Raw genomic sequence first — 72089 nt, forward strand, 5'->3', positions numbered from 1 at the left:
CTGAACTGAACTGAACTTTTGTTACTGTCTGGATTAATAGATAAATTTTCTTATCTGCTTCTGCATTTAATCTATTCTGAGCTGATTTTATGCAGATCTTTAAATGGAAGAGGAAGGAAATTGCTGATTCTCTAAAACGATCTTGGGGACCCCTAGGAATTCTTTGAAGCTCTCCATAGAATTTATCATGGCAACCTTTAGGAAAATAGTTAAAGATGCAAAAAGAATATGTAACAAATTGACAACTTGTTATTCCCCCCCACCACCTGCCAAAGTGACATTTCACAGTGAATTAAAAAAAAAAATTTCCTCCAATTCGTTGTAACAAGAACAACAACAACAAAAATGTATGATTTTTGGGCCAGTGCCCCAAATCACTTAGTTATCATGCCAAAAATGCAACAAATAAGAATTTTAATCATGGGAAAAAGTTTCAAGGGATCTGACTAAATGCTTAGGTCGAATTTGATAAAACTATGATCTTAACTCCCATATACCTTGCTTTATTGAAGGGATATTTTTTTCACCACTCAAAAAATTCTAGCCAATTTCATTGAGATTCTTCTTGTTCCAGAAATTTCCTCAAAGCTGACCTTTCATTCTCTTGTGACCTGGGTAAGAATTTCTCGGAAATCAAAAGCCTGACTGCACCGTCAGATTGGGAGTGGTACTTCCTAAACTTTTGATTGGAAAATAAACTTTGAGTTCTAACAAATTCATTTCAAAAAGAATGAGCTGAAGTTTCCTTGCCAAATGCCATTTACAAAAGCTTATTATAAATTCTTAACCTAATGCAATGGATGAAGAAAGTGAATTATTAGTTCTGGTTTTAAAACCCCATTATAGCATCCATATCTTTCTGTTCCACTTGGAAAAGTAGATACCGATCTCAGGATGAATCCCAACCCTTATGTTAGATTACAAATTAAATGGATTTAAATAACAAATATCTTAAAATCCAAATTTGAAACATAAGAAATTTAAAAATTAAAAAAAGAAACACACACACACAAGGAATAATCTCGCACAATTGTCTCCAAAAATTGCCAGTGTTACCAGTTGTTTTTTTCCACCCTAATGTTATTTAATTTTGCTGGTATTGTTAATAAAAAAGTATTTTACATTAATTTAAAACCTTTCCTTTTACTTAAGAGATACGATAGATTTTTTTCCCCCTTGTGATTAACCACAACTTTTACTTTAAACACAGCATACTTACTAAGAGGAGTTCTATCTTTATATGTAAACAATGGCTTGTGAAAGGATTAAAAGTGAACTCAGAGGGAGAGAGATGGAACAGGTCCCCAGACAGCCTTAGGTCGTCCCGGGCAGTGATGACTGTGTGCTTCCTTCCTATTGCCCTTGAGAGGGACGTGTGGTTTGCAGAGTCCTCCCGGTGGACCCCTCCTGGGAGAATAATTCTGTCATTTCCATTAGGAAGATGATTTATTGAGGGCAGTTCCTTTTTAGGACTGGACAGGAAAATCACCCTTGCAACCTGATGATGCTTATTTCCTCTGCAAAGCCCTTCAGTGATGAGGTGGTAGGAATTACTTTGGCCTTAAACTGAATCGCAGGCACCTCTAGAATGCCTTCTGTAATCTTTTCTGGCAACATATAAGTAACCACTGCACCTTCATGGTTTAGGGTGGTGGGAAAGCAGGGAATGTACCTCTCAGATTTCTTATAAGAGAGCATCCCACCCAGTAAGAGATATGCCCCAGGGCCATGCTGAAGAAGCCGGATGCTGGATGAGGAGGTGGTGGTGGGGGGAAGGGTCTTACAAACACACAGGCCCTTGTAAAATGAGTATGATTGCAGCTGGAGAATAATTATCCACCAAGGTACATGACAAGACATTTTGCTTCTACCTACCAATATATATTAATGCACATAGGTGAAATCTAGAAGGACAGCACGTGCTGCGGGCTTAGTTGCTCAGTCGTGTCCAACTCTTTGCGACACTATGGACTGTAGCCCGCCAGGCTCCTCTGTCCATGGGGATTCTCCAGGCAAGAACACTGGAGTGGGTTGCCATGCCTTCCTCTAGGGGATCTTTCCAACCCAGGGATCGAACTCAGGTTCCCCACAGTACAGGCAGATTCTTTGCCATCTAAGCCACCAGGGAAGCAATAGCTGTGCTTAGTTGTTCAGTCAGAAGAATAGTATAGATGATCCTATTTGCAAAGCAGATGTAGAGACACAGAGGTAGAGAGTAAATTAATGGATACCAAGAGGAAAGGGGATGGGGTTGGAGGAACTGGGAGATTGGGATTGACATCTCCACACTATTAATGCTACATATAAAATAGTTAACTAATGAGAACATACTGTGTAGCCCAAGCAATTTGACTTAATGCACTGTGGTAACCTGAAAGGGAAGAAAATCCAAAAGGGAGAGAATATATGTGTATGTATGGCTGACTGTGCAGTGGGCTTCCCAGGTGTCTCAGTGGTAAAGAATCTACCTGCCAATGCCAGAGACCCCTAGGAGATGTGGGTTTGATCCCTGAATAAGAAGATCCCCTGGAGTAGGAAATGGCAACTTGCTCCAGTATTCTTGCCTGGAAGATTCCATGAACAGAGGAACCTGGTGAGCTACAGTCCATGGGGTCATAGCCAAGTCACGCCCAGCTCTTTGTGACCTCATGGCCTCTAGCATGCCAGGCTTCCCTGTTTTCCACTATCTCCTAGGATTTGCTGAAGTTCATGTCCATTGAATCGGTGATGCTATCTAACCATCTCATCCTCTGCTGCCCTCTTCTCCAATAAAAAGTAACTAAAAAACCAACCAACCAAACAAAAAAACCCGCTCTTTTAGGTGTAGTTAGGGGACTCCCCTCTGCTTTCCAGTAGAGGGCAGTTTCCTCAAGGCTACAGCAGTACATCATTACAGGGCTCCTCTCACTTTTCAGATGTGGTTGTTCACACCTTGTCCCAGAGAAAAATAAACTTGTATTCAGGTTACATGATTACACGGTTACATGGCAGCTTGCGTTGTGCTAAACGGGTTGTTCATGCACACATTTCCTTTGAAAAACAGAAGTGAGTGCAGTTGTGATTGTGAGGAATGAACACCACAGGCAGAGTAAGGCGATCTGAGTCCTGGTCTTGTGTCACTAAACAGCTATGTGTTCATTGGAAGGACTGATGCTGACGCTGAAACTCCAATACTTTGGCCACCTCATGCAAAGAGTTGACTCATTGGAAAAGACCCTGATGCTGGGAGGGACTGGGGGCAGGAGGAGAAGGGGACGACGGAGGATGAGATGGCTGGATGGACATGAGTTTGTGTGAACTCCGGGAATTAGTCAGGGAGGCCTGGCATGCTGTGATTCATGGGGTCACAAAGAGTCGGACACAACTGAGTTACTGAACTGAACTGAAAGAGCTATGTGATGTCAAGTGAGCCACTTTAGTTCGATTCTGCATCTGCAGTGAGGTGTTTTGAATAATATGACCTAAACATTTTAGATTCAGTAGAAAGTTTATATACTATTTCCACATGTGTGAATGCTAAATTGCTTTAATTGTGTCTGACTCTATGTGACCCCGTGGACTAGAGCCCATCAGGCTCCTCTGTCCATGGGATTTTGCAGGCAAGAATACTGGAGTGGGTTGCCAAGCCCTTCTCCAGGGAATCTTCTCAATCCAGGGATCGAACCCACATCTCTTATGTCTCCTGCTTTGGCAGGCAGGTTCTTTACCACTAGAGCCACCTGGGAAGACCACAATATCTCCAGAGCCCTGGTTGAACTACATTTCAAGATTGAGACTTTAAAGTTACAGAAATGGTGCTATATAGTTGTACACATTTGTTCCTACTGAATCGCTTCAGTTATGTCTGATGCTTTGTGATGCTATGGGCCATAGCCTGCCAGGCTCCTCTGTGGGGTTCTCCAGACAAGAATACTGGAGTGGGTTGCCATGCCTTCCTCCAGAGGATCTTCCTGACTCAGGGATGAAACCCAGATCTCTTATATCTCCTACACTGGCAGTTGTGCTCTTTACTGCTAGTGCCACCTGGGAAGTCTGTGCTATATATATTAAGTAACATTAATTCAAATAGTTCAGCTGATTCACAATATTAACTTTATAGATTGTGACCCCATCTATGAGAGTCAGACTAAATTATCCTTCAGCTTAGGAAATGTCAACTGAACATGACATTTCAGAATGAGAACTGATTTCTGGCCCTGCATGGGCTTCTCCCTAGCTGCCAGACTTTGGATGAATAACCTCAAGCTTCTGATTCTCAGTTTTCCCCTTCGTTAGATGTGTGGGTGAGCTAGATCAATGCTTGCCCCTAAAGGATCAGTAGTTAAGTTTGAGAAAAGATAAACAGGGGTCAGTCTGCACTGCAGCACGTCTTGAAGTCTTTCCACAGGGTCATTTAACACGTATTTATTGGAAGCCCCATCCCAATGTGAGGGTCAGAACATTGGACAACTGGTCACTCTGTTAATGACCCATCAGAACGAATTCCAGCAGCTCTGAATCCACCCTGCAGGCCCTCAGTGGCATCTGCCAATTGTTGCTGGGTCCTGGTAAATAAAATAGTCATCATTACTTACAACACACAGGGATTTTGGCTGGTACCCACAGGCAGTTGCCAAGGAGTGCAAGTTTTTATTGAGAAGATAAAGATACAATAGATTCTGCTAAGTCTGAGGACTCCTTTCTCTGCTGGATGCCAGGTGTTCCGAGCATGTCTGTTTTTTACTTTGCTCTGCTCTGCCTGGTGACTGTGTACCTTGGCTGCTCCTCTGTTTCCTGTGGTTATTATTATTATTTTAAATTTTATTTATTTATGGCTGTGCTGGATTTTCTTTCTGCATGTGAGCTTTTTCTCATTGCAGCAAGCCTGGGCTACGGTCTAGCGTGGTGCCCGAGATTCTCATTATGGTGGCTTCTCTTCTTGTGCAGCAAAGGCTCTAGGATATTCAGGTTGAGTAATTGTAGTATAAAGGGCTTAGTTGCCCTATGGCATGTGGAATCTTCCTGGATCAGGGATGAAACCAGCATCCTTTGCATTAGCAGGTGGATTCTTTACCACTGGACCACCAGGGAAGTCCTCTCTGTGGTTATTAACAAGGCAAGCACTCCTGAGGCTCTCTGTCTCATAATTAGATTGTTTCTCAGTGGGCTCTTGATGGCTTCAAGGCCCTACCTTCCCAAATTCTAAGTCTAGGAACTGGTTCTCCTTACTTGGCCTTGGGGCTTGGGACCATGGCCAAATCATTTAACCCTCACAGATTTTATTTCTCTTGACTGTAAAACGGCCTCAAAGGCAGTGGTGGCTATGTCGTTTATAGGACGCAATTGAAAGTGAAAATGCAGGGTCCCTCACTCAAAAAAAAAAAAAATTACAAAGTGCAATTGAAAGTAAAATATGCAGCTTTTTCCCTTAAAAATATTGTTACTAATAACATTAAATAGAATAAGATAAACATGTAATGGCATAAAGTTATAAATACAAAATATAGTATTTTGTGCCAGAATAAAATAACAATAATACTTTCCCATGAAACGTGATGATCTTTAAAGTAAATTGCCCTTCCAAAGCCTGCAGATAATCTGCTTGGCAATATTGCAAGCAGTTTTCAAAACCAGAGGCTCTAAATTCTGACAGATTCTAATAGCAGCTCCCTGATATGTCTTCTCGCCATGTCCACCATGCACACTTTTACTTTGTAATAATACTGACAATGTTTATAGCTTGTGTACTGGAAGTGTCTGCCCCTGTGCTAGACCAGAGAGTTAAGAGCTGTACAGATGTTGCTTAGATGAACTCCAGGCATGGGCAGGCTAGCTGCTTTCCCACCGAGGGTCCTTCCCTAACAGAAGGCCTTCCTGTCCTCCGGGGTTGCAGCCCCTGCTGTAACTTCCATTGTTATGGTCAAAGTGGGTCCCAATCTTACCAGTGATTGGCCAGGCTGGATGTTCCAAGCTGCCCACTTTCAGCAGTGATTGAACCTGAGTCTGCACATGTGTTGGCTGGCCGCCAGAGGACTGTATCTCCTTTGCTCATGCACAGGCTTCATGGTCCCAGAGGCCTAAACTCATGCAACTCCAGTTCAGAGTTTGGATTATTAAAAATTTCCAGAAGGCAACAGCAGTGCATTAAACCAAGTGCTTGGCCTCCACTGAGAGTGAGACTCTGTAACTACACAGGTGTATACCCATGAAGGCTTCAGGCTAGCAGGTATGATGGAGATTATGCTTCTAAATTGGTTCTGTTATCATTTTTGATTCAGTAAGCCATTCGCTCTTTATTAATGTACCATTTTAATAACCTTTTTTATGGAACCATTGATATACATAATAATGAATTCCAATGAAACGTTTAAGAAATTGCTTTTGCAATTAGAGATTTATTCTAAAGGAAAAATTTAAAAACCACTTTAAAAATCCATGGTCTGCAGAATGTATTAATTTCTTGATTAAGCAGGTACTTTTCTGCAGGAGGTTAAAGATTCTCATATGTAAACTCAGCCTAATTTTCTTTGTGACTCTGGAAGTCTGAACCAGACGTTTAATGAATGCTGAATAAATGAATAAGTCTTCTTGAGAAAAACTTGGAGAAAACCTAAGTTCAAGGAGGTTAGAAATTGGGTCAACTGTCCTGCAATGGGGGGTTTTCAAACCATATTTTTCATTGAGAATCACTTTGGGATCTCAAGAAAAAGGCAGATACCCATGTTTGCTTCCCAGGAGGCTCTATTGGAACAGGTCTGGGTGAGACCCAGAGATTTGAATATTTAATGAATATGCTAGGTGATGATGATTCAGGTGGTCAGTGTACCAGCAAATTCAGCATTCTAAGTCAATATAGGGGTTCCAGATTTTATCTCCCAGAAAAACCAGTCCAGGAAATTATTAGGATTGGGCAGATCATGATGAATAGAGCAAGAATTTCCCTGCCTGGTTCTGAACTAAAAGAATACCTACCCCATTAGTTATTTTTATCTCCAGATATTGATATTTCTATGGTCTTCCACTTTTATCTAGGAGCATGAATTCATTTGAAAATGTATCAGGGAAGTGGGTTATGCTTTTGAAAGACATGTTTGAATTGGGTAATGGTGTGAGATGAAGAGAAGGAAAAATGAGGACAAAGGAGAAGAAATAAAACTCAGATTGGAAGAAAACATTAATTTCATTATGCATATTTATTGCATGTCTGTTTTGTAACAAGGACTAGAGGAATTGTTGGAGAAGGCAATAGCACCCCATTCCAGTACTCTTGCCTGGAAAATCCCATGGACAGAGGAGCCTGGTGGGCTGCAGTCCATGGGGTCGCTAAGAGTCAGATATGACTGAGTGAGTTCACTTTCACTTTTCACTTTCATCCATTGGAGAAGGAAATGGCAACCCACTCCAGTGTTCTTGCCTGGAGAATCCCAGGGACGGGGGAGCCTGGTGGGCTGCCGTCTCTGCGGTCGCACAGAGTCGGGCACGACTGAAGTGATTTAGCAGCAGGGGAATTGTGAATTGAAAAGACCCAGTTCTTAAAAGAAGGGGCCATGTTTCTTTCTCTTTCCAAGAATTCTGCCTACTCACCCCCACTCCCATCCCACTGTCCTTCTCCTATCCTATCTTAAGAGAATCAAGACTAACAAAGGAGAGAGGAAAAAGATAAAACAAGGACAACGAAGAATCCTGTACAAGGTATTCTTGCCTGCTGTTGTGTCTTAACCAAGTGCAAATGTGTGTCCAGTGTTATTTTGAGCTACCAGGGAAGAGGTGAGTTTTACATCTCTGCCTTCAACTGAACTCTGTCTAGTTACTACAATTCAATATTCTCTTATTTGAATAAAGCACAAATGACAGCACATTATAAGCTCAAAATTTTAGTTGGAACTTCCTGTTTAGTTGATGGTTTCTACTGAGTTAAATATGCTTGATTTTCTGAGATTTTCTTTCTGTTGAAATGATTTGTAACATGGATAATTATTTTAGAGGGCTCTTGTGGCTAAAAAGAAAAAAAAAAGCTTGAGGAATGAAGCTGTTTTTATAATAGGATGATTTTTTTTTTGAACATTTGAAGAACTTTGGATTTCATTGAGTTCCCATTTCTGGTGAGATATTTGAACACTAATGACCCTGAGATTTTCAGGCTGGCCACAGCTTAACTATATTGCCAAATTTACCTAGAATTGATCTTTCAATTCTTCATAGTTAGAAAGAAATAATACCTATAATCATTTTCATTAAGTTGCTTATATATATACGACTTTATATATAAAAGATGATAGAATTATCATTTGATCTAGACTCAAATTTATGAGTCAGTATGGTGCTCTGTTCAAAGAGCTTTTATGTCTAATTTATTTCTGAATTTTTTTATTATAAGCAACACAAGTACCTTATGAAGAGTTCTTGTTAGACTCTTGAGTCTGTGTACATATATATTTTGAGGTGGGATCCAAAGCAATTGAAAATGGATTTGTTGGACTATGGAAACTCATTGTTGGCAATCTTTATCTTTATGGCTCCACCTCCTAGCATAAGACACCCCAACATGTTTATTAAATAAACTTTTATGTTCTTTTGATTTAATATTGAGTGTGTTTTGAATTTGATGCTAAAATTGGGTCAAGAGGCAGTTCCAGGCCTCCCAGCAAAACGTTAAATGTTGCCAGAGTTCTTTAGAACACTGCTGGAGTGTGAGCATTGTGCTCACAGCTCAGCAAGGATGTTTCCAGAAAGACAAACAAAGATACAGAGATTTGGGAGAATTATCTGGGCAACTCATGGAAAAACAACAAGGAACAATGACCTTGAGGAAAAGAAAGGGTTAGGACCTGAATTAACTAAACCATATATAACTTTTAAAATCAGATGATTATCAAATTTATTCTTTTTTTTTTGTTAAGATTATTGATTTTTTGGCTATGCTGGCTCTTCATTGCTGCGTGGCCCTTTCTCCAGTTGTGGCGAGCGTTGCAGTGTATGGGCTTCTCACTGCAGTGGACTCTCTTGCTGTGGAGCACAGGCTCTAGGGTGCATAGGCTTCAGTAGTTTTAGCTCCGGGCTCTAGAGCACAGGCTCAATTGTGGCACATGGATTTAGTTGCCCTGTGGCATGGGAGGTCTTCCCCAATCATGGATTGAACTTGTGTCTTCTGCATTGGCCGGTGGATTCTTTACCACTGAGCCACCAGGGAAGCCCCTGAATTTATTCTTAATGATTTCAATAAATCATTTTGATAATCAGTTAATTAAAACAATTTTTTTTGGATGTAAGTTTTATCTTTTTACAACCAGATACAAAGACTTCAGTATCATGGATCCTATCAATTTGGTTAAGCCCAAGCCATATAAGTAACCAATTTATCTTTTTATTTTTTGCAGGCACAGTGCTAATCCCAGAGCAAAGAAATGTCACCTGGTAAGTCCTCATCCTTCTCTTGTGACTCTCCCACCTGTCCAGCCCTCCAGCCTGTTGTTACATATGTATCCACGTACTTTGTGGTTTGCTCCTAGGGCATTTCTCGCACTTCTGCTTGCTTAGTTTATCCTTGACTAGGAGAAGATCAAGGTATAAAACACTGCCTCTGTGGAAGGACATTATAGCTTTATGAAGCCCATGCATCATGTAGCTTTGGCCCTGATGAAAAAAACATTGAAAATAACAATATAAGAACAATAAGAACTCTGTTTTTATGCCTTGTATACATTTCAAATTACTAAGTTTTTTATTCTGAAAGGACATAAAGACCACATACTCCAGTTTCCCTTTGGTAAATTAACTTTCTCCTGAGCACCTGTAATAATATTCAATGGCTTTTAACTTATATTTGAATATTTTCAGTGTAAGGAATTTTATACTTCCCAAAGTTCTGTTAGAAATGTCTTCCTTTCCATTGAACCTGACCTATTTCCCTGTTATTTATACTTATTAGTTTATTTGTGTGTGTGTGTGTGTGTGTGTGTGTGTGTGATTGAATAGTTCTAATCTTGCTTCCATGGATCAGTTCTTGAAATATTTGATGACATCTATTGCATGCAACCCACATCATCTTTTCTCCGGGCTTAATATGCTAAATATGCTCATATTCTCTCAACTATTCATTACATCACCCTTTTTATAGCCCAGATTCCCAATACTTTCACATACGTCACTTGAATTTATTCTCATAGTAACCTTGCAAAATAGATAAGGACTTGTAAAACTGCATTAACAGTGAAAAATCTGAGAGGCAAGGATATTGGTTGGAAGAGAAGAGAACTGATACTCACTAGCCTTTTATATTATGGCCTTTCTGTTTCCATCTTTAAAAAAATTAACTGTTGCAAAAAAGAAACAGTTCAGACATAAATTTAGGTCACAGAAAATGACATTAAAATTTTAATTTAAGGTGTCTTAATCTTTAATTAAGCACATGAATATTGGAAGTTCCTGAATATTCATTTTTTAAATCATAAAAGTATGAGAAAAGTCATCCATTTTATTTACACAGTGCTCTTAAAGAAATAGATTTTGACTGGGTGTTTTTCTTTTCTTTTTTTTTGTTTCTGGAAAAATTTCTAGAATCTTGTTAACAAATCTACATGTACCATTTCCTTAAATGAAGCAGTCCCTTTTTGCTATATTTTTATATGGCCTTGATTTGCACCACCTCTTTTTGGCATCAGAAGTCCTAAAGATTTTACTAATGAGCTCATAAGTTTCCAGCTATTTATACATTAAGAAATAGAGAAAGAATACTGTTGGTCTCTTTTAAATAGAAGGTGTACTTTCTCATGGGAAAAATACTTATACCTGAGAGGTACAGTTTCATTTTGTGCACTTTACCTTCTAAATGTTACTTTTCATGCAGTAATGAGTTCAAGAGGAAACTCTACCCTTTCCTCTAAATGACTTATGATGTAATGCCTTTACAGATTAAAAGCACAATTTGACTAACAGACCACATTCTTACTTGTAAGTTTTTACACATTTCATCACAGTTACTCTATTGAACACACCATAGACTACATAACTTATATGTTCTAAAAATGAAAAGTGTTGATTAAAGAATCAGAGGTCTCATTCTAGTTGAGTGATTTAGCCTGGAATTTAATCGTTAATAATGCCAAATTGTAATGTCATGTAGGTACTTTTATGGATGGGTAAAGTGTAAAAAATAAAACCATTGGTAGCATTATGGGATTGTTTAAAGACTGTCACTAAGAACTGTTAGATTCAAAACTGTAACCATAAACCAAGTGGCAAACTAAATCCACTTGTTATAATGCCTATATTCTGATATAGTGATTATTTTGATGTCTAAATGCCTGGTCATCCATATTTGTTTTTAAAAGTAAAGAAGTCTGTTTATTTTATTTTATTTTTTAAAATATAAATTTATTTATTTTAATTGGAGGCTAATTACTTTACAATATTGTATTGGTTTTGCCATACATCAACATGAATCCGCCACGGGTATACACATGTTCCCCATCCTGAACCCCCTTCCCAACTCCCTTCCCATCCCATCCCTCTGGGTGGTTCAGTGCACCAGCGCCGGGCATCCTGTATCATGCATTGAAACTGGACTGGCTATTCGTTTCACATATGATAATATACATGTTTCAGTGCCATTCTCCCAAATCATCTCCCCCTTGCCCTCTCCCGCAGAGTCCAAAAAACTGTTCTATACATCTGTGTCTCTTTTGCTGTCTCACATACAGGATTATCGTTACTATCTTTCTAAATTCCATATATATGCATTAGTATACTGTATTGGTGTTTTTGTTTCTGGCTTACTTCACTCTGTACAATAGGCTTCAGTTTTATTCATCTCATTAGAACTGATTCAAGTGTATTTTTTTAATGGCTGAGTAATACTCCATTGTGTATATGTACCACAGCTTTCTTATCCATTCATCTGCTGATGGACATCTAGATTACTTCCATGTCCTGGCTATTATAAACAGTGCTGTGATGAACATTGGGGTACACGTGTCTCTTTCAATTGTGGCTTCCTCGGTGTGTATGCCCAGCAGCGGGGTTGCTGGGTTGTATGGCAGTTCTATTTCTAGTTTTTTAAGGAATCTCCACACTGTTCTCCATAGTGGCTGTACTAGTTTGCATTCCCACCAACAGTGTAAGAGGCTTCCCTTTTCTCCACACCCTCTCCAGCATTTATTGCCTGTAGGCTTTTGGATCGCAGCCATTGTGACTGGTGTGATATGGTACCACATTGTGGTCTTGATTTGCATTTCTCTGATAATGAGTGATGTTGAGCATCTTTTCATGTGTTTGTTAGCCATCTGTAGGTCTTCTTTGGAGAAACGTCTACTTAGTTCTTTGGCCCATTTTTTGATTGGGTCATTTATTTTTCTGGAATTGAGCTGCAGGATTTGCTTGTATATTTTTGAGATTAATTCTTTGTCAGTTGCTTCATTTGCTATCATTTTCTCCAATTCCGAAGGCTGTCTTTTCACCTTGCTTATAGTTTCCTTTGTTGTGCTGAAGCTTTTAATTTTAATTAGGTTCTATTTGTTTATTTTTGCCTTTATTTCCAATATTCTGGGAGGTGGGTCATAGAGGGTCCTGCTGTGATTTATGTCGGAGAGTGTTTTGCGTATGTTCTGTTCTAAGAGTTTTATAGTTTCTGGTTTTACATTTAGATCTTTAATCCATTTTGAGTTTATTTTTGTGTATGATGTTAGAAAGTGTTCTAATTGCATTCTTTTACAAGTGGATGACCAGTTTTCCCAGCACCACTTGTTAAAGAGACTGTCTTTTCACCATTGTATGTTCTTGCCTCTTTTGTCAAAGATAAGGTGTCCATAGGTGCCTGGATTTATCTCTGACTGAAAGTGAAGGGCTGGAAAAAGATATTCCATGCAAATAGAGACCAAAAGAAAGCAAGAGTAGCAATACTCATATCAGATAAAATAGACTTTAAAACAAAGGCTGTGGAAAGAGACAAAGAAGGACACTACATAATGAAGATGATATAACAATTATAAATATATATGCACCCAACATAGGAGCACCACAATATGTAAGACAAATCCTAACAAGTATGAAAGGGGAAATTAACAATAGCACAATAATAGTGGGAGACTTTAATACCCCACTCACACCTATGGATAGATCAATTAAAGAGAAAATTAGCAAGGAAACACAAACTTTAAACGATACAATAGACCAGTTAGACCTAATTGATATCTATAGGACATTTTATCCCAAAACAATGAATTTCACCTTTTTCTCAAGTGTACATGGAACCTTCTCCAGGATATATCACATCCTGGGCCATAAATCTAGCCTTGGTAAATTCAAAAAAATTGAAATCATTCCAAGCATCTTTTCTGACCACAATGCAGTAAGATTAGATCTCAGTTACAGGAGAAAAACTATTAAAAATTACAAAATATAGAGGCTGAACAACCAACAAGTCACAGAAGAAATAAAAAAAGTAATTAAAATATGCATAGAAATGAATGAAGATGAAAACACAACAACCCAAAACCTTTGGGACACTATAAAAGCAGTGCTAAGGGGAATGTTCGTAGCAATACAGGCATACCTCAAGAAATAAGAAAAAAATCAGATAAATAACCTAACTGTACACCTAAAGCAACTAGAAATGGAAGAAATGAAGAACCCCAGGGTTGGTAGAAGGAAAGAAATCTTAAAAATAAGGACAGAAATAAATGCAAAAGAAACAAGAGAGACCATAGCAGAAATCAACAAAGCCAAAAGCTGGTTCTTTGAGAAGATAAATAAAATTGACAAACCATTAGCCAGACTCATCAAGAAACAAAGGAAGAAAAATCAAATCAATAAAATTAGAAATGAAAATGGAGAGATCACAACAGACAACACAGAAATACAAAGGATCATAAGAGACTATCAGCAATCATATGCCAATAAAATGGACAATGTGGAAGAAATGGACAAATTCTTAGGAAAAACAGAACTTTCCAAAACTGAACCAGGAGGAAATAGAAAATCTTAACAGACCCATCACAAGCACGGAAATTGAAACTGTAATCAGAAATCTTCCAGCAAACAAAAGCCCAGGTCCAGATGGCTTCACAGCTGAATTCTACACAAAATTTCGAGAAGAGCTAACACCTATCCTACTCAAACTCTTCCAGAAAATTTCAGAGGAAGGTAAACTTCCAAACTCATTCTATGAGGCCACCATCACCCTAATCCCAAAATCTGACAAAGATGCCACAAAAAAAGAAAACTACAGGCCAATATCACTGATGAACATAGATGCAAAAATCCTTCACAAAATTATAGCAATCAGAATCCAACAACACATTAAAAAGATCATAAACCATGACCAAGTGGGCTTTATCCTAGGGATGTAAGGATTCTTCAATATCCACAAATCAATCAATGTAATTCACCACATTAACAAATTGAAAAATAAAACCATATGACTATTTCAATAGATGCAAAGAAAGCCTTTGACGAAATTCAACATCCATTTATGATAAAAACCCTCCAGAAATCAGGAACAGAAGGAATATACCTCAACATAATAAAAGCTATATATGACAAACCCACAGCAAACATTATCCTCAATGGTGAAAAACTGATAGCATTTCCCCTAAAGTCAGAAACAAGACAATGGTGCCTATTTTCACCACTACTATTCAACATAGTTTTGGAAGTTTTGGCCACAGCAATCAGAGCAGAAAAAGAAATAAAAGGAATCCAAATTGGAAAAGAAGAAGTAAAACTCTCACTATTTGCAGATGACATGATCCTCTACATAGAAAACCCTAAAGACGTCACCATAAATTACTAAAACTAATCAATGAATATAGTAAAGTTGCAGAATATAAAATTGACACACAGAAATCCCTTGCATTCCTATACACTAATAATGTGAACATAGAAAGATAAATTAAGGAAACAATCCCATTTACCATTGCAAAGAAAAAAATAAAATACTTAGGTATATATCTACCTAAAGAAACAAAAGACCTATATATATATATAACTATAAAACACTGGTGAAAGAAATCAAAGAGGACACTAATAGATGGAGAAATATACCGTGTTCATGGATTAGAAGAATCAATATAGTGAAAATGAGTACACTACCCACAGCAATGTATAGATTCAATGCAATTCCTATCAAGCTATCAATGGTAGTTTTCACAGAGCTAGAACAAATAATTTCACAGTTTGTATGGAAATACAAAAAACCTCGAATAGCCGAAGCTATCTTGGTAAAGAAGAATGGAACTAGAGGAATCAACCTGCCTGACTTCAGGCTCTACTACAAAGCCACAGTCATCAAGACAGTACGCTACTGGCACAAAGACAGAAATATAGATCAATAGAAGTCTGTTTAAATAGTCATCATACCTCCAAAATTAATTGAGCCTTAAAGATCTTAATTAATAAAGTAAATAAAATGAAGGATATAATGTGAGCAAATAAGAACAGGAAGAAGGAGGGAACACACACTGGAGTTTTAGATGGAAATGGTATAGTAGGAACACATTTTAATTATAATAAAGGCATTTAATGTCACCCAATTTTTTTTTTTTTTTACTTAATCATTACCCATGCTTTTAGGAGAATCAGGAAAAAAAAAAAAAAAAGGCAAGTGAACATTGGAATAACATTAAATCGGGTATTGATGTCCCCATTCCCATGTAGTTAGTTCAGTTCTGGAGATGTAGAGAACAGACTTGTGGACACAACAAGGAAAGGAGGGAGTGGGCTGAATTGAGAGTAGCGCTGACATAGACACACTGCCATGTTTGAAATAGATAGCTAGTGGGAAGCTGCAGTGTAGCAAACGGAGCTCACTCTGCTGCCCTGTGATGACATAGAGGGATGGGAAGTGGGAGGTGGGAGGGAAGAACAAGAGGGAGGGGATATATTGATATGTACACTTGTGGCTGATTTATGTTGCTGTACAGCAGAAACCAACACAACATTGTAAAGCAATTATATTCCAATTAAAGATAAATTAAAAAATAAAGTAACATATTCTACCTTTTTTTTTTTGTATTTGCCTGTAGCTTCCCTGGTGGCTCACACGATAAAGATTCTCCCTGCAATGTGGGAGACCTGGATTCCATCCCTGGGTAGAGCAGATCCCCTGGAGAAGGGAATGGCTACCCACTCCAGTATTCTTGTTTGGAGAATTATGTGGACAGAGGAGCCTGGAGGGATATAGTCCATGGGGTCGCAAAGAGTTGGACACGACTGAGCAACTAACACACTTTCATCTGTTAAACACATTTTTACTAGGTATAAAATAAGTCCAATTTAGAAATTTCAGATGATTGTTCTATTTTACTTAGTGGAATTGCTTCACTTGGGATATACGAGGTTCTGTTACCTGTGAGCCATTTGAGCAGAGATATCATGTTGATCTTTGATTATGGGGGAGTCAAAGGCAGACACCTCAGTTGGTGGTAGTCATGGAACAGGATGGGATTGCCTTACACAGCAAAATTACATACAATCTCAAAGTGCTTTATAGAAATGACAATTCATACTATATTTACACATTCATTGGATCAGTCCTGGGTGTTCTTTGGAAGGACTGATGTTGAAGCTGAAACTCCAATACTTCAGCCACCTAATGTGAAGAGTTGACTCATTTGAAAAGACTCTGATGGTGAGAAAGATTGAGGGCAGGTGGAGAAGGGGAAGACAGAGGATGAGATGGTTGGATGGTATCACCTTCTCAATGGATGTGAGTTTGCGTGGACTCTGCGAGTTCGTGATGGACAGGGAGCCCTGCCGTGCTGCGGTTCATGGGGTCACAGAGTTGGACACTACTGAGTGATTGAACTGAACTGAACTGGAGGAAAAAAAAAAAAAACTGGCAGATTTAGGTTTTATTGTCAAGCTCCCAGAGTTTAAGAGAAGCCAGATATATCGCTGTAGTAATTTCACTCTGTACTGATGATAATTATGGGCTTTCTCTAACATTCGGCCTCTCCCCCCTCTATTTTCTCCCCCTTCTACTCAATTTACTGATAACTTTATTTAGAGAATTTGTTTGTCTAACAATTGTATCTAGCATAATTCACGTGCTCATAAGTTTCCATAAGTAGGCAGCAATGAAGGAATGAGAACAATATCCAGTTAATAAAATGCATCACTAATAGTATTTTGTTCCAAAACTTTCCTAGTTATAACTAATATTAAGCAGTGGCCTTTTATACTGGCTGAAAATATTTGTAGCAGGATTATGAGCTAGGATGACCAAATGTTCCTGGACCAGGGGATGTTCCTGCCTTCCCTGAGCACGTTTGGAAAATGATTTCTATTTATCAGAAAGGATTTGGAAATTTCTGTGAATAGGTGATAAATTCAGAATATTACTTGCTTGTTTGTAGCCTATTTCCAGTTGAAACAATAGAAAGCTCCAGGAAACCTGATTACTAAAAGGGAAAACCCCACCTGTCCCCTCCCTTTTTGTAGGTTCTTGGGAAGGGTGGTGACAGGAAGAGAAATGATATGTATTCGCCACATTCAATAGAATGGAATATAAAATTGAACATGCTGTTTGCATCTGAACATGAGCGACCATGATTCCATTATGTACTGACCTTTAGAGGAAGGCATCCGGGTGGTTCGAATAGTCAGTATTTGGGCTGTAAGACAAACCATTCCAGAACACAAGATTTCTGGATGTGATGAGGCTTATCCCAGAGATCCACAGTAGTGAAAAACAACACAGATGCAAAGAAAGTCAAGTCAGGGATCTGACAAGAGAAAGTTCTTGTGTGCTCAGTCCTTCTGGATGCTTTTCGACGTTTTCAGGCTCCTCTGTCCATGGAATTCTCCAGGCAAGAATACTGGGGTGGGTTGCTATTTCTTCCTCCAGGAGAGAAAATGGTTCAGTTCAGTTCAGTTCAGTCCAGTCACTCAGTTATGTCCGACTGTTTGTAACCCCATGAATCACAGCATGCCAGGCCTTCCTGTCTATCACCAACTCCCGGAGTTCACTCAGTCTCACATCCATCGAGTCAGTGATGACATCCAGCCATCTCATCCTCTGCCGTCCCCTTCTCCTCCTGCCCCCAATCCCTGCCAGCATCAGTCTTTTCCAATGAGTCAACTCTTTGCATGAGGTGGCCAAAGTACTGGAGTTTCAGCTTTAGCATCATTCCTTCCAAAGAAATCCCAGGGATGATCACCTTCAGAATGGACTGGTTGGATCTCCTTGCAGCCCAAGGGACTCTCAAGAGTCTTCTCCAACACCACAGTTCAAAAGCATCAATTCTTCGGCGCTCAGCCTTCTTCACAGTCCAACTCGAAAATGGTGCCTATATAAAATATAACAGATTGTTGAGAAGCCAGCCACCATGACATGTTATGACATGTCAAGGATTCCATTTCTGTTTGTGCCCTTTGCAACACTGTACTGTTACTTGGCAAAGAGTGCAGATTAACAAACATAGAAAGGCGCTGCTCTGCTTCAATTATCTTATAATCTAAGATACTCATAAAACTATTTCCTGTCAATTTTGAAAGCACTTTAGAATATTTAGCTACCAGGATACATTGTGCAGGACATGGTATTCAAATCAGCAGATTGACGTGGTAGTCTGAGAACTGTCATTTGTTAACTTTGATCAAGTTCATCTTTCTTTGCCTGGTTCTTATTTGTAAAATGGAGATAATTACTTGAGATTAATGTACAAGAGAGCACAGCGAAAATGTGTGCATTTTCTAACGAATAAAAAATGCAACAGTTTTGCATGATATCATCAATCTTGGGGACAAAAAAGATCATAAAACAATTGTCATAGAATCAAGTTTGCTTATCCAGTGAGGGGGAAATGGAAAAACCATCAGCTCAAGTGGAACTGAAAAGGTCATTTGGGGAGTTCACAGGTTTTTGTCCAGGGAGAAAATGGTGCAGGGGTTGTCATTAAACTGTTATACATTCTCACCTGCAGAAATATAATTTTTAAAATAACTTCTCTATACCCAAGCCTAACTATCACAGCTTCTTTGTTACTGTCAAGGAAAACTCAGTTTTCCAGTTTAAGTTGCAGTGATCACTCTGCCTTGGCATGTATCAATTTAGAATTTAAATTTTGTCAACTCAAGATTCTCTCTTTCCTATTTACCTTCTTATCCTTTGGATGTAATTTGAGTCCCAGAATGAACATATATATCATCTTGACTTTCATGACATTTGCTTCTGCTGTAGATTTACAAAACCTATCCAGTGTTTCAAGTAACTACTTCAGACTGTATCTGTCAAGATTGTATAAAGAAAACCCTCAAGTTACTTCAGTGATTAGGGTAAAAACATAGTAAAAGAGATGAGAAACTATAATGGTAATTAATTAAACATAAAATTATGATGCCTCAGAAGGAAGACAATTTACTCTTTTTCCTGGTCCATCAAGGTCACAGTGATGCCTGACATCCAGAGCCTCTAGCACTTAATTCTTTGGGATAGAGTTATCTTGAGGGAATGGCTTCTTAGGAGAAGTCTTTGGAAGAAGAATGGCCTTGAGCAGCTCTATGATTGCTCTATTGATAGCGGAATGGAGCAGTGGTTATTTACTAGTAATTACCTTTCCCTGGTGGAGACCACAGGGATAGTAAGAGGTGGTAACTGAAGGATTAAAGACTCTGATGCTGGGAAAGATTGAGGGCAGAAGAATAAGGGGACAGCAGAGGATGAGATGGTTAGATAGCATCACTGACTCAATGGACATGAATTTGAGCAAACTCCAGGAGGTGGTGAAGAACAGGGGAGCCTGATGTGCTGCAGTCCATGAGGTCATAAAGAATTGGACATGACTCAGCGACTGAACAACAGCAACAGCAATTAAAGGATGCAACAAGTTGGTGGTGGCAGTAAAGAGAACATATACCACTGATGGCAGAGCATCAGGAAGATCCCCTGAGTGTTCTGGGAGACCCAGGTCAGACACCAGGGACTGTAGCCTGCCAGGCTCCTCTGACCATGGAATTCTCCAGGCAAGAATACTAGAGTGGATTGCCATTCTCATCCCCAGGGGATCTTCCTGATCCAGGGATTGAACATCGATCTCCTGGATTACAGGCAGATTCTTTACCATCTGAGCCACCAGGGAAGTCCAAGGAAAGCTTGACAGATGAGAAATAGTGAATGCAATGCTATTGCTGTGTGTTTCTTCCTCTCAAACAAAGCAGTGGTTCTCAGCTGGAGCTGATTCTGTGCTCTAGGGGACACTTGGCCAGGATTGGAGACATTTTTTTGGTTGTCGAACCTGGTAGACAGAGGCCAGTGTTCTTAGTTGCTCAGTCATGTCTGACTCTGTGTGACCCTATGGACTGTAGCCCACCAGGCTCCTCTGTCCATGGGGATTCTCCAGGCAAGAATACTGAAGTGGGTTGCCATGCCCACTTCTCCTCCAGGGAATCTTCCTACCCAGAGATCGAACTCAGGTCTCCCACATTGCAGGCAGATTCTTTACTGTCTGACCCACCAGGGAAATCCAAGAATACTGGAGTGGGTAGCCCATCCCTTCTCCAGGGGATCTTTCTGACCCAGGGATCAAACTGGGTTCTCCTAGACAGAGGCCAGGGATGCTGGTAAACATTCTGTCATGCACAGGGCAGTCCTTCACAACAAAAAGTCATCTCACTTAATATGGTAATGGTACTAAGGGTGAGAAACTTAGACTCACAGAAAGATATTTGCATCATCAACTCAATGGATATGAGTTTGAGCAAACTCTGGGAGATGGTGAAGGACAATGAAGCCCAGCTTGCTGCAGTCTATGGGATTGCAGAGTTAGACATGACTGAACAACTGATCGAAAACAAGATTCTACTGATCCACATGGTGGGGTGGTAGGAATTTGAAATACGAATAATTTTTTTAGACAGTGTTATACAGGAAAGTACCTATTGTGAATATCCAACACAAACTCAAGTGTTTAATTCAGATGATGTCCACTTGTTTTTAAAATGAGCGAGGAAAAATAGCAATCAGTGATGAGAATGTTCTTGATGAGTTCCAAAAGAATCAGAATCCTTCAGGCCTACATATTTCCCAATTTTTCTTCTCAGAATTACCTGTGGAGATTTATGAGTGTTTCAGAAATTCTGATTCAAGTAGCTTAAGTGTAGAGCCAAACATCTATATTTTTGGAAAGATTTAGATGAGGTTCTGATGCCCAGTCTGGGCTGCAAACCACTGTTTCACAGTCACATTAAGAAAACTAAACTAACTTAAATATTCTTACTTTTGCTTCTCTTCTTACAATCTTATAGTTTAGAGACTTTAGTTAGGGAGAGAGTCGGGGTCTGTAGAAACGTATACCACACCCCCTTCATTCTATATATAATCCAGAACCTAAATGTACAGAACTGTAATAGTCTTGGGATATATAAATAGATATACCTACAAAATCTCTTCTCTTTCTTGATTTTATTATGAATTCATGAATTCTCCCAGCAAAAATGTGTGACCCATGAAGATCTGATAGGATATTCAGGCAATCTACATAACTACTCTCACAAAAATTTATTGTTTTTTAATTTCTCCCTTCACCCTTTTGACCTTCATATGACTCCCCCACCTCTTCACCTCTCCCACCCCACCACATTTGAATAAAGTTACTGATGAGGAAACAGGGTTCAGAGATTAAGGTCTCCGGGTTACACAGGAAACCCGGGGGGGGGGGGGGGAGGTAGATTGGATTGCATTTCCAGCAACTGATCCAGAAATCCCACCTAAATAGTTTATCCGGAGTTCTGGAAGGGCAGTCTGTGGCAAAACAGTCTGCAAATGAATGAAAGGACAAGCTGGCTTGTCCATCTGCAGAAGATATACACAGCGTCACACGTCCACACTCAGGCAAGGAAAGTACAAGCTGGCTTGTCCATCTGCAGAAAATATATACAGCCTCACACATCCACACACAGGAAAGGATTTAACTTTTAATTTTGATTCTCTCCATGGTTTATGATCTCTTGATTTCAACAGTTCAGTGTTCAAGACAATATACACCAAATTCAAATGAGCAAAAATAGAAACTGTTCAACTTAAATGACATCTTTTTCTGGGTCTGTTCTAAAGAAGATGCTTCTTATCATTTTCTTGTTTTTCTTGCTTCAAGCAGGAGATGTGTTCTCCTCCTGTCTTTAGCAAAATCTGATCCCTTAGTGTTATCAATATCCAGGAATTATGGAGGGGCATCTTCAATTCTTTGAAAAAAAAAAAAGGCAATATTATTTTAGGTTTTGCCTTTGAATCCACTGCAAGCACAGCTCAAATAATTTCAAGCTCTCTTTATTTGCATGGAAGAAATGACTAAAAGTGATTAATGAGAGCTCTTTGAGAACTTTTGATGACAAGTTTATTGGGAAATGTGAATATGGAAACTGCTATCATTTCTGTTTCTAAAAACCATTTCCATGAAAAGAGTGAAAAACATTATTAAGCCCAGAAAGCCTTTGCTTTTACACCAAAAAGTGAAAATGGAATAAAAAGGCAAGTCAATATAAACATCATGTGTTCCAGATGAGCTTTACCACATGACCACAAAGGAGTGAGACAGGGTTCTGAGAAAGAAGCGACAGAGACTGAAGAAATGTGAACTGGAAGCCCTTTTCATATCATCTAAAAGAAAAGGTGTCACATTTTCTCTTGTGACTTTGGAAAAATGGTAGCTGATGAATATAATTGTGACTATCAAGATGCTTCTATTTTGCTTTTTACTCTGAGACTCATGAGCTAGAAGGCTAATCTCATGGGTAAAGAATCACTCGGGTTTCCCAGGTGGCTCTAGTGGTAAAGAACCCGCCTGCCAAAACAGAGACATAAGAGACTCACATTCGATTGGGAAGATCCCCTGGAGGAGGGCATGGCAACCCACTCCAGTATTCTTGCTTGGAGAATCCCATGGGCAGAGGGGCCGGGGCGGAGGGGGGCGGGCGGGGCGGGGGCTATAGTCCATAGGGTTGCAAAGAATTAGACATGATTGAAGTGGCTTGGCACAAAGAATCACTTGTTTGCTCTGTAGGTCTATAAATATGTATAATCTAAATTTTTATCACCCTTTATAAAAATCTCAGGCTGGTTTGAAAGTTCAGGAAAGGTAGACCACCTAGAAAAAGGGTCCTTGTTACACAGTACTGTTGTCGCTCAGTTGTGTCCGACTCTTTTTCGACCATGCTAGGCTCCTCTGTTCATGGAATTTTCCAGCAAGAATACTGGAGTGGGTTGCCATTTCCGTCTCCAAATCCAGTACTGTAGTTTATTGCTTTGTCAATAGAGAACTAAGGAAGCCACAGTTCTGAGCTATCCTCTGGAGTTATTAGGTAGATGCAGCTCTGACCTACCAATTTAGAGAATTCTTGAACCTGGACATGTTCCTGGAGACAATGTGGCCAAATAATTAGGAAGTTTCTAAAAGGAGAGGAGGATCTTTGGTATGCCCAGATATCAGAATACATTTCAGAGCTTCTGGACAGGATGTTCCACTTTTGAATAGCTTATTATACAAGGACTGGGTTCTGATTCATCTTAGCTTGTGTTTGTGAGTCCTCGTGTCAAGAGCACCATGGCAGCTTTCTTTGTGTTTGTGCTGAAGTGGAAAGGATAGAGGTTATCCCAGAGGCCAGGAAACAGTAATGTGTCTCCAGAGACCCCGATGGCATCAGAGTTCCAGAAATGCAGAACAGAGCCCAGAGCCAGCTACAGAAACTCCAAAATGTAACTTTAGCTTGGTTACATTCTTTGGCGGAGAATATGGCATAAGAAAAAGGCTTATGGTCACACAACAATGATTATCTTTGGTTTCAAAACATTTACTTACAAAATGATCTTCAGGGGCATGTAATCACTGTGAAATTACAGTGTAACTCTCCAATCAAACTGTATATGATCATCGAAGCAAAGGAAGGAGTAAAGTCAGTTCAGTTGAGATTTGTGAGCCAAGCTTGTTAAAACAGACTGGATTCCTGTAGCAGCTTATCTTCCCCTAACCCCACACTGACAGTCAAATTGCTTAAACCTCAATGTGCCCCATTTTCTTCAGCTGCAAAATGAAGTGCATACCTAACTCTGAAGACCTTTGCAGGGAAAGAGTAGGAAGGTGCTTTTTAAAAAAAGTATTTTTAAAATTAAAAGAAGACATAGATGTAAAGAACAGACTTTTGGACTCTATGGGAGAAGGCAAGGGTGGAATGATTTGAAAGACTAAAATTGAAACGTATACATTACTATATATAAAATAGATGACAGTGTGAGTTCCATGCATGAAGCAGGGCACCCAAAGCTGGTGCTCCAGGAAAACCTAGAGGGATAGGGTAGCGAGGGAGGTGGGAGGGGGGTTCAGAATTGGGGGGACACATGTATACCTATGGCTGATTCATGTTGATGTATGGCAAAAACCATCATAATATGGTAAAGTAATTATCCTCCAATTAAAAAAATTAACTAAAAAAACAGAACACATTTCTATAAAGAGGCATAAAATTATTTAGGGCTTGCTATTGGCCTGACTTGGTTATGTTATTGGCCTGACTTTGAATGTACTTTGCTAAAATATTTTAATAATAAAATAATAATGGCAACAGCAATGATTTGTGTTTTATAACATGGTATCAAACACTGTGACAGTATTTTGTGTATTTACTCCTAAAGGTGATGGCAAAGCCATCTGCTGGAGAGACATTATGATCTCCAGATTTAGAGATGGGACAAATGGGAAAAGAGATTGGAAAAGTTGGTCACCCAATTAGAAAGTGATTGATGCATGATTCAAAGCCACTGCTGTTTGATTCTAGAACCTATGCTTTTAACCACTGTTTATGGTTGAGTTGGAGGGCTTCCCAGCTTATGCAGTGGCAAAGAATCTGCCTGCCAATGCAGGAGACCTGGGTTTGATCCCTGGGTCGGGAAGATCCCCTGGAGGAGAAAATGGCAACCCACCCCAGTATTCCTGCTTGGAGAATCCCATGGACAGAGGAGCCTGGCATCCATGGATTCCCAAAGAGTCAACATGACTGAGCGACTGAGCATGCACCCACACAAGGCTGACTTGTGTCCCCCTGCCAAATTTGTATGTTGAAATCCTGACCTCTTGTACCTCCGAATGTAATGGCATTTGGAAATAAGTTCTTTAAAGAAGTGATTAAATTTGAATGAGGTCATTAGAGTGGGCCCTAATCCAATATGACTGGTGTCTTTTTCAGTAAAGAAATTTGGACAGACGCACACTGAGGAAGACCATGTGAGGACGCAGGAGAAGACAGGCATCTGCCAGCCAAGAGAGAGGGCTCAGCAAAAACCAGCCCTGCCAGCACCTTGGGCTTGGACTCCTAGACTCCAGAACTGTGAGACAATAAATTTCTATTGTTTAAGCCACCCAGTCTGTTGTATTTGCTATGGCAGCCTTAGCAAACCAAGGCAATCACCATTATATCATGTCAGCTCATCAGAGAGGGAAGATATTCAGCTTGGAAATCCTTAGTTAATCTGAGGAAATCGTCAAGTCAGAGATAAATCATTTCAGCTCGTTTCTATCTATACCTTATGTCATCTAAACATAGAAATGTCTCATCTTTTCTGTGACAGATGATCTTACTATTCAGCAAATAGTCATGGCCTTCATCTCCATGGAAGACTATACCTCCCCTCCCCACTTCTATGTTCTCAGTCATATGAGTTACCGTTGTCAACGATAACTTGACGTTAAATTGAGGTGAGGTGAACAGAGGCTTGAGATGTGTCTGGACACGAACTTTGCTTTTCTTGCATTTGAAATTTGGACATGAGAAAAAACACGTGTTGAGCAGACTTGAACCTATCTGCAGCTTAGATCAGAAGTCCACCTGGCTCAGCTGACCTTCAGCTGACACCCAGATCAGTGAGAATAAATTATTGTTGTTCTAAGCTATGGATTATTCAGGCAGTAATGAATGCACCTGTTTATCATTTTCAAATTAATTTTAATTGGAGTACACTTGGTTTGGGCTTCCCTGGTGGCTCAGTGGTAAAGAATCTGCCTGCCAATGCAAGAGACACAAGTTCAAACTCTGGGTTGGGATGATCCCCCAGAGAAGGAAGTAGCAACTCACTCCGGTATTCTTGCCTGGGAAATCTCATGGACAGAAGAACCTGGCGGTCTACAGTCCATGGGGTCTCAAAGAGTTAGACATGATTGAGCGACTACACAGCAATACCAACGACATACTTGCTTTACAATGTTGTGTTAGTTTCTACAGTATAGCAAAAAATATTAGCTGTGTGTCTACATATATACCTTCCCCTTTGGATTTCCTTCATATTCAGGCCACTACAGTATACTAGGTAGGGCTCCCTGTGCTATAGAGTAGGTTCTCATTGGTTATCTCTTTTATACATAGTATCAATAGTGTATATGTATCAATCGCCATCTCCCATTTCCTTCCTCTTCCCTTCCCTCTTGGTGTCCATATATTTGTTCTCTACATCTGCTGGATTATTGAAAAAAGCAGGAGAGTTCCAGAGAAACATCTACTTTTGCTTCATTGACTATGCCAAAGCCTTTGGCTGTGTGGATCACAACAAACTGTTGAAAATTCTTAAAGAGAATGGAATACCAGACCACCTGACCAGCCTCCTGAGAAATCTGTATGCAGGTCAAGAAGTAACAGTTAGAACTGGACATGGAACAACAGACTGGTTCCAAATTGGGAAAAGAGTACATCAAGGCTGTATATTGTCACCCTGCTTATTTAACTTATATACAGAGTACATCATGAGAAACACTAGGCTGGGTGAAGCACAAGCTGGAATCAAGATTTCTGGGAGAAATATCAGTAACCTCAGATATGCAGATGACACCACCCTTATGGCAGACAGTGAAGAAGAACTAAAGGGCCTTTTGAAGAAAGTTAAAGAGAGTGAAAAAGCTGGCTTAAAAGTCAACATTCAGAAAATTAAGATCATGGCATCTGGTCCCATCATTTCATGGCAAATAGATGGGGAAACAATGGAAAGAGTGAGAGTCTTTATTTTCCTGGCCTCCAAAATCACTGCAGATGGTGACTGCAGCTGTGAAATTAAAAGATGCTTACTCCTTGGAAGGAAAGTTATGACCCACCTAGGCAGCATATTAAAAAGCATAGACATTACCTTGCCAACAAAGGACCATCTAGTCAAAGCTATGGTTTTTCCAGTAGTCATATATGGATGTGAGAGTTGGACTATAAAAAAAGCTGAGTGCCAAAAAATTGGTGCTTTGGCACTGTGGTGTTGAAGACTCTTGAGAGCCCCTTGGACTGTAAGGAGATCCAACAAGTCCATCCTAAAGGAGATCAGTCCTGGGTGTTCACTGAGGGGACTGATGTTGAAGCTGAAGCTCCAGTACTTTGGCCACCTGATGTGAAGAACTAACTCATTGGAAAAGACCCTGATTCTGGGAAAGATTTAAGGTGGGAGGAGAAGGGGACAACAGAGGATGAGATGGTTGGATAGCGTCACTGACTCGATGGGCATGAGTTTGAGTAGGCTCTGGGAGTTGGTGATGGACAGGGAAGCCTGGCATGCTGCAGTCCATGGGGTCACAAAGAGTTGGATGCGATTGAGCGACTGAATTATATCTTAGCAGACAGACTGATATCTGTCTCTACTGCTTTGCAAATAGGTTCATCTGTACCATTTCTCACTGTTGCTATCATTCTATCACAGGGTGCCTACTAGCACACTATGTGTGGATCATGTTGTGTAACAAAAGTCACCATGGGTGTTCCTGTTTGATTTGGGAAAAAACTCTTGCCAACCCTCCTCCAAGAATTTTCCCACATCCTGGAGTTCAAGTGTAGAGCAGCATTCCATTAAGTTTAGCTGATTTCTGGTCTTGTGGACTCTTCTTCTACAGGGAAATTTGGACAGAAGTGTAACTTCTGAAGACCAAATTGGCAAAACTTGTAGTTGCTGTTAAGTAGCTAAGACAGAGTAGAACCTGTAGAGAAACAAGACACTAAGAAGGGAGGAAAATATACAGTGGGACACCCAGAACAAAGAAATAAAAATATCAAAGGTAAGTTTCATGCTCTTTCATTTTGTCAAGGATTAAACCTGGTCCATTACAGAAGAGCCCAGGGCTTCCCTGGTGGCTCAGTGGTAAAGGATCCACCTGCCAATGTAGGAGACATGTGATGGATCCCGGATCCATGAAGATCTCACATACCACACCACAACTGCTAAGCCTGTGCTCTGGAGCCCAGGAGCCGCACCTATTGAGCCCACGTGCCACAATCACTGAAGCCTGCAAGCCCTAGAGCCTGTGCTTTGCAACAAGAGAAGCCACTGCAATGAGAAGCCTGTGCACGGCAACTGGAGAAACACTGTGCAGCAGTGAAGACCTGGCCCAGTCAAGAATAAATAAATTAATTAAAAAGGAAAAGAATAGACCAGGTTAGGAATTACCCAATATCCATCAGCAGTAGAGTGAATACATACATCATGGTATATGTATGCAGTGGAATACTTGATAGCACTGGTCATGGCTTTAATTGTGCATGCTAAGTGGCTTCAGTCATGTCAGACTCTTTGCAACCCCATGGACTCTAACCCGCCAGGCTCCTCTGTCCATGGGATTCTCCAGGCAAGAGTACTGGAGTGGGTTGCCATGCCCTCCTCCATAGCATCTCCCCGACTCAGGGATCGAACCTACATCTCTTACGTCTCCTGCATTGGGGGTGGGTTCTTTACCACTAGGGCCACCTGTACTCTCCTCCAAATGTACATGTTGAAGTCCCAATCCTTATTTGGAAATAAGGTCATTGCCCGTGTAATTATTTGAGATGAAGTCATATTGAGGTAGGTTGAGCCTCTAATCTGATATGACTGGTGTCCTTCTAAAAATAATGCCTTGTAAGGAGAGAGAGATACACACAGGGAGAGTGCCATGTGAACATGAAGGTAGAGAACAAAATGATACATTTACAAGACCGGAAGTGCCAAAGATTGCCTGCAAGCTGCCGGAAGCTGAGAGGTGAGCATGGAATAGACTCTCCTGTACAAGGAATCGGTGCTGCTGATGCCTTGATCTTGCACATCTAGCTTCCAAAACCGTCAGACAACAAAATTCTGTTAAGTCACCTAGTCTGTGGTTACAGCAGCCTTAGTAAACTAATACACAATGAAGTGGACATACTTTTCTTCCATGTAATAATATGGACGATTCTAGTGACTGCATCTTAGAGTGAATGAAGCTAGATGGTACAGTGTGTAGTATGAATGTCTAGTTATGTAAATTTTAAACACAAGGGAAATTAACTTCTGGTGGTTATCACTAACATGTAGCAATTAGTATACAGAACGGAGTTTAGACAGGCTCTCCGGGCACTGCTGTATTCTGTTTCTTGACTGTGCAGTGGGCACAGAGGTGTATTTTTTTTTCTCTTTGAAGTAGTTTATTGAGCTGTATTCTGATGATTTGCTATTTTTTGCCAGCATGTGCATGTCAGTACAGATGGTAATTTAAAAGATATCCATGGGGAGACGTCGTGAGGGAAGAGACGGAAGCTAGAGGATTTAGAAACCACATTTGACCCTGTCAGTAAGCTCATGAGCAAGGGGCATGTGGTAACACCTAGGGCACAGTGAAGGGTTTGGTGCAGGCAGGAAGAAAGATACTTCTGTGCTTGCTGAGGAGGTATCAGCAGAGGGTTTGTGCAGTTTTCCACTTTATCAGAGCTCCCTTCTTTCCTTTGTCTCCAGCAAAAAAAAAAAAAAAAAAAAAAAGAACCTAGTGTTTCCAAAATATCTTTTGGCAAGTCTCTTTGCCTTTTCTAAAGTTCATTTAAAACACCATCCATTTTCTCCAGCAAAGCCAGGGAGTCCTTGTGTCGATATGACACGACTCCTGTTGCTATGGCAACTGAATGTTTACTAGAGAAAATATTACCAGTTAATAATAGCCTGAATGGAAATAATAGCTACTGCTAGGCCCTTCAGAGTTACACACCATCAATTTCCAATTTGCTGAAATAGGTGCAATTTGCTTTTTGAGTTTCAAAGTATTACTTTTTCCAGGCCTTCAAGATCCTTCCCCCACACCATGCACCACAGGCCCACACCCACACGTCCATATGCTCCTAAAGAATGTTCTGTTTATCCAAAATGAGGACAGAGGGCAGCTGTTCTGTTGGAGCCCCATCAGAATCCCAACAGTAGGAATAATGAATACATTAGAAGTTTACTATTTATTGGCTTTGGTGAATAGTGAAATCACAGAGAGAACGATCACAGAGAGTATAATTCATACTCTTTCTTATACCCAATCTTTTCCAGAATCTCATTCCCAACGAGCAAACCAGCAAGCAGATGTGTTGAATTACTGTGTCAAAAATCATGCCTGTGAATAACAAAAATGCCTTTCAAGGTATTCAGCCCACTCTCTCCCTGAGTCTGGGCTTTTTATGCATTTGTTCCTTTCTTGATTGATGGCTTCTTTCTATTATTTATTAATTCAGCAAATGAGAATTGAGTTGGGCACAAGTCTGGTTCCCCAGGTATGCAGACCCAGCTCTGGCCTGTCAGAGGAGATTTCGAGATACTGCATGCAATGTTTTGATGAAGTCACCCCTCCCACCACCAGCTTTCCCACTGGATGCCAACAGAGAGCACAGCTGGAAGGACACAGATCATGACTCAAGTTCCATGTCTTCCCTCAGTGAGCCACCTTTCACCCCCACGTTGGAAGCTCTGTGAAAACATGGGGTGGGGAGTGCAGCCTAGGGCCTGGGCTTGGGGGAGGGCAAAACTCTCCTCCAAAAGGCAAAGAAACAAACAGCCCTTCTGAGACTCCAAGCTTATGCTTCCAGAAACAAAACAAAACAAAACAAAACAAAACAAAACCCTGGAGAAACACTTAACTACCATGACAACCAGCTCTATCACATTTCCATCGGACCTATGAGGGTAGAAGAAAGGGCAAGTGGACCAGTCTGACACCATGTGGGCAGATAATAAGAGGGCCAGGTCATCTCTGGAGAAGGATTCTTCTTCTCTAAACCAGTGCTTCTAACACTTGGTATACAAGATAATTAGGCTTCTTGCGGGGCACTGGTGGTAAAGAACTTGCCTGCCAAAGTGGAGAATAAATTGCAGTTACATAAGAAGGTACATCATCTTTACACTTTGCTCATGATCTGTTTGTTAGAGAACTAGTTAGAGTACTAGTTTATGGAGTAGCTAAGATGAAAGTCAAAGAAACAGGTCAATATTCTGTTAAGTTCATTGTTTGATCTAAGAGCTAGGAGGTGAATGCTTATTTTCATTTTTTTTTTTTTTTTTTTTTTGTGATTTTTTTTTTTTTTTTTTAATTTTAAAATCTTAAATTCTTACATGCGTTCCCAAACATGAACCCCCCTCCCACCTCCCTCCCCACAACTGAATGCTTATTTTCAAAATAGATGCCTTGACTCTTTCATATCTGTAATGAACCTATATCCCTGTTTTGGTATTTTGTCTTTGGGGATCAGTAAAATACAATTTGTGAGCTAAATCTATCCATACTCATATTTTATATATCACCCATGGCTCCTTTTATCTACAATGGCAAAGTTTCACAGTGGAACGGACTGTATGGTTAGCAAAGTCAAAATCATTTACTCTCTTTTTAAAGACAAAGTTTGCCAACTTTTACTTTAGAAGAATCCTTTAAAAAGCTAGAATCAGTGGGAGGTATTTCCATAATGATCAGCATCATGAGGGAAATCACTTTTAATAATGAAGTTGACTCAAGTGTGTAAAATGTTTTTGCATACATGTTAACCATGATCTCCATGAAAGGGTTGTGAAGTAAGTATTCTGAAACCTGTTTCATGGATGAGGAAGTGGAGGAGAGGTAAAATGATTTACTTGACTCTTATATTGGGGGATGAGAACCACTGTCCCAAATGTCCTAAATTCATATGATTTCTATTATTCTAACTCTACCCTAGAGCTGAGTATATCTATTTATGGAGAAACTCCATCTAGTATCATTTCCAAACTGCTGAGAAGGCCTTTGAGTCCCCCAGACATCTCAGCCCAAATTCCAGCAGCACTAGAAATTCTTTTCTTTAGAGCAACATGTTCCTTTTCAGAAATGTAAAATGCTTCTGGGAGGGTGAGCACATTAAGTCTGGCTACAAGTCACTTGCATTTTACAGATGAATGTTCTTCTCCTAACAAGGAGATATGAGGGACTTCCCTGGTGTCCCAGTGGCTAAGTCTGTGTGCTCCCAATGGAGGGGCCTCAGGTTCGATGTCATAGCTAAGAGTTTGTGTGTGGCAACTAAATATGCTACATGCCTTGAGGAAGATCAAGGATCCTGCGTGCCACAACTAAGGACCTGTGCAGCCAGATAAGTAAAAAAAATGAATGGACATATAAGCCAGGGATCACACCCAGGTCTCCTGCATTGCAGGTGGATTCTTTACCAGCTGAGCCACCAGGGAAGCCCAAGAATACTGGAGTGGGCAGCCTATCCCTTCTCCAGGGGATCTTCCTGACCCAGGAATTGAACCAGGGTCTCCTGCATTGCAGGTGGATTCTTTACCAGCTGAGCTACAGGGGAAGCCCTCAATATGTAAAAGATCATTTTAAAAAGGAGGTATGATGCCCTGTGGTGAAGGCAGGTTGGAAGAGAATGGGTGGAGTCGTGGGTGCAGAAGGACTGATATCTGAGTGTGGCCAAAGATGCAAAGGAATAAATCTGGTGGTAGGTGTCAGGCAGTCAGGAGAAATAAAAAGGATAAGACTCCCGAAAGTGCTAAGTTTTCTCTTTATTCGCAATTCTTGTTCTCTCAGTGTTACAGTGAGAGTGGCGCTTAAGCTGATGGGCTTCCTAGGTGGTGCATTTTAAAAGAATCCGCCTGTTAATGCAAGAAACATGGGTTTGATCCTGAGTCAGGAAGATCACCTGGAGGAGGAAATGGTAACACACTCCTGTATTCTTGCCTGGAGAATCCCATGGACAGAGGAGCCTGGTGGGCTACAGTCCATGGGGTCACAAAGAGTCAGACATGACAGCACACACGCATGGCACTTAAGCTTAGACAAATGGATCACGGATCTGATTTATTTTAAGTAATGCATACATTCTTATCATCTTTTCCCTCTAACCCCATGACCAACTTTGTTTCTCATCTCACAGTTGCCTGGATACTCGCAGCCAGAGTGCTGACAAGCTTCCCAAAGATGAGAAATTTGCTTTTGTGAGAACTTGAGAATTATATCCCCAAGGAGGTTTCTCGCCACCAGAATGTCCCTGGAGCAAAGCTGAATATTCTCTGCTGCTGCTGCTAAGTCGCTTCAGTCATGTCCGACTCTGTGTAACCCCATAGATGACCTCCTACCAGGCTCCCCACCACCCCCGTCCCTGGGATTCTCCAGGCAAGAACACTGGAGTGGGTTGCCATTTCCTTCTCCAATGCATGAAAGGGAAAAGTGAAAGTGAAGTCTCTCAGTCGTGTCCGACTCTTAGCGACCACATGGACTGCAGCCTACCAGGCTCCTCTGTCCATGGGATTTTCCAGGCTCTCTAGCAGAATGTAAATTTAGGGTACGGTGCTAGGGGAGAGAAGAAGGGACTGCAGCAAATGTCAGGACAACATGGTTTTCAGTTAGATTGTAGTCAATGTGATATTTGTATGGCACACTGTGTTCTGTGTTCAAAGATGTTCTTGAAAGAGAAGAGATGCTTCTTGTGTGCCAAGTAATGAATAATAAAGGGGGAAACTGGGGTGGAAAACAGTTTTAAATTTGAGTGTTGTTAGAAAGAAGCTAGAATTGTGATTTTTTACACTGGAGGCACCATCCTAACAAAATGCTAATGGGTTTTTCTGCCTCATTTTCTGGTGGATGACAGAAATGATGTTCAAACCTGATATGCATGTGTTATGGCTATTTCTATTTTTTAAAAGAACATCTATAACTTATTGAGTTGAAGTACATGCCCTGAAAATATGAAATTAACTCAGTGTGTGAATTAATTCAGCTACTCTAGGATAGTATATTGTCACCCTGCTTATTTAACTTATATGCAGAGTACATCATGGGAAATGCTGGGCTGGAAGAAGCACAAGCTGGAATCAAGATTGCCGGGAGAAAAATCAATAACCTCAGATATGCAGATGACACCACTCTTATGGCAGAAAGTGAAGAACTAAAGAGCCTCTTGATGAAAGTGAAAGAGGAGAGTGAAAAAAGTTGGCTTAAAGCTCAACATTCAGAAAACTAAGATCATGGCATCTGGTCCCATCACTTCATGGCAGATAGATGGGGAAACAGAGGAAACAGTGGCTGACTTTATTTTCCTGGGCTCCAAAATTACTGCAGATGGTGATTGCGGCCATGAAATTAAAAGATACTTACTCCTTGGAAGGAAAGTTATGACCCACCTAGGAAGCATATTAAAAAGTAGAGACATTACTTTGCCGACAAAGGTCTGTCTAGTCAAGGCTATGGTTTTTCCAGTGGTCATGTATGGATATGAGAGTTGGACTGTGAAGAAAACTGAGTGCCAAAGAATTGATGCTTTTGAACTGTGGTGCTGGAGAAGACTCTTGACAGTCCCTTGGACTGCAAGGAGATCCAACCAGTCCATCCTAAAGGAGATCAGTCTTGGGTGTTCAGTGGAAGGAATGATGCTAAAGCTGAAACTCCAATACTTTGGCCACCTGATGAAAAGAGCTGACTCATTTGAAAAGACCCTGACTGATGCTGGGAAAGATTGAGGGCAGGAGAAGGGGACGACAGAGGATGAGATGGTTGGATGGCATCACCGACTCAATGGACATGATTTTGGGTGGACACCGGGAGTTGGTGATGGACAGGGAGACCTGGCATGCTGTGGTTCATGGGGTCCCAAAGAGCTGGACATGACTGAGCAACTGAACTGAACTGAATAAATACAGAGAAAGATGTAGCTTTTATAGATGAAACTCAATTCCATTAGATTTTTATAATGGTGCTGTCTGTCCCTTTTTCTTGAGAATTTTATTAATAGTACAGATATTACTTCATAGGGTAGAGAGAGAATAGAATTGGGTTCTCTATTACTGCTCTTAATCAATCTTTAGGTAAATCATTGTGTTTTCTTGCTTGATTTTCTTATCTGCACAATGAAGAAATTGAATTAGATAGCTTCTATATTTACCACGGAAGCATTGGTGGCTCAGTGGTAAAGAATCCACCCGCCAGTGCAGGAGACACAGGTTTGATCCCTGGGCTGGAAAGATCCCCTGGAGAAGGACATGGCAACCCACTCCAGTCTACAGTCCATGGGGTCCTAGCTACAGTCCATGGGATCACAAGAGAGTCAGACATGACTTAGTGACTAAATGACAATATGTTTCCTCTAACCTCTTAGAATGTAATTCTCTGCTTCATTTGGACCATAGACTTTGGTCAGCATTCCTCTTCTTTCCTTTCGATCCTCTACCATTTCATTTTCTCTTGACATGACTCACTAAAATTAATTTCTTTAACTTCAGATTCATCATCTTTCATTCTTTTTGTTTCCAATCATTTTGCCTTCCAGGTTAGCATCTTGGTTTCATAGAGTTTGCAGATGCATGTGTTAGAGTCTCACCTCTTATCTGAAACACCGGTGACAGTCATCATCCCAGTTCCTCTTGTTCCTCTACAGGAACAGAAAGCCTGTGATTTCCAAAGCTTGATGCATTTATCAATATGTTAGCTTAACTTTAGCTGTGTCAAATATGACTGAAGTCTTGTATGAGTCTCTGACACACCAGATTTCATTAAGTATGCCACCATTCTATTATTATTATTTTTAATTGGAATATAGTTGATTTATGCACTTCCCAGGTGTTGCTAGTGGTAAAGAATCCACCTGCCAATGCAGGAGATATAAGAGATGGGGGTTTGAACCCAGGGTGTGGAAGGTCCCCTGGAGGAGGGCATGGTGATCCACTCCAGTATTCTTGCCTGAATAATCCAATGGACAGAGGAACCTGGCAGGCTACAGTCCATGGGGATACAAAGAGTTTATCAATGGTGATATGCTGCAGATTATAATGACAAGGAAGGTGATGTCCCAGGCTGCTCTGAAGAGTCCACTTGGAGTGAGAAGTCAACCTCTAACATGACTGTGTCGATATGAAACAGAAGCATCACATGGCTTTGCCCGATATCATTTTCTTTGCTTTGTTCCAATTGTCTGGAGACCATGGAACGAGATGTTGTCATAAGCCCACAGTTATGTAGGAGCACTTAGCCAAGGTTAGCAGCTGGGCAAGTTGCTTTATGACACATACTAGGTTCATCTTGGCCTTTTTGAGAAAAGTTCCTTCAACCTAGTGAATGTTTCTGGGCTTCCCTGGGGAATGAAAGCCTAACAGTGATATATACACATGAGCAGTGGCCAAACTCTTGGTAAAAACAAATCTTTGAAGAAACTTAATGGCCATCCTGAGGACTGCTTTTAGTCCAAGAGTTGTTAGGAATAGTATTTCCTCATACACACAGCTCCCGTTTGGGGCTGCTGCATGAAGATGGGACATGAGTGATGCTTGTAGACAATTTTGGCTTCAGGCTTTCTACTCTGAATTAGGCTGTTTCAAATAATAACATAGGTGAACTAGTAATGCGTGCTCAGTTGCTCAGTCATGTCTGACTTTTTGCGGCCCCATGAACTGTAGTCCACCAGGTTCCTCTGTCCATGGGACTATCCAGGCAAGAATACTGGAGTGGGTTGCCATTTCCTTCTCCAGATAGTCTCATCCTATTGTTGAGATTCCAGGCCCAATTAAAAAGAATGAAATAATTCCATCTGCAGCAACACGGATGGACCTAGAGATTTTCATACTGAGTGAAGTTAAGTTAGACAGAGAAGGAGAAATATCTTATGACATCACTTATAGGTGGAATCTAAAAGGAAATGATACAAATGAACTTATTTTCAAAACAGAAACAGACTCACAGACATAGAGGATGACCCAAAGGAGAAGGCTGAGAAGAAGGGATAGTTAGAAAGTTCAGAATGGACATACATACATTGCTGTATTTAAAATGAATAACAAATAAGGACCTGCTGTATAGCACTCAATGTTCTGTGGCAGCCTGGATGGAAGAGGAGTTTAGGGGAGAATGGATACTTGTGTATGTATGGCTGAGTTCTTTTGTGTTCAGCAATGTGTCAATATAAAATGAAAAGTTAAAAAAAAATTGCAGGCCCAATGTCTGAAGATATTCATTTTCTTTTCTCCAAAACATTTATGTAAATACCTTAAAACACATATCAATAAATGGAAACAAAAGTTGAAATTCAGAGAGAGAGAGAGAGAGGTCATGGAAGGCTGTAATTTCTAAATATTGGGCCTTGAAAACGGCAAGCAGAGAGGAAGAAATAGGACAAGGGTATCAGTGTCCTTAGCTTCTGATTTATTTCAGATTGAGCTGACTTGGGAGCATGATCTAGTTCTTCCTAGTCTACGTTTGTCCCGCAAATGTTTCCTGTGTTTAAAAAAAATGGGAGGCATTTTGGCTGGGTATGTGTGGGGGAGGGTGGTGGAGGATAGCATTTGCAGAGGGCTTTCCTTTCTGCATTTTAGTGTTTTGCAATCTCTGTTATAGTTATTAAGTGTTGATATGCCAATCTCATTTGCTCTCGAAGTGGACTGTTTAGAATGTTCATCTTAATAGTTTAACAGATTTTTTTCTTTTTTTTTTGCCACTGCACTTAGTTATTACCCAACATAAGAATCCTTAGTAAACTCATATGCAATAATTGCAGAAATAGGTTTTCAACAATCTCTCTAATCTATAAAACAGATATTTTATTCTGTCACAAATTTTCTATTGGTGCTTATTTAAATCTTTTCATCTCTAGTGAATATTTTAACTGCTACAAAGTTTAAAAATTAAAAATGGATGGATGATTTGACTTTGTCAGAGTTAAGCAAAGGCATGTATGTGACTCTGGTTCATTCTATTCTTTGAGAGATTTTAAAATAAAACATTTGGAGTAAAACTAGACTATTTGGATTATTTCCAACCAAAGGTTCATTTTTTTTTTCCATTGATTTTTGGCATGTGATGTCCATAATTGGGAAAGGAAAGGATAAAAATTTCTATCCTTCCGTTTGAAACTGTATGGACCACTAATGACTATACTGATGAGAATTTTATCACAAGGATGTGGATCTGCTTAGAGGATAGTAACCCATAAAGATGATCAGTTTCAGCCCTTTATCAGCCCAATTTCAGTATCTGCGCAATTAATTCCAATTTTCTCTATTTCAGAGGTCTCTCTAAGCTGAGACTCAGATGGAGAAGCTTCTTCTCTGGAACTTTTGCCCTCTGGAACAGACTCTGCATTTTTACCCCTTGTTCCAAATCTCAGCTAGAATCAGTTGCATCTCCTTCACTGTATGTCGCTTATCTTCCTAGGTGTGTTGAACAAGTTCCCACAACTCAGCAAATGACTTCAACTTGAGTCAGGTCCATGTGCTTTGGATGGAACCAGTCCAGCACCAGCCATGACCCAGAGCCCCTGTGTGAAATTGCTGGATAGTTTAGGGCTTCTCCTTAGGAAGCATTCCTCTCTCAATATTTCTAGATAGTTAGTTATGAAATTTAGGATAGTTAGGATGAAATTTACTTAGTAGGAATTAATGAAAAGGTTTTGTAGAAGGGTCATGATAACCAAGAGCTCTGCTGTGTCCCACGCTTCCTGGATGCTCTAGTTATTCAGATATTAGAAGATGTACCGGATTCACTCTGAGCCTGCTGATGGCGCTTCAGCTTCTGTCCTTTGTCACACACTCATCTCTTGGATTTCCTGTTGTATGTTTATCAGGGTATAGATGTTTTGCAATATCCTGTTGGTTTCCGCTGTGCAACAAAGTGAATCAGCTATATGTATACATATATCCCCTCTCCTTGGGACCTCCCTCCCATTTCCCCCCAGTCCCACCTCTTGAGGTCATCTACCAGATGCATACAGTCTTATCATCTTTTCCTTCCAACCCTATGACCAACCTTGTTCCTCATCTCACAGTTGCCTGGATACTCGGCAGCCAGAGTGCTGACAAGCTTCCCAAAGATGAGAAATGTATATATGTCAATCCCAACCTCCCAAGTCATCCCCCCATTCCATCCCCCACCACATCCACACATCCTTTCTGTATCTATATCTCTATTCTTGCCCTGCAGATGAGTTCATCTGTACCATTTTTCTAGTTTCCCCATATACCCTCTGATTTTGAACACATTTTCGACTTTTCCTCTTTGTTGCCATCCTGGGTCTTCTGTTTTCTCTTTCTTGGCCATTCCATGTCCCTGCATATTTCACAGGGATGTTCTTGGCTTTTGCTGGTGAAGACCTTCACTTCTTGCCCAGCTATACACATATCTCTCTTCCATGTGACTTCTGGAGCCTCAAGTCCTGAAACAACATTTTAAAAGTGCCATCTGGCTGTATTTTCCTCCTCCTTTTTTTTCCTAAGCTACAAATCATCAGAATTTACTGTCCACCCCATTTATAATCGCTCACCTCTATTGTAGTGCTTCTCCATGGATGTGCATGTGTCTCACCTTGGGAGGTTGGTGAGGGGCATATTCTGTCTGTTGGCCTGGCCTGGCCCCTGTGGTGTTCTAGGTGGTGCAGGGTCTTCTGGTCCTGGGATCACTCTGATCATAGCAAGGCTTTTCTGTTCTTGATTTTCATTCACTGGAGGCTGCATTAGGTTTCCACCATAACAGAGTACCACCACCTTGGTGACTCAAAACAATAGAATTTATTCTTCCACAGATCTGGAGGCTAGACATCCAAAATCAAAGTATCTGCAGGCCTATGCTCCCTCTGAAAACTGTAGAGGAATCTTTTCCTGCCTTGTCCTAGCCTCTGGTGATTTTCTGGCAATTTTTGGTGATCCTGGGTTTGTAGATACATCATTCCAACCATACAGCTATTCTCTCCTGATGAACCTTCAACATCTGTTATTGTTGTTCAGTCATTAAGTCATGGCCAACTCTTTGTGACCCAGTGGACTGCAGCATGCCAGGCTTTTCTTCTTTTGCTGTTTCCTAGAGTTTGCTCAAACTCATGTCGACTGAGTCAATGATGCCATCCAATCATCTCATCTTCTCTTTCTCTTTTCTCCTCCTGCTCTCAATCTTTGCCAGCATCAGGGTCTTTTCCAATGAGTCAGCTCTTCACATTAGGTGGACAAAGTACTGGAGCTTCAGCTTTAGCATCAGTCCTTCCAATGAATATTCCAGGTTGATTTTCTTTAGGATTGACTGGTTTGATCTCCTTTCTGTCCAAAGGACTCTCAAGAATCTTCTCTAGCACCACAGTTCAAAAGCATAAATTCTTCGATGCTCAGCTTTCTTTGTGGTCCAACTCTCACATCTGTACGTGACTACTGGAAAAACCATAGCTTTGACTATATGGACCTTTGTCGTATCTGGCTCTGTGTTCACATTTCCCATTTTTGTAAGGACACCAGTCATATTGGTTTAGAGCCCACTGGAAGGACCTCATTTTAACTTGATAGACTTTATGAAGACCCTTTTAGTAAATAAGGTCACATTCTGAGGTATTAGGGATTAGGAATTCAACATATCTTTTTTAGGGAACCACCATTCAGCCCATGAGATGTGTACTTCCCTCTACCCCAGCCAACTTTATTATATTTTTTCTTAAATAGAATTCAGTACTTCAATCAACAACTGAAATATGAGAAACTATGGATCTTTGACTTAGAATGGGCTTCCCTTGTGGCTCAGCTGGTGAAAGAATCCACCTGCAATGTGAGAGACCTGGGTTTGATCCATGGGTTGGGAAGATCCCCAGGAGAAGAGAAAGGCTACCCACTCCAGTATTCTGGCCTGGAGAATTCCATGGGACTGTATAGTTCAAGAGGTTGCAAAGAGTTGGACACGACTGAGTGACTTTCACTTTTAGTTGACTTAGAATGGGCCAGGGAATGTACAGATTTGGTATCACCAAGAAAGGCACTGTAAGATAGGAATATTTAAAAAGAAAAAAGGCTGTCCTGGTGGTTCAGTGGTTAAGACTCCATGCTCCCAATACAGGGGACATGGGTTCAAGTCCTGGTGAGGGAACTAAGTTCCCACATGCCCCATGACATGACGTTAAAAAATAAAAAGGAAAAAAAGGAGCCCTGATGCTGTTATTCCAGGGTTTAATAGTAGGAAAAGCATGAACTTTTGAATAGATTAGTTGTAAAATTTGAACCCTGACCCATGACTTATTCGTTCTGTGATTTGGGGGCTTACTTGCTTTTGCCAAACTTGGTTCCTTATAAGAAGAATCAGTGTAATAACACTTGGTAAATGAGCATGGTTGAAAGAATCGGTAAGGCTTCCAAAGCACCTGGCAAGTAGTAGATATCGAGAATATATGATCATCAGTTTTGTACAGTCTGTATTCTGAACATCCCAGCAGAACTGTCAATGGCCCCAAGCCAAGTCACCCGGGGACCCTCCCCACTCCCAACCCCCAGGGCTGCTAGATCAGCTTGCAGCAGGTCACTGCTTTTCTCTTTCCTCCCTAAACCACAACAGTGACTCAGAAGAGCAAAAATGACAAAGGAACTACTTTTCATTGTGTTTTTGTGTGACTTGCCATCACTGAAAGATGGGGAAAATAAAGTTTTCTCCTGTGCTGCTTCTAGTTTAACGTATACCATCATTTTGCTTGTTGCATTCATATTTTTTATAAATAATGTTCCCTAAGTGAATGCCATAGAGATTTATTTCCATCCTTTGATTATTGTTTGTGTGTAAAGATGGACATGTGTAATGTGGTTGCTGCTAAAATGAATGTAGCAGAACTCACAAGAATAGAGGCCATTTACTTCGATGTTTGGATGGAAAATGACATTATCTGTCACTAGTCCAGCATTTTTAGTAATTTATGTTAAAGATAAGATTTTCAAAGTAGAACTTGAATGAAAAAAAATGGGAATAGCTGAGGAAGATATTCTATAGTTGCTAATTCATTTGTTTTCTAGCTGTCTATGAATTTTACACTACAAAAGAAAAAGTCCATGCTTAGGCTAGATTGGGGTTGGAACAAGTATCATTTGTTTCTCATATGCCAACCACATTAGAGCTTACATATCCAAACAGTAGGATATGTGACAATGGAAAACTTTGTCTTCACGTTTCTGTTAATGTTGAGGCCGACATTCCTTAACTGGCCTATCATTATAAGTCCACATAACCTATAGTGAACTAAGAGAATGTTGAGTGTGTATGAGTGAGTTGAATAAGCAAACATTACACATACATGTGATGTGCTTACACATGTATTTCTGTATTATTTTACAATTGCCAAAGGAGGGGGGAATCCTGTTTTTAAGGAATCAGGGCTTAAGTTTTTTTGAATGTTATTTGATTTCCCCCTAAAAAACATCTAGTAAGCATGGAGGAGTTCGAAAAATCTCTGAGCAAACTGGTAGTCCAAATGAGAGTTTATTCGAAGTGAAGTGAAATTCGATTGTTTCACAAGTAAAACAGGCTTAAAGCAATGCACAGGGCATTCTGAATACTTACATCTGGTTTGATTCAAATGGTTTCACATTCGTGGAGTTTCAAATGAAAATAAAGTTCACAGCAAAACGAAATGTTATTTAAACCATGTGAACTGGAGCCAGTGAAAAAAATTCATCCTCATAACCGCAACATGTGACGTTCTGCTTGGTAAGTCATTTTTCAGAGAAGGTATGCAAAACCAGATACACCTGCATGCTTGGGTTAATTCTTGGGGTTAAATTAGGTCAACATTTCTCATTCAGTGTCTCAGCAAACAGTTTCCTCAATTTTCTTTCCTCTATCATCTATTTATGGAGTTTCTACTATGTATGAGATTTCACCATAAGTGTGTTGGTGTTACAGTGATGGCCTGTGGAGCATAAGATTCATGCACTTGAAGAGTTTACACCCTAGTGGTAAAGACAAAAACACATGCTTTTATGTGGTAGAATAATTTATTGAGTATTAAGGGAGCTGTAAAAAGAGGGAAGAGGAGGTATAATTGGTTGTTCAACTCCTTAAGCCAGAGAGTGAGAAACATACGGTGCTTTGCCATGTCTGGCCCCTCTTGGGACTTCTGTGTGGGGCAAAGAGGATTATCATAGCTATGAAAAGCCTAAACTTGCTACTTTGCAGGGTTTGAGGGAGAACACTATCATAATCAACCACAAAGTTACCTCAATAAGGCATCCTTAATAGGCATTGCTGCTGTTGTTCAGTCCTAAATCATATTCAACTCTTTGTGACCCCATGGACTGCAGCACACCAGGCTTCCCTGTCCTTCACTCTGTCCTGGAGTTTGCTCAAACTCATGTCCATTGTGTCAGGGATGCTATCTAACCATCTCATCCTGTGCTGCTCTCTTCTTCTTTTGTCTTCAATCTTTTTTAGCATCAGGGTCTTTTCCAGTGAGTTAGCTTTCTGCATCAGGTAGTCAAAATGTATTAGGGTTCTCAGAGAATCAGAAACAACGGAGATATATAGGAGAGAGGAAAAAAAGAGAAAGAGATAGACAGACAGACAGACACACAAAGGGATTTAACAAAATTGGTTCACATGGTTGTGGAGGCTTGACAAAGTCCAAAATCTGCAGAGTTGGGGAGGGAGGAGTGGACTGGAGACCCAGGGAAGAGTTGAGATCCAAATTCAAAGGCAAACTCCTGGCAGAATTCCTTCTTGCTCAAGGGAGAGCAGTCTTTGTTCTATTCATGCCTTCAACTGATTGGATATTCTCCACATGATGGGGAATAATTTGCTTTAATCAAAGCCCACCAATTTAAATGCTAATTTCCTCCAAAAAAAACTTCACAGAAATATTCATAATCATGTTTGAGTACAGGTCTGGGCATTATAGCCTGGCCAAAGTGACACACAATTAACCATCACACTGCCAGTGATGGTCTGGAGTAAACAGGGTGAAATGTGGTCTCAGCAAAGACTAGACCCCCATGACTACCTAGAGAGTTTTGCTGAGTTTCAAAAGAAAATTAAGAGTTTTGAACTGATCTTTTCTGGAATATGGTACCCACGAAAGAAACATATGTTACAGAGACTGTAACAGAGAAGGAAAACATTGGTGAGATTTCTCAGTGCTTAGAATAGTACTAGCACATAGCAGATACTTAATATGTACTGAATTAATAACGTAATAACTCACCCGGATGGAACGTGTTGTGTGGGGGTTGGAAATAATTTCTCCAAGGGGAGATTGTATGTTTTGAGGGGAAAAATTTTTGCCTGGTACCCAAGTATACCTAACCAGTATTTGGGGGGATTAGGGAAAATAGACCAAATTAGCTTTTGAACAAGTGCTAATGTTACTGTTCTTAATTTATGTTAGAGGCTTGGCTCCATCTTGTTTTGGATGGGATCTGGATCAAAAGTAAGCTTTCCCTGTGGGATGAAAATAATTGTTTCATGAGATAACAGATAAGACCAAAAATTGAAGTGCCTAATTGGTTTGTTTTTCCTCTTTCCTCTTTCAGATAGATAGGTCTCTTTATGCCAAGGGCAAAAGAATATTTTGGAAAAGTTAGGGTTCACCAAAGATATTGTAATATGTATCATAAGGAAAGGAGAGCAGGAAGGGACAGAGAAGTGAAGAGACCTTTGAGAATCAAGCTGAGGTGAGAGAAATGGAGACTGGTCAAGAATTAAAAGAAAATGAGAAGTAGTGGTTTTCAGAAAAAGCATGAATCCAAGCCCTTCTGGTTGGTTTTGCCCTTAGGTAGCATACCTAGAGGCTAGATCTCAACCACAGCTCGGGATAATAGATCCACCAAACTACCACTGAGTGGAAACCACAAACGTCAGTCATGCCCATGATGGTTAGATGGTGAGAACCTTCTTTTTCATTTTAGGAATCCCATTAAGATCCTGGATTCTGGAGCCGCCCTGGGTTGGTAAGGTCTCTTGGGCTGTTTGAGATGAACTTGTCATCCGTGTGGATCAGATAAAATTTGATCTAAAGTTTTAAAAAATATTAGATTTAAAGTTAAAAATTGGGTCTGCGGATGAAGATTCATAATTACTATATATATTTAACCAGTCAGAAAAGAAAGCATTGGAGCAAGAGTGAAGGACAAATGGTGTCTTTAATCTGAACATCAACGAAGACGGGGTTAAGAAATTAACATCTGGGTTTGCTCTGACGACCTTGGCAAAATGGGGCAACTCACTATTGCTCATCCTCTCTGGGTGAAAAAGTTAGGTCTTTTTTTCTTTTTTGAAACCTAGCTTATATCCTGACCTCCTCTGACTTCTTGGAAGCAGCAGAGGCTTACAGGTCATGGAACTTCACCCCTCACAGTCTCCATCCTCTGCACTCAGTGCTCTGATGTTGTATAAGCCAGAGTACATACTTTGAGCCCTAAATACAGTTGACACATATAATCTTTGAATTTCTAGAAACATACCTTCTCTTTTCTCTCTTTTATTTCTCCTCTCTCTACCCTCTCCTTTCCTTTTCATTTTATCAGTTTCAGTTCAGTTCAGTCGCTTAATCATGTCCGACTCTTTGCGACCCCATGAATCGCAGCACGCCAGGCCTCCCTGTCCATCACCAACTCCCGGAGTTCACTCAGGCTCATGTCCATGGAGTCAGTGATGACATCCAGCCATCTCATCCTTGGTCATCCCCTTCTCCTCCTGCCCCCAATCCCTGCCAGCATCAAAGTCTTTTCCAATGAGTCAACTCTTCACATGAGGTGGCCAAAGTACTGGAGTTTCAGCTTCAGCATCATTCCTTCCAAAGAAATCCCAGGGCTGATCTCCTTCAGAATGGACTAGTTGGATCTCCTTGCAGTCCAAGGGACTCTCAAGAGTCTTCTCCAACACCACAGTTTAGAAGCAGCAATTCTTCAGCACTCAGCCTTCTTCACAGTCCAACTCTCACATCCATACATGACTACTGGAAAAACCATAGCCTTAACTAGATGGACCTTAGTTGGCAAAGTAATGTCTCTGCTTTTGAATATACTATCTAGGTTGCTGATAACTTTTCTTACAAGGAGTAAACATCTTTTAATTTCCTGGCTGCAATCACCATCCGCAGTAGCATGCCTCTATTAAAAAATTCTCTCTCTCCAACTCAACATCAATTTTTATCCGTATGAAGAACTAGAAATCTATAGTAGATTTAAGTTTTAGAATAGAAATGAGACAATAGATGTATGCTGCTGCTGCTGCTAAGTTGCTTCAGTCGTGTCTGACTCTGTACGACCCCATAGACGGCAGCCCACCAGGCTCCCCCATCCCTGGGATTCTCCAGGCAAGAACAGTGGAGTGGGTTGCCATTTCCTTCTCCAATGTGTGAAAATGAAAAGTGAAAGTGAAGTCGCTCAGTCGTGTCCGACTTCTAGTGATCCCATGGACTGCAGCCTACCAGGCTCCTCCATCCATGGGATTTTCCAGGCAAGAGCACTGGAGTGGGGTGCCATTGCCTTCTTCATAGATGTATAAACATTAAAAAATAAACTATAGTATATTATTGAACGTCCAAATTTTAAATTTACTAAATAGTATTTTTCAGATCACTAAAAAGACAATTTAACAAAAGAAAGACTAGGAGGTAATACGGGATTTGAATGCAACAGGAGTTTAATGGTCACTACTGTATTGATGACTTTGAACCATGCATCTTAAAGCAGCAATAGTACACAGTTTTACTTTGAAGTCCTGATGGTAGAAAGTTTATTGATTACAATTCTTTCAAGTTCTCAGGAACTTGGTAGACTCTTCTGTTCTTATCTTCAATCATGCAAACTTCTTTTAGAGAGTTAGGTAGTGAGTAGTTTCCTCTTTACATTTGTTAAAAAAAGACTTTGTTTCCATTACTCTCGGAGGTGGGTCATAGAGAATCCTGCTGTGATTTATGTCAGAGAGGGTTTTGCCTATATTTTCCTCTAGGAGTTCTATAGTTTCTGGTCTTACATTTAGATCTTTAATCCGTTTTGAGTTTATTTTGATGTATGGTGTTAAAAAGTGTTCTAGTTTCATTCTTTTACAAGTGGTTGACCACTTGTTGAAGAGATTGTCTTTCCTCCATTGTATATTCTTGCCTCCTTTGTCAAAGATAAGGTGTCCAAAGGTGTGTGGATTTATCTCTGGGCTTTCTATTTTGTTCCATTGATCTATATTTCTGTCTTTGTGCCAGTACCATACTCTCTTGATGACTGTAGCTTTGTAGTATAGTCTGAAGTCAGGCAAGTTGATTCCTCAAGTTCCATTCTTCTTTCTCAGGATTGGTTTGGCTATTTGAGTTTTTTTTAAATTTCCATACAAATTGTGAAATTATTTGTTCTGGCTCTGTGAAAAATACCATTGGTAGCTTGATAGGGATTGCATTGAATCTATAGATTGCTTTGGTTAGTATACTTATTTTCACTATGTTGATTCTTCTGATCCATGAACATGGTATATTTCTCCATCTATTAGTGTTCTCTTTGATTTCTTTCACCAGTGTTTTATAGTTTTCTATATATAGATCTTTTGTTTCTTTAGGTAGATTTATTCCTAAGTATTTTATTCTTTTCATTGCAATGATAAATGGATTGTTTCCTTAATATCTATTTTCTCATTTTTAGTGTATAGGAATTTCTGTGTATTAATTTTATATCCTGAAACTTTACTATACAAAAATAAACAAATTGGACCTAATTAAACTTAAAAGCTTTTGCACAACGAAGGAAACTATAAGCAAAGTGAAAAGACAGCCTTCAGAATGGGAGAAAATAATAGAAAAGAAGCAACTGACAAAGAATTAATCTCAAAAATATACAAGCAGCTCATGCAGCTCAATACCAGAAAAATAAGCAACCCAATCAAAAAATGGGCCAAGGAACCAAACAGACATTTCTCCAAAGAAGACATACAGATGGCTAACAAACTCAATATCACTCATTATCAGATAAATGCAGATCAAAACCACAGTAAAGTACCATCTCACACTGGTCAGAATGGCTGCTATCAAAAAGTCTACAAACAATAAATGCCAGAAAGGGTGTGGAGAAAATGGAACCCTTTTACACTATTGGTGAGAATGCAAACTAGTACAGCCACTATGGGGAACAATGTGGAGATTCCTTAAAAAATTGCAAATAGTACTGCCATATGACCCAGCAATCCCACTTCTGGGCATACACACCGAGGAAACCAGAATTGAAAGAGACATGTACCCCAATGTTCATAACAACACTGTTTACAATAGACAGGACATGGAAGCAACCTAGATGTCCATCAGCAGATGAATGGATAAGAAAGCTGTGGTACATATACACAATGGAGTATTACTCAGCCATTAAAAAGAATACATTTGAATCAGTTCTAATGAAGGGGATGAAACTGAAGCTTATTATACAGAGTGAAGTCAGAAAGAAAAACACCAACACAGTATACTAACGCATATATATGGAATTTAGAAGAGACATAGAGATAAAGAACATACTTTTGGACTCTGTGGGAGAAGGCAACCTTAGGAAAGAACAAAGCTATAGGCATCATACTTCCTGATTTCAAACTGTACTGCAAAGCTATAGTAATCAAAACAGTATTATACTGACATAAAAAAAGACCAAAAGAACAGATTACATTGCATTACAGGGCAACAGAATCCAGAGCACAGAAATAAACCAACACATATATGATTGATTAATATTTGGCAAAGGAGCCAAGAACACTCAAAGAAGAAAATGTCATCTTTCCAATAAACGGTGTTAGGAAACCTGGATATTCACAAACAAAACAATGGATCTGTAGCTTATATCACCTACAAAAATTAACTTGAAATGAATTAAATACTTAAATGTAAGACCTGAATTGTAAAACTCCTAGAAGAAAACAGTGGGAAAAATCTCCTTGACATTGGTCTTGGCAATGATTCTTTGGATATGACACCAAAAGCATAGTCAACAAAACAAAAATAAATAAGTAGTATAACATCAAACCAAAAGGTTTTTTCATAGAAAATAAATAACAAAATGAAGAGGCAATCTATTCAGTGGGAGGAGGTATTTAGAGCCATATATAAGATATGTGGTTAACATCTAACATATATAGGGAACTCATATAACTCAATAATAACAAATTTTAAAAAATCTGGTAAAAATGTGCAGATGACCCAAATAGACTGTTTTTCCTGAATTAGGGATAAAAGTGACAAACAGGCACATGAAAAAATGTTCAATAACACAAATCATCAGGGAAACATATCAAAATCACAATGAGATATCACCTCACACCAGTTAAATTTGTCATAAAAATACAAGAGATAAGTACTGGCAACAACAAACGGTGGAAAATTCTTAAAGAGATGAGAATACCAAACCACCTTACCTGCCTCCTGAGAAATCTGTATGCAGGTCAAGAAGCAACAGTTAGAACTGGACATGGAACAACAGACTGATTCTAAATAGGAGAAGAAGTACGTCAAGGCTGTATATTGTCATCTTGCTTTTTAAACTTCTATGCAGAGTACATCATGTGAAATGTTGGGCTGGATGAATCATAAACTGGATCAAGATTGCCTGAGAAGTACCAATATGCAGATGACACTACTTTATGGCAGAAAGTGAAGAGAAACTAAAGATCCTCTTGATAAAAGTGAAAGAGGAGAGTGAAAAAGCTGGCTTAAAACTCAACATTCAGAAAACTCAAATCATGGTATCCAGTACCATTACTTCATGGCAAATAGACAGGAACCAATGGAAATAGTGACGGACTTTATTTTTGGGGACTCCAAAATCACTGCAGGTGGTGACTGAAGCCATGAAATTAAAAGACGCTTGCTCCTTGGAAAAAAGCTATGATAAACCTAGAGAGCATATTAAAAAGCAGAGACATTACTTTGCTGACAAAGGTCCGTCTAGTCAAAGCTATAGTTTTTCCAGTAGTCATGTATGGATGTGAGAGTTGGACTATAAAGAAAGCTGAGTGCCGAAGAATTCATACTTTTTCACTGTGGTGTTGGAGAAGACTCTTGAGAGTCCCTTGGACTGCAAGGAGATTTAACCAATTAATCATAAAGGAAAACAGTACTGAATATTCACTGGAAGGACTGATGCTGAAGGTGAAACTCCAGTACTTGAACTGACTCATTGGAAAAGACCCTGATGCTGGAAAAGATTGAAGGCAGAAGGACAAGGATGAGATGATTGGATGGCATCACCGACTCGATGGCCATGAGTCTGAGCATGCTATGGGAGTTGGCAATGGACAGGGAAGCCTGGAGTGCAGTCCATGGGTCCACAAAGAGTTGGATATGACTGAGTGACTGAACTGAACTGAAGTACTGGGAAAGATGTGGAGAAAAGGAAATCCTGTGCATTGTTAGAGGGAATGTAAATTGGTATAATCACTATGGAAAACAGTATAAATGTTTCTCAAGAAATTAAAAAATAGAACTACCATATGGTACAGCAATCCTGTTTATAGGTTTATATAAAAAAGGAATGAAATCACTATTTTGAAGAGATATGTGCACCTTCATGTTCACTGCAGAATTATTTAGAGCAGCCAAGACATGAAATCACTCTATGTCCATTCATAGATGAATGGATAAAGATGAGATATACATGCATATGTATATATATGAACGCACATATATGAATATTTAGTTCAGTTTAGCTCAGTTCAGTTGCTCAGTCATGTCCGACTCTTTGTGACCCCATGAATTGCAGCACGCCAGGCCTCCTTGTCCATCACCAACTCCCAGAGTTCATTCAAACTCATGTCCATCGAGTTGGTGATGCCATCCAGCCATCTCATCCTCTGTCATCCCCTTCTCCTCCTGCCTTCAATCTCTCCCAGCATCAGATCTTTCCCAATGAGTCAACTCTTCACATGAGGTGGCCAAAGTATTGGAGTTTCACCTTCTACATCAGTCTTTCCAATGAACACCCAGGACTGATCTTCTTTAGGATGGACTGGTTGGATCTCCTTGCAGTCCAAGGGACTCTCAAGAGTCTTCTCCAATACCACAGTTCAAAAGTATCAATTCTTTGATGCTCACCTTTATTTACAGTCCAACTCTCACATCCATACATGACCACTGGAAAAAACAGCAATGAAAAAGAAAGTCCATCATTTATAACAATATAGATAACAGTTTAAGGCATTTGTCTAAGTGAAATAAGTCAAAGAAATAAAAGTGAACTTGTCTGTATATGGAAGATTAAAAAAAAAAAAGCCTTCTTAGTATTTTAGTTTTGCTTATGATACAGCACATGTCTGTTGCAGGACAGAATAACCAAATTGTTGTGATTAACCTCTTGTCCTTCCCTATTCTTTAATCTTGATACCTCGTTTCATTGCATCAGTACCTCTTCAAATATTTATTTATATATGTATATTTCTGCTTTATTGACTATGCCAAAGACTTTGACAGTGTGGATCAAAATAAACTATGGAAAATTCTGACAGAGATGGGAATACCAGACCACCTGACATGCCTCTTGAGAAACCTGTATGCAGATCAGGAAGCAACAGTTAGAACTGGACATGGAACAACAGACTGGTTCCAAATAGGAAAAGGAGTACATCAAGGCTGGATATTGTCACCCTGCTTATTTAACTTGTATGAAGAGTACATCATGAGAAACGCTGGGCTGGGGGAAGCACAAGCTGGAATCAAGATTTCTGAGAGAAAAATAAAAAACCTCAGATATGCAGATGACACCACCCTTATGGCAGAAAGTGAAGAAGAACTAAAAAGTCTCTTGATGAAAGTGAAAGAGGAGAATGAAAATGTTGGCTTAAAGTTCAACATTCAGAAAACTAAAATCATGGCATCTGGTCCCATCATTTCATGGCAAATAGATGGGGAAACAGTGTCAGGCTTTATTTTGGGGGCCTCCAAAATCACTGCAGGTGGTGATTACAGCCATGCAATTAAAAGATGCTTACTCCTTGGAAGGAAAGTTATGATCAACCTAGACAGCATATGCAAAAGCAGAAACGTTATTTTGTCAACAAAGGTCCATCTAATCAAGGCTGTGGTTTTTCCAGTAGTCATGTATGGATGTGAGAGTTGGACTGTGAAGAAAGCTGAGCGCTGAAGAATTGATGCTTTTGAACTGTGGTGTTAGAGAAGACTCTTGAGAGTCCTTTGGACTGCAAGGAGATCCAACCAGTCCATCCTAAAGTAGATCCTGGGTGTTCGTTGAAAGCACTGATGCTAAAGCTGAAACTCCAATGTGAAGAGCTGACTCATTTGAAAAGATTCTGATGCTGGGAAAGATAAGATTGAGGGCAGGAGGAGAAGGGGACGACAGAGGATGAGATGGCTGGATGGCGTCATCTACTCAATGGACATGGGTTTGGGTCGACTCTGGGAGTTGGTGATGAACAGGGACGTCGGGCGTGCTGCGGTTCATGGGGTCACAAAGTGTCAGACATGACTGAGTGACTGAACTGATATTGATATGTATATTTACACATATTTATGAATATATATCAGATCTTCTCTGGTGGCTCAGACAGTAAAGCGTCTCCCTACATTTCAGGAAACCTGGGTCTGATCCTTGTGTGGAAATGGCAGCCCACTCCAGTATTCTTGCCTGGAAAACCCCATGAGAGGAGCCTGGTAGGCTACAGTCCCTGTGGTCGTAAAGTCAGTCATCAGACATGACTGAGCTACTTTACTTCATGAATATATATCATTTATTTGTGTCTGTATGTATATTTATAATAATTTATCTTTTCTAGTTATTTCATGTGAACTGGTTAGTATAATATACAGTAGTGAGATTGCCACTGCTTCCTTAGTGGCTCAGGTGCTAAAGACTCTGGCTGCAATGCAGGAGAGCTTGGTTCAATCACTGTGTCATAAAGATACCCACTCCAGTATTCTTGCCTGGGGAATCCCATGGACAGAGGGGCCTGGTGGGCTACATACAGTCACGGGTTCACAAAGAGTTGTACATGACTGAGCAACTAACACTACTCCTAGTGAGATTTCCAAATGGACATTCCTGTGTTAAATGTTGAATATATAAGGATCAGTTCAGTTCAGTTCAGTTCAGTCACTCAGTCATGTCCGACTCTTTGTGACCCCATGAATTGCAGCAAGCCAGGCCTCTCTGTCCATCACTAACTCCCAGAGTTCACTCAGACTCATGTCCATTGAGTCAGTGATGCTATCCAGCCATTTCATCCTCTGTCATCCCTTTCTCCTCCTGCCCACAATCCCTCTCAGCATCAGAGTCTTTTCCAATGAATCAACTCTTCGCATGAGGTGGCCAAAGGACTGGAGTTTCAGCTTCAGCATCATTCCTTCCAAAGAAATCCCAGGGCTGATCTCCTTCAGAATGGACTGGTTGGATCTCCTTGCAGTCCCAGGGACTCTCAAGGGTCTTCTCCAACACCACAGTTCAAAAGCATAAATTATTCGGCACTCAGCTTTCTTAACAGTCCAAATTTCACATCCATACATGACTACTGGATAAACCATAGCCTTGACTAGACGGACCTCTGTTGGCAAAGTAATGTCTCTGCTTTTGAATATGCTATCTAGGTTGGTCATAACTTTTCTTTCAAGGAGTAAGTGTCTTTTAATTTCATGGCTGCAGTCACCATCTGCAGTGATTTTGGAGCCCCTCAAAAAGTCTGACACTATTTCCACTGTTTCTCCATCTATTTCCCATGAAGTGATGGGACCAGTGCCATGATCTTCGTTTTCTGAATGTTGAGCTTTCAGCCAACATTTTCACTGTCCTCTTTCACTTTCATCAAGAGGCTTTTCAGTTCCTCTTCACTTTCTGCCATAAGGGTGGTGTCATCTGCATATCTGAGGTTATTGATATTTCTCCTAGCAATCTTGATTCCAGCTTGTGCTTCTTCCAGCCCAGCGTTTCTCATGATGTACTCTGCATAGAAGTTAAATAAGCAGGCTGACAATATACAGCCTTGACTTACTCCTTTTCCCATTTGGAAGCAGTCTGTTGTTCCATGTCCAGTTCTAACTATCGCTTCCTGATCTGCATACAGGTTTCTCAAGAGGCATGTCAGGTGGTCTGGTATTCCCATCTCTTTCAGAATTTTCCACAGTTTATTGTGATCCACACAATCAAACGCTTTGGCATAGTCAATAAAGCAGAAATAGATGATTTTTGGAACTCTCTTGCTTTTTCCATGATCCAGCGGATGTTGGCAATTTGATCTCTGGTTCCTCTGCCTTTTCTAAAATCAGCTTGAACACCTGGAAGTTCACGTATTGCTGAAGCCTGGCTTGGAGAATTTTGAGCATTACTTTACTAGTGTGTGAGATGAGTGCAACTGTGTGGTAGTTTGAGCATTCTTTGGCATTGCCTTTCTTTGGGATTGAATTGAAAACTGACATTTTCCATTCCTTTGGCCACTGCTGAGTTTTCCAAATTTGCTGACATATTGAGTGCAGCACTTTCACAGCATCATGTTTCAGGATTTGAAATAGCTCCACTGGAATTTCATCACCTCCACTAGCTTTGTTCATAGTGATGCTTTCTAAGGCCCATTTGACTGCACATTCCAGGATGTCTGTCTCTAGGTGAGTGATCACACCATCGTGATTATCTGGGTGGTAAAGATTTTTTTTGTACAGTTCTTCTGTGTATTCTTGCCACCTCTTCTTAATGTCTTCTGCTTCTGTTAGGTCCATACCATTTTTGTCCTTACTGAGCCCATCTTTGCATAAAATGTTCCCTCGGTATCTCTAATTTTCTTGAAGAGATTTCTAGTCTTTCCCATTCTGTTGTTTTCCTCTCTTTCTTTGCATTGATCCCTGAGGAAGGCTTTCTTATCTCTTCTTGCTATTCTTTGGAACTCTACATTCAGATGCTTGTATCTTTCCTTTTCTCCTTTGCTTTTCACTTCTCTTCGTTTCATAGCTATTTGTAAGGTCTCCTCAGACAGCCATTTTGCTTTTTTGCATTTCTTTTCCATGAGGATGGTCTTGATCCCTGTCTCCTGTACAATGTCATGAAGCTCATTCCATAGTTCATTAGGCACTCTGTCTATCAGATCTAGTCCCTTAAATCCATTTCTCACTTCCACTGTATAATCATAAGCGATTTGATTTAGGACATACCTGAATTGCCTAGTGGTTTTCCTTACTTTCTTCAGTTGAAGTCTGAATTTGGCAATAAGGAGTTCATGATCTTAGCCACAGTCAGCTCCTGGTCTTGTTTTTGCTGACTGTATGAAGCTTCTCCATCTTTGGCTGCAAGGAATATAATCAATCTGATTTCAGTGTTGATCATCTGGTGATGTCCATGTGTAGAGTCTCCTCTTGTGTTGTTGGAAGAGGGTGTTTGCTATGACCAGTGCATTTTCTTGGCAAAACTCTATTAGTCTTTGCCCTGCTTCATTCCATATTCCAAGGCCAAATTTTCTTGTTATCCCAGGTGTTTCTTGACTTCCTACTTTTGAATTCCAGTCCCCTATAATGACAGGGACATCTTTTTTGGGTGTTAGTTCTAAAAGGTCTTGTAGGTCTTCATAGAACTGTTTAACTTCAGCTTCTTTAGCTGGTTGGGGCATAGACTTGGATTACTGTGATATTACATTGTTTTCCTTGGAAACAAACAGAGATCATTCTGTCGTTTTTGAGATTGCATCCAAGTACTGCATTTCGGACTCTTTCGTTGACCATGATGGCTACTCCATTTCTTCTAAGGGATTCCTGCCTACTGTAGTAGATATAATGGTCATCTGAGTTAAATTCACCCATTCCAGGCCATTTTAGTTCGCTGATTCCTAGGATGTCGACGTTCAGTCTTGCCATCTCCTGTTTGACCACTTCCAATTTGTCTTGATTCATGGACCTGACATTCCAGGTTCCTATGCAATATTGCTCTTTACAGCATTGGACCTTGCTTCTATCACCAGTCATATCCACAACTGGGTATTGTTTTTGCTTTGGCTCCATCCCTTCATTCTTTCTGGAGTTATTTGTCCACTGAATCATAAACTAAAACTTTCAATATAGTGATACTATTGGAAAAAATAATTTCAGTCCTAGAAATGAGTACTCTTAAAATGGGATTAGAAAGATAAGTGTCCTTGATAATTTCATATGTTTTAGGCTTTCCAGTATGAGGCCAACTAGATGGCTAAAATAAAACTGAAATTTCAAGAAAAACATTTAAAAGTTCTCTGCAGGTTATTGCATCACCAAAATAATATACTTCTGTTGCTGAACTTTAGCACCTGTCATACAGGATCTTATTATTCACTTAGAGAGGAGAAAAAATTATACAGAGTTAATTCAAATTCTCTCAAAGTGATCCAAGAACATGTAGTTTCATTTTTTGTGCTGTGGTTATTTTTTTCATATATGAATACAATAGTCTAAAAGTTTGAACATCCTGTTGCATAAGACTTGCATAGGATGTGGCTCTGGTGTTCAAGATAATTAAAAATGGTAGGCGTTTGGGAACACACAGTCACAAAGCAAAGAGGTCAAAATGGTAACATATTGTGGAAGATGGAGATTCAGACTCTCGCTTTCCTTGAAAGCATCTCTTCTTTGCTCCAATGAAGGTTCACATGTAGACACAAGGGGGAAGGGGAGGGTAGGAGGAATTGAGAGAGTGGCATTGACATATATACACTACCATGGGCAAAACAGATAGCTAGTGGGAAGCTGTTGTATAGCAGAGGGAGCTCAGCTCCTCTGTGATGACCTAAAGAGGTGGAATGGATGTAGTGAGAGGGAGGTTCAAGAGGGAGGGGATATATATATATAAACATGCAGATGATTTACACTGTTGCACAGCAGAAACTAACATAGCATTGTAAAGCAATTGTACTTAAAAGGAGAAGAGTAAAATTAAATAAATAGGAGAAAAGTAAAAAAAAAAAAGGAGAAAAGTAAAATTTAATAAATAGGAGGAGAAAAGTAAAAAAAAAAGGAGAAAAGTAAAATTAAAATAAATAAATATTGCTCTTCAGTGAACAGGTAGAGACTATCATAGAATCCTTTTTTGCCTTAAACTCGGATGGGTGAAGGGAGATTGGGCAGAGGGAAAGCACATCGTGTTTGCCTGCTTTTATTAGAAGATTCATTTCTTTTCAAGAATGTCCGTGAATACTAGACTGAAGTGTGCTATTATACCAATGGGGACAGAACATAGAAGACCATCCACATCTACTGAGATGGTCCATTTTTAGCTCCAAAGATTTGAATGTATTTTTGCTTTACTTTCCCACTAAGATTAGAAAGAAGCCAAGCTTCTAGTTTCACATCCTGGAAGCATTATTCTCCAGAACTCTAAAACAGACTGCATAGGATGGGATGATTAGTGTCCTACATTGCTGACCTAGGTTTTTTTTTTTTTTTTTTTTCTGCTTGCTGCTGTTTCCTTATAATTATGAACTAGCAGTGCTGTGTGTCACTTCAAAAAGCAATGTTCATGATTCTGTCAAGTGGAATGTTAAGCTTCACATGGGTATGTGGTCATAAGATTGTAGTTTTTTCAACAAATATTTCTGATTTTGGTGGAAAGTTTCATATTGCCCACTTTTATTGAGAAATGTATAAGTAATTGGTTTAAAAATTAGTCTGTTGAAAAATAGTTGCATTTTGTGAAGGGTCACGGGTGACTTTTTCAGGGCCTCTTCATCATTCACAAGAAGACTATAAAATGCCTTTTCAGCCTTGTCTCCTGAGACTGTTCTTCATCTGTTCTGTGCTGCAGCTGTGGATCTTCCAGCCAACACCTGAATAAACTGTGTTTACCCAGTCAGTCCTGACTTTGTGCTTGAAGCTTCCCTGAGGCAAAGGTTAATCCCTCACTTTCTCTCATTTTTCAGGCCTGGATTTTGATGGTATCATTTTGAGAAAGCCAAGGTTTTATGTAAAAAATCAATCCTATATTGTGACAATGAAAACGCACTGGGTTGTGATTATTTGTTAATGGGTTTATTTCCTCATGTTGAAGTTAAATTTCTGTCGCTGCAAAGTCAGTATTGTATCATTGTTTTTTGAATTATTGATATTTAATATGGTACTAGGCATGAGGAAAGAAAGAATACATCACAATTGAATCAAAAAGAATGAATCCATGGAATGATGGGACCAGATGCCATGATCTTCATTTTCTGAATGTTAGTTCCTCTTCACTTTCTACCATAAGGGTGGTGTCATCTGCATATCTGAGGTTATTGATATTTCTCCTGGCAATCTTGATTCCAGCTGTGTTTCTTCCAGTCCAGCGTTTGTCATGATGTACTCTGCACATAAGTTAAATAAGCAGGGTGACAATATACAGCCTTGATGTACTCCTTTTCCTATTTGGAATCAGTCTGTTGTTCCATGTCCAGTTCTAACTGTTGCTTCCTGGCCTGCATACAGATTTCTCGAGGGGCAGAGTCGGACACAACTGAGCGACTGAACTGAACTGAACTGAAGCTAAAATCTCAAACACCAGCATTTCGTTCAAAGGACTGAACTGACTGACAGAATGTACTTTATATTCAGTTCACTTCAGTTGCTCAGTCATTTCTGACTCGTTGTGACCCCATGGACTGCAGCACACCATGCTCCCGGAGGTTACTCAAACTCATGTCCATTGAGTTGGTGATGCCATCCAACCATCTCATCCTCTGTCGTCCCCTTCTCCTCCTGCCTTCAATCTTTCCCAGCATCAGGTTCTTTTCAAATGAGTCAGTTCTTCCCATCAGGTGGCCAAAGTACTGGAGTTTCAGCTTTAGCAATAGTCCTTCCAATGAATATTCAGGACTGATTTCCTTTAGGATGGACTGGTTGGATCTCCTTGCAGTCGAAGGGACTCTCAAGAGTCTCCTCCAACACCACAGTTCAAAAGCATCAATTCTTCAGCGCTTAGCTTTCTTTACAGTCCAACTCTCATATCTATACAATACATAACTACTGGAAAAATCATAGCTTTGACTAGATGGACCTTTGTTGGCAAAGTAATATCTCTGCTTTTTAATATGCTGTCTAGGTTGATCATAACTTTTCTTCCAAGGAGCAAGTGTCCTTTAATTTCATGGCTGCAATCACAATCTTCAGTGATTTTGGAGCCCTCAGAAATAAAGTCTGTCACTGTTTCTAGTTTCCCCATCTATTTGCCATGAGGGGATGGGACCAGATGCCATGATCTTAGTTTTCTGAATGTTGAGTTTTAAGCCAACTTCTTCACTCTCTTTTTTCACTTTGATCAAGAGGCTCTTTAGTTCTTCTTTGCTTTCTTCCATAAGTGTGGTGTTATTTCCAAATCTGAGGTTATTGATATTTCTCCCAGCAAGCTTGATTCCAGCTTGTGCTTCATCCAGCCTGGCATTTTGTATGATGTACTCTGCATACAAGTTAAATAAACAGGGTAACCAACATACAGCCTTACATATTCTTTTCCCAATTTGGAACCAGTCTGTTTTTCTGTTTGGTTCTAGCTGTTGCTTCTTGACCTACATACAGACTTCTTAAGAGGCAGGTAAGGTGGACTAATATTCCCATCCCTTTAAGAATTTTCCTTTTTTGTTGTGATCCAAGTCAAAGGCTTTAACGTAGTCAATAAAGTGGAAGTAGACGTTATTTTGAAATTCTCTTGCTTTTTCTATATTCCAACAAAGTTGGCAATTTGATCTCTTTTCCCTGTCTTTTCTCAGTTCAGCTTGAACATCTGGAAGTTCTCGGTTCATATACTGTTGAAGCTTGGCTTGGAGAATTTTGAGCATTACTCTACTAGCTTGTGAAATGGGTGAAATTGTGTGATAGCTTGAACATTCTTTGACATTGTCTTTCTTTGGGTTATGAAAACTGACATTTTTCAGTCCTGTAGCCACTGCTGAGTTCCAAATTTGCTAGCATATTGAGTGAAGCACTTTGGCAGCATCATCTTTTGGATTTGAAATATCTCAGCTGGAATTCCATCATCTCCACTAGCTTTGTTCCTGGTGATGCTTCCTAAGGCCCACTTGACTTTGCATTCCAGGATGTCTGGCTCTAAGTGAATGATCACACCATCATGGTTATCTGGGTCATGAAGAACTTTTTTGTATAGTTCATCTGGGTATTCCTGCCACCTCTTCTTAATATCTTCTACTTCTTTTAGGTCCATACCATTTCTGTCCTTTATTGTGCTCATATTTGCATGAAATATTCCCTTAGTATCACTTATTTTCTTAAAGAGATCTCTAGTCTTTCCCATTCTGTTGTTGTCCTCTATTTCTTTGCATTGAACACTTAGGAGGGCTTTCTTATCTCTCCTTTCTATTCTTTGGAACTCTGCATTCAGATGGGCATATCTTTCCTTTTCTCCCTTGCCTTCCTCAACCATTTGTAAGTCCTCCTGAGACAAATATTTTGCATTTTTGCATGTATTTTTCTTGGGGATGGTTTTGATCACTGCCTTCTGTACAGTGTTATCAATCTCCATCCATAGTTCTTCAGGTAGTCTGTCAGATCTAATCCCTTGAATCTATTTGTCACATCCACTTTCTAAATGTAAAGGATTTGATTTAGGTCATACCTGAATGGCCAAGTGGTTTTCCCTATTTTCTTCAATTTAAGTATGAATTTGACAATAAGTAATTCATAATTTGAGCCACAGTCAGCTCCTGGTCTTGTTTTTGCTGATTGTATAGAGCTTCTCCATCTTTGACTGCAAAGAATATAATCAATATGATTTCAATATTGACCATCTGGTGATGTCCATGTGTAGAGTCTTCTCTTATGTTGTTGGAAGTGGGTGTTTGCTATGACCAGTGCATTCTATTAGCCTTTGCCCTGCTTCATTTTGTACTCCAAGACCAAATTTACCTGCTACATCAGGTATCTCCTGACTTCCTACTTTTGCATTCCAGTTCCCTCTGATGAAAGGGACATCTTTTTTCTTTGATGTTAGTTCTAGAAGGTCTTGTATGTCCTCAAAGAACCATTCAACTGCAGCTTCTTCAGTGTTAGTAGTTGGGACATAGACTTGTATTACTGTGATATTGAATGATTTGCCTTGGAAACAAATAGAGTTCATTCTGCCATTTTTTTAGACTGCACCCAAGTACTGCATTTTGGACTCTTGCTGACTATGAGGGCTACTCCCTTTCTCCTAAGGGATTCTTGCCCACAGGAGTAGACATAATGATCATCTGAATTAAATTCACCCATTCCAGTCCATTTTAGTTCACTGATTCCTAAGATGTGTATATTCACTCTTGCTATCTCCTGTTTGACCACTTACAGTTTACCTTGATTCATGGACCTAACATTCCAGGTTCCTATGAAATATTGTTCTTTACAGCATTGGACTTTCACCACTATACACATTCATACCTGGGTGTGTTGTTTCCACTTCGACTCAGCCTCTTAATTCTTTCTGGAGTTATTTCTCCACTCTTCTCCAGTAGAATATTGGGCACCTACCCACCTAGGGAGTTCATCTTTCAGTGTCATATCTTTTTGCCTTTACATACTGTTCATGGGATTCTCAAGGCAAGAATGCTGAAGTGGTTTGCCATTTCCGTGTCCAGCAGACCACGTTTTGTCAGAACTTTCCATCATGAACTGTCCAAATTGGGTGGCCCTACAGGGCATTGCTCATAGTTTCATTGAGTTAGACAAGGCTGTGATCCATGTGATCAGTTTGGTTAATTTTTGTGATTGTGGTTTCCATTCTGTCTTCCCTCTGATGGATGAGTATAAGAGGCTTGTGGAAGCTTCTTGATGGAAGGGATTGGCTATGGGGAAAGCTGGGTCTTGGTCTGGTGGGCAGGACCGTGCTCAGTATATCTTTAATCCAATTTTCTGTGATGGGTGGGGCTGTGTTCCCTCTCTGTAGTTTGGCCTGAGGCCAAACTGTCTTAGTAGTAGTGGTGATCTCCTTCAAAAGGACTTATGGCAACAGGCTGAGGCTCCCAGGACTGCTGTCGTCAGTGCCTCTGATCCTGTGGCAGGCCACTGTTGACTGACACTTCCGCCAGAGACTTCTGGACACTCACAGTCAAATCTGGCTCCATCTCTTGTGGGAGTCAGTGCTCCTTTTCCCTGTGTCCTGGCGCACGGAAGGTTTTCTTTGTGCCCTCCAAGAGTCTGTTTCCCCAGTCCTGTGGAAGTTCTGTAATCAAATTCCACTAGCCTTCAAAGTCAGATTCCTTGGAGATTCTCAGTCCCTCTGCCAAATCCTCAGGTTGGGGAATTGGTTGAGGCCATAAAGAGTGCTAGCGCTTCTTTGGTGAAATAATGGTGTGCCAACACAGAATAATTTAGTCTCTCATCTTGTACAGGTTTCCGGCATATCTGAAGTGAGCGATGGCAGCAGTGCATCTACTGATTCAGCCTTAGCAGATAGTCAGATCAGCTCACTCAGGAGTGAGCTCTTTGGTACACCAGGGATGAATGGGCATCATGTGTCCCCTTGATGAGATTCTCTTTCCCTTCTAGAGTCTTAGTGCACAACTGATTAAGTACATAGAGTGCACTACTATACATGTACATTCTTCTTACAGGAAAAGAAGGAACTGATTGCCTTTTCTCAGCATAAAGCAAGAATTTACAACTTTCCCCCCAAAGTGAAAACCAACATGCAGTCAAAGGATTGCAATTGAGATTATCACCAGCCTGTTTGGTGATGTTAGAAAACTAATGTGCAGGTCAATTCTTGTGTATAGTGTTTACTTAGAGGAATTTCACTGTAGATAAAAATTACTCAGATCGAGAAATAAAATTACACAGATCAATTGAGAAATATGATTTTTGCTAGTAATGAGATTGCCTTTATGGGAAAATAATGGCTTGTTTGTGAAGAAAAATGTTCACAGATTAGTTGAATTTTTTCTGTTTTTGCTCATTAAATAAATATTATCTGTTTACTAGTATATTTCCCTGGTGGTTCAAATCGTAAGGGGTCTGCGTGCAATGCAGGAGACCCAAGTTCGATCCCTGGGTTGGGAAGATTCCCTTGGAGAAGGAAACGGCAACCAACTCCAGTATTCTTGCCTGGAAAAATCCCATGGACGGAGGAGCCTTGCAGGCTACAGTCCACAAGGTCACAAAGAGTCAACATGACTGAGTGACTTCACTCACTAGTATATTTATCTGGTACCACTGTGCCTATAGTATTGCTCACCAGTTTATTAACTCTGGATGCTACCCAAATGCAATCATCAGCCAGATTCTTCTACTTTGATGGACTTCTTCAATATTATTATATTTGTCTCAAGTTCTCCAGTATTTCAGGTATTCCTGCATATCTACTGCACAGGCTGGCAAATCTCTGAAGGTTCTATAGACTTCCAGCTGTGTTTGTTACCACAAGAACATTCAGTTTCTAAAAGTTAAAAACATATCTCTAAGCAGCTCATAAATTCTAACTTCAAGTTTAAACTGATGTCAGATGCCAGAGTCAATAACCCCTTAAATTGATGTGATCTCAATTCCGTGAAGTGCCATTAATTCACTTGACCTTGAAGTGAAAATCTGTTACATAGATGATTATGTGAGCCAAGATAATTCCTGTAGTTCAGCAAGGGATCTTCAGTTCAGATATATAGAGACATTCATTAGTTTGAAGTCTGAAGGTTATTTTCTTTATAAGGTTTAAAAATGCTGTAAGTAGTCAAGCCTGTGGAACTCAATGTTGGGAGTGTATAGTAATCACTGGAGTGGTTTAAGATGATATCCAAGAGCTCATTCCCTCCCTCCCCCCCATAAACTCCCCCCTCCCCCACCTGCCCAGATAGTCTGGTTTATTGCACTGATTTGTGGATACAGACTCTGGTGACTATGGTCTAGGTGGTCTTAAGATCACTCTTGAGAATCACAGCCTTGAGCCTTATAATCTTTCTTGGTAGGTTTGTGAGCCAGTTGTAGAAGCACAAGAGCTGGTGGAGATTCTTCTCAGGGGAGAAACTTTTAGTGGAAGGCTATGAGGACTGGGGAGCAGAGTACCAAGAAAGAAGAGAGAGGACCTGAGAATCTTAGGTTCACTTTAAAAATATTATTTCTTATCCATGTTCATGGTTGATAATGAGGAATCATTTAGAATTATCCTATTCCAGTAAAAAAGAAGCTGCTGAAATAATGAAGGGAAATACTTTATGGTAATGAGGAGTGGGTGACTTTCGTCTTTGGTGACACTGAATTCCAATCACTGTACCAGTGGAGTTGGTATTCCTGGACAGGAGCCTCTCTGTTTTACCTTCCATGCACCTCCAGTAATCATGTATGGATGTGAGAATTGGACCATAAATGAGGCTGCACACCAAAGAATTGATGCTTTTGAATTGTGGTGCTGGAGAAGAAGCTTGAGCATCCCTTGGACAGCAACATCAAGCCAGTCAATCCTAAAGAAAATCAACCCTACAAATTCATTGGAAGGGCTGATGTTGAAGCTGAAGCTCCAATACTTTGGCCATGTGATGTGAAGAGCCAGCTCATTGGAAAAGACCCTGATGCTGGGGAAGATTGAAGGCAAAAGGAGAAGGGGGCAGCAGAGGATGAGATGTTTAGATAGCATCACCGACTCAGTGGACATGAATTTGAGCAAACTCTTGGAGACAGTGAAGGACAGGGAAGCCTGGCATGCTGCAGTCCATGAGGTCACAAAGAGTCAGACATGACTGAGTGACTGAACAATAGCGACACCTCACAGAGGATGAAGATGTGAGTATGATGTCCGTAGTTGGGGTCATATTAAAAAAGGAGAAAAGGGAGCAGTGTTATCCTGCTTACTGGGAAAGAGAATGAAGCTGGTCTGTGCTCCTCAGCCTCAGCCAAATCTAGAAACCCAGTAGGAGACCTTCATGGTTAGGCATCAGTCTAAAGGGGCAGGTGGAATTTTACACCTTGTCATCATAGTCCAGGAGGAGGACTCCACCTTGTGTGAGCTCAGTCCACCTCAACACTGAGCACTAGGGAACTGAAATGAGAAAACCAAGTGCAGACTCAGATCTGCCATTTTGTGTGCGCGTGTGTGTGTGTGTGTGTGTGTGTGTGTGTGTGTGTGTAATTCAACTAGCTGGTGTCTTCTATGCCTTTGCTTGTTCTGTGCACTGATTTATGCATTTATTCTCTCATTTTTTGATTCTACAAATATTTCTTGAGGGTCTGTATGTGCCAAGCACTGTATTCAATGAGGGAAATGAAACATTAACTGTGGGATTTGGTCCAATGAGGGAAACAGATGAGAACAAGTCATCACGATACTAGATAGTATGTGCCATAACAGGGAAATCTGGGGAGCCATGAGGGCACTGAGGAGGGAAAGCTTGCTCAGAGCTGGGGGGTCTGGTAAGGCTTCCCAGTGGCAGGAGAACCTGAGCCCTGAAGGCTGAGCATTTTTGGTCATAGAGTTGAAGAAATAGTGTTGTAGACGAAGGAGATAGCTTGTGAGCATCATGGAAAGGGAGTGAGGATAATGTGATCATGGAACCCCAAACTCAGCACATGAACGGAACACCTTGAAACCTGGGCATATATGTAGTAAGGGATGAGACTGCAAGGGCAATTGTGGAGAAAATGGAACATCACTGGGTTTAGGGAATTGTATAGATGTTTAAGACAGATGATTGCTCTCAGTAAGTTCATAGTTGGGTACTATCTTCCTGTTCCTTTCTTACATATTTGTAGACAAATTTGGATCATATATTGTCCAAACTCAATACATTCCATTCATCATTTTATTTCACTGTTTCATTTTTTGGCTACACAGTGTGGCTTGCAGGATCTTAGTTCCCTGACCAGAAATTGAACCCTCTCCCTTCACAGTGAACGTGCAGAGTCCTAACCACTGGGAAGGCTGGGAATTCCCCCAGCCCATTCATCATTTTGGATCCCAATATAAGCAAATCAAGCCATATGTTTTCTTGAAACTGTCATTCTGTAAATAACCTTAAACTCAAGCTAAAAATATAAAAATGACCAAGTTTTTATTTAATAGATGATAAATAACATTCATGGACTCTGACCACATGCTGAACACCTTTCAGAATGCTTTTCAAATATTAATATATTTAATCCTTATAAATAATCTTTTATGTAGAGATGATTGTTCTTTGCCTATTGCAGCTGAGAAAACAGAAGAATTGAGAGATGGCCATTTACTCATGGTACATAGAGTTACTCAGTGCAGGACAGGTCTAACTCCAGAATTCACTGTCTTCACTCATGTTTTACAGACTTTTAAAAAGTCATTCTATTCATTTTTAAGTGACTTAACCAACACAGTTTATTTCTTAGCAGTTCTTTTTCAGAAAAGAATTTTTATAGACTTTTGATTTAAGAGATGGCCAGTGAAAAGAGCAGAGAGATAGCATTTCTCTAGTGGATGAGAAGGATGGTTAGGACTCAAAGAAGCTGGTGTCTGATCATAGAGAGGCTACCACCTTTCCCAACAGAAAATGTGTACAGAAGAGGCATGTTTTAGACAGCTCATGGACACCAATCTTAGTCCTTGCAGCCTCACCTCTTATTTCAGGCACCACCTCAGAGCACTCAGTTTTCACCCTTTATGCAGATGAGACAGACCTAAGAGCTTCACTCTTGCATATGCAGATTCTTAGGTGTTCCTGTGGGAGCCCAGTGGGCCCTCACACAACATACCACCTGGAAGTTCAGGAAATGAGCACCCATGCATCACCTTGAACCAATGCGGGGGGGTGAGGGGGGGAGTGGGTGGAACGAAAGTCCTGAGATCAATGTTTTCTTCTGTTTCTAAGCTGCATTTCATAAGCTCATCAGAAGCCCTGTTGGTTTGAGCCCTGGAAGTTGCAGCAGTTGTGTGTCTGGATGATGCAGTTTTGTACTGGCTTTCTCTCATTCCCTGGTCCAGTTCTCCTGGACTTCATTTCTGCTCCTTGGGATCAGAATTTCTGGCATGCAGGCCTCTGTGTCAGACTCTGCTCTGGAGGAACAAAGGCTGAGACAATGAGTTAAGACATTGGTCCCAATGCCAGAGTAGTTTGGTAATTGATTGTGATATAAATGGGAAAACATGGCCTTTCTATTCCTGTAGGAATAAGCAATGCTGATTTCCTTTTTGAGTTTAAACACTGGAAGATGAGAGGCATACGGTTCAGTCACTCTGTCATGGCTGACTCTTTGTGGCCATGGACTGAAGCATGCCAGCTGTCTGTCTTTCACTGTCTCCCAGAGTTTGCTCAAATTCATGCCCATTGAGTCATTGATGCCATCCAACCATCTCACCTTCTGTCATCCCCTTCTCTTCCTGCCCTCAATCTTGCCCAGCATAAAGATCTTTTCCAATGAGTTGGCTCTTTGCATTGGGTGGCCAAAGTACTGGAGCTTCAACTTCGGCATCAGTCTTGCTAATGAATATTCAGGGTTGATTTCCTTTAGGATTGACTGGTTTGGTCTCCTTGCAGTCCAAGGGACTCTGAAGAGTCTTCTCAGCATCACAGTTTGAAAGCTGTATAAAAGTCTCCAAATTGGGCTCTGGATGCAAAAGTCCATAAGGTTTCCTCTGAAAGCACAGAGATTAGAAACACCCATCTAAACTGTTTTGCAAGCAGTTTGCAAAACCACATAAAAAAGCATTTAGAAATGTGAAGGTGGTGAGACCCTTATCCTTCTTGCAAAGCAACAAATTAGCCTTCCTCAGATTTTTGGATGCTGGTACAAGATATAAGATCCCTGGGTCAGAGATAAAGGGCAGTTTAACACTCACAATCACCGTAGTAGTCCCGAGTATCAGCATTTTTGTGCTGGTTCTTCAGACCCAGTTCTCACTGGGTGATGCAAACAGGGACAGGTAAAACCTATACATATAGTGGATTCCATTACAACAAATGAACTCTGAATTCAGAAAACTCAAGTCTTCAGTAATGAAAAGCAAGAGGCCCGCCCTTCGCTCTGGGCAGACATTATCTTTACTAATCTGGCCAGTCAGCAAACATGCCCTTTACTCTGGAGGGAGACATTGTATCCATTTTTCTAAGGCTGTAATCAAACCTTCCTTTGGCTCCACAGGAAGATACTATCTCTATTTTTCAAGGCTGCTCAGTACACAAACATCCTTGAAAATATAATCTGGTTGAAGGGCAGGGCATGAAGAAATCTGGCCCAAGGAATATTACCTCCAAGGAGAGCTTCAAAAACTTTGTGTGAAAAGTATATGGGGTATTACACTTGTGTGAGACCCACGCCTGTTGCCTGGGAGGGGAGAGTCTTGGATATCATGAAATGCAAGTAGTCAGGCAGATGCTACTTTTACACAAGGTAAGAAGAATGCTTTCTTATCTCAAAAACTTATTTACAAAAACTCCAGTTGTTTATTAACTGTTGTCTTTCATTCAGAAATATTATATGTATATATACACATATACATGAATATTTATAAGTAAATAGATGCATCAATAGATACATAGACAGAGCTAAACATAGATATATAGATATACAATTGAGCTCTTTTGATCTTTTGGCTTTCCTGATGGCTCAGATGGTAAAGAATCTGTCTGAAATGCGGGAGACCTGAGTTTCAATCCCTGGATGAGAAAGATACCCTGGAGAAAGAAATGGCAACCCACTTCAATATTCTTGCCTGAAAGAATTCCATGGACAAAAGAGCCTAGAGGCTACTGTCCATGGGATTGCAAAGAGTCAGAGTGACTAACACACTCTTTTGATCTTAGTGTAAATTATATACATGACTTTATCATTGCCACTTGTATTTCAAGTAGTATTTTCCTGGATTAGATTTCTTTTGGAGAAGTTATTAAAGTTGTTATGGCCATCAGAAAGAAACACAGTGCAACGCAACATATACAGTAATGATTTCACAAAGCATTCACCGAAGGGGCATAAGAATACTATTTGGGTAATATAGAGGTCACATAGAAGATTATGTAGACAACTCAAGGATGATTGGACATAGGATCTGAGCTTTCACTGACACCCAGGGACTGAAGCATAATCATATTTCATTACTGAAAAGGGTATTTAAAAGGAGGTCAAGTTCATTGTGAGTGGGCTCCTTCCTCAGATTCACATGGCAGTCATTTCCTTGGTTTCCCCAATGTATAATTGGAGTGGTTATATTCTAGAAGTTCTCAGCCTGAAAGAGAAATAGGATAACTTTTTGTACAACTATGTCAACTTGGTGTTGGCACCTGGCAGGATGCAGTGCCGTGCTACAGGGTATATTAAATAACCTAAATCAGTGGCCACAATGTTGTTTTCCCAGCAGATGAAATAAAAGGGTCTCGAAATAGGAATGGAGTGATGCAGCTTGCCACCACTCTCATGACCTCTCTGGGGGGAATTTCAGCTTCCTTTTCCTTTAATTTTAGGCTCTCTGGGTTTGAAAGTCCTTGATGCTAGAAGGAGAATCATTTTTATTAGGAGACATAATAAGAATCCAGGCTTCCCTGGTGGCTCAGAGGGTAAAGTGTCTGCCTGCAATGTGGAAGACCTGGGTTTGATCCCTGGGTTGGGAAGATCCCCTGGAGAGGGAAATGGCAACCCACTCCAGTATTCTTGCCTGGAAAATTACATGGACGGAGGAGCCTGGTGGGCTACAGTCCATTGGATCACAAAGAGTCGCACATGACTGAGCAACTTCACTTCACTGAACTTTAAGCTCTTACGGCTGCCTGGCCATTTTGCTTTCTTCATATCAACAGATGAGCAGGCAAAGAAAGAAGATATGTCAGGGTTGTTGTTGCTGTTTAATTGCTAAGTCATGTCTGACTCTTTCACAACCCCATGGACTGCAGCCCACCAGGTTCCTCTGTTCAGGAGATCTTCCTGACTCAGGAATTGAACCCATATCTCTTGTACCTCATGTTCCCTGCATTGACAGGCAGATTCTTTACCACTGAGCCAGTTGGGAAGCCCATGTCAGGGTAGGCGAGCCAAAATTATCAAGTGGAAGAAATCTTGCTGATTCACACCAGGGCAGTTTGACACCACCGATCCACCAGCGTGTTTCTCGGTACTCCCATGCCCATTCTGGTGGCATGGTAATGGACCAGAACAGGATCCATGACTGAGGAATTACAGGGTAACCAGAGACTCAAATTCCTTAGGTCATCCCATCAGGTAAGCTATCTAGACCAACAGAGGTTCAAGCTGACAATGTGGAGAATCTAAATGGGTAATAAACATGGGCAGTGCTGAGTATCACGTAGAGCTTTGTGACCAGCTGTGCTGGAAAAGGCTGCAGTTCAGCCTACTAACCTCCCTCTTGTAAGTTTCACTGGAGAATGAGATCAGTTAGAATTCTGAAGAAGATGCTCCTAGCTGCGGAGGAGTTATTGCCAGAAAAAAGTAGATCCAAGCACCTTAAATTAGGGAGGATGTAGTGGACATTGTTACATGTCATCCAGATCACCCTCTTCAGAGCCAAGGTGCTCATTCCCCAACCCTGAATATATTGGCTGCTGAAGGCCCTGAGCTGTGTCCCTCTCTGAGAATTGCCCTTGGGGGAAGGATATTCCTTCCCTCAAGGTTATGCTCCCTTGCTGGGAGCACTCTGCATCCACTCTCTGGTCTTTCAGGAGTTCAAAGGCCTGATCCCCTTAACTTAGCCTGGGATAATTTCCAAGGATCATCCTGGTCTTAGAGCTTTCCATGCTGAAGCCTTGGTGTAACTGCACCAGAGTTCAACTTTTCCCCCTGGAAAACCATGCTTCCATCACTCCCGTATATGCGTTTTACTTGTGAGGATTTGCCAACATATCTCCTGTATGCAAATTTCAATGTCTGCATTCAGGAAATCTGACTGAAGACAACCTGCACATTCCCTGTAAGACAGTTTGAATGATTTAAATTAATAACAGCATACCACCTTTGGTTTAGTATTTACTTAGTTTGGAATGAGGGTGAGATACATCAAGTAAAAGGGAAAATATTGAGTTACGTATTTTCCGTTTTACATGTAACTCAATATGTTCCCAGGGTAGATGACCAAATACAGAGAAAGGAAAGTGCACCACTTGCAACAATTATAAAAGGAGAAATACAGGAGGGTGCCCTCTCTTTTCTGAGCCTCTGATGCCTACAGAAACTTGAAAGGGAAACACTAAAAGACCACCCCAGTTATGGTGTGGACTCCTTTGCCTTTGGCCTCAAAAAGGGCAAAATTAGGACTGCAAGAGCGAAAGTGAAAGAGTAATAGCCTGCCTCTCTCTATTCCCCTGCTATTGGATTTCACTCTGGGCTGGCTCTCCGAGGACTGTGGAGTTAATGAGTTGCATTCTCCTTCTGACTCAGTGTGAGGCCACACACTTTTCAGGTCACTTTAGTACAACAGCAACGTGGGTGAGAGTATTATTAACAATCACCTCTTTTCACATTCATGCAAATTGAGCAATGCTGGATTAAAAACTCTTTTGTACTCAATTCTGGACAATTTCGCATCGAAGCCTATTTTTACCACCATGAAGAGCAGACTAGGAATCCTGATACTCAACTGGATGTACTTATCATTAGATTTTCTCTCCCTATGGCAATGTGCTGAAGTGGCTGGCAGCCCAGCACGACTCATTTTCCCTCTGCTTCCAGGAAGTAGCACAGTGATGGTTAACAGACATGGTTGTAGAAAGCGTTTCTTTTAAAAATTCCTGTGACTGCATTGAGTTGTATGCCAAATATATACATATGTATAACTAAAAATATGGGAAGCACGTATTTTTCCAGTCACATTAATTGCACCAGTATATAGATTATATTGGCTTCTGCAGCAACAGCTAATGAACCGTGTATAGCGGAATCCAGATGTTTAGATTATATGCTCTGCCAATCCATTATACAAAGTTTCAGTTATGACAGTGTCTCCCATTGTGTGGGAAGAAGAACTGCATCACCAATAAGGAAATATAATGGAAGGCTAATCACATTGTTGCTATTTGCAAATGTGGAGGGAAGAGCTTAGGGGAGGGTTAGGTTAGGTTAGGGAAAGTGTTATTTTCTAGAGGGAGGTGGTCAGGTTGGGGTAAAGGATTCATGGCTTGTGTTTCCATGAAACCCTTCTAATTGGTATTGCTTATATGACAATGTGTTTGTTTCATTAACTCCAATCACAGTCACACTCATATGCCACAAAATACAAAAACACAGTGAATGCTTCAAGAGAGAGTCTCTTCGACAGACAGGAGATTGAATCAGTCAATCCTAAAGGAAGCCAACCCTGAATATTTACTGGAAGGACTTATGGTAAAGCTGAAAAGTTCCAA

The 72089-nt window shown here is 40.3% G+C and overlaps 1 long non-coding RNA gene across 1 annotated transcript; it reads left to right on the forward strand.

Moving 5' to 3' along the window:
- LOC106503681 lies at positions 8694–25287 on the forward strand. The gene is made up of 3 exons (XR_001297408.2): positions 8694–8799; positions 9357–9393; positions 25150–25287. It is a non-coding gene; the product is annotated as an uncharacterized LOC106503681 (long non-coding RNA).

This window comes from Capra hircus, chromosome 1, assembly GCF_001704415.2.
Source record: "Capra hircus breed San Clemente chromosome 1, ASM170441v1, whole genome shotgun sequence".
Lineage (NCBI taxonomy): Eukaryota > Metazoa > Chordata > Mammalia > Artiodactyla > Bovidae > Capra > Capra hircus.